Source organism: Triplophysa dalaica, chromosome 20, assembly GCF_015846415.1.
Source record: "Triplophysa dalaica isolate WHDGS20190420 chromosome 20, ASM1584641v1, whole genome shotgun sequence".
In the NCBI taxonomy this organism is placed as follows: Eukaryota; Metazoa; Chordata; class Actinopteri; order Cypriniformes; family Nemacheilidae; genus Triplophysa; species Triplophysa dalaica.
In genome coordinates, this window is record NC_079561.1 from 13,139,421 (window position 1) to 13,211,509 (window position 72,089).

Genomic DNA, 72,089 nt, shown 5'->3' on the forward strand with positions numbered 1-72,089 from the left:
TAAAAACAATATTTAATAAACTGTATTTATTGTATTTTTCAACAACATCAAAAGCTCTTGCACTGGTTTTCAGTTGAACTAATTTAGAATTTTTTTCATTCTAAAATAATATTTACTTCTGCCATAGTTGTAAGTCTTACAAAAACACATTTGCATGGACTTTGTACTACTGCATTCAAGATAAATGGACTTACACAACAAATTAATCAAAAGTTTTAATAATAAATCATGCAACAGCATTGTTTTGCCTTCACTGGTTTTGACAGGTGGATGACTTTAAAGTCAAGACAGGAATACTTGATTGATTTATACCTTTGTTGTGTTTTTGACTTCCAATTAAATTCCAATAATTGTGGCCGGAAAAAGTTATTTGGTGTGAAGAAAAAACAAATTCTGTGGTAGTTCTGTTAGAACAAGGTTGTAAATCATGATTTGAAGCTTTGAATTCACCGACACGCAAAGAAATTACGTTTAAGCAAGTCATGGGTGGGACCGTAGAAACATCATTGAGTTTTTGTATCCTGTAGTTTACCTACAGTATACAAATATATTATCTGATATCTTTCACAATAACAGTAAGTCTCCTGTTCTCAGTTTCTGGGCCAATGCAGAAATGACGTCCAGCAGATGATGAAAAGTGCTGATATACGGTCTCAATCTCCAACATTGGGCAGTCGTGGCCTAATGGTTAGAGAGTCGGACTCGTGACCAGAAGGTTGCTGGTTCAATTTCCCAGGGCCGGCGGGTAACGAATGAGGTGCCCTTGAGCAAGCCACCTTTCCCCTACTTGCTCCCTTCGCGTGTGTGTGTTTGTGTGTTCACTACTCTCTGGATGGGTTAAAAGCAGAGGTCACATTTCGGGGTATGGGTCACCATATCTGAATAATTAGTCACTTCACTTCATTGAGCCTATTGACTTCCATTGTATCGACACAAAACCACAGAGACACTTAAAAAATATATATTTTTCTGTTCTGCAGAATTTAGAGTCATATACGGGGTGATTAAATGATGACTATCCCTTTAAGGAGGGGATAAAAACCCTTTATTAAACACGCGTTTAATATTTGACCTGTGGTTCTATCTCCTATGTGTGCTTTCCCTATGCGTGTGTGCAAGTGTGTTTGCGTGTGTGCGTCTATGTCAATGTGTGTAAGTATGTATGCATATTGTGTGAGTGGAGTATTTGTATGTTTGTCTTTTGTTGTTTTCAACTTTTTCTTGTTTTTACAGGTATATGCCTTTAGTTGTTTTTCTTGTATTCAATGTGTCTCATGTACAGCTGCTTTGTAACAATGAAAATTGTAAAAAAAAGCGCTATATAAATAAAGTTGAGTTGAGTTGTTATGATATGCGACGTAGTTTTGTTGAAGGTACAGGCAGCTGCAGGGAGTTGAGATTTGAACTCTGTGATATTTCAAACTGAGAAATTGCAGGAGGTGAACATTCAGGAAAAAGAACAAAACTGGTTGAACAGGTTATGGGAGTCCAAATGAAAACGTCTAGCAACAGTTGCAGTTTTGCAGCAATGAACCCGTCCACAGTAATACACTCTGCTTAAAACGAATACTGGATTTTATTATTGAGTCTTCTTTTTCAATAGCCCATTCACATATACAAATAACTCTGAAACATTCACAGTTCAACAAAGAAAGAAAGATTCAAAAATGGATACATATTTCATTGCTCCCCGAAGCGACAATACACACGCACTTTAATGTTTTTTCAAGCATTATACTAGATGCTTCTTAAGTCAACACTATATTGACTTCAATCCAAAAGCCCAAACCTAGATTCCAGGCATAATGTAAACAAAATGAGCCCTGTGGGCAAATGAAGCTTGTGTCTGTGGTACAAAATGTATCACTCTTTTAAATGAACATGTCCAAAACAAAACTCAAACTTAATTTTACCAATCATCAGTGGACCTTAAAACAACACTGTGGAACATTTGCTAACGGATGCCTCATATGGTTGATGAGTGCAATTGTCTGTTACCAGTGTTGTAAATAATGTTTCTGTATAAGCTTTCCCGTGTGCAGTGCAATGGACATGAATTTGTTGACTAAGCTAATGGAACATCTGAAATAATTTTAGAGACATTATTGAGTTGAAAAAGTCAGAAATGTTGGAGGTCATAGGTTCGCTTACTAGGAAAACACAAACTGATAACGTGTCTTCTTTGAAATCAATAAACTGTGAGTCACTTGGAATAAAAGCACCCTCCCAATTCATGTTTACAGTTGTGAAAGCTCGTGTTCTTCTATTTACAGCAAATAATACATGTGTACAACTAGTTATTATTAACACAGATTCATAAACTCTGAACTGTAACACTATCAGTAGAAAGACCCTTATCCCATATTTCATATCCCGACATCCCAGATCATTCACTGTTATATATCACTCTTTAACTTCACGTGCTCATAACATATCAGTTTTGCATTGAATAAACCTGCTATACTTTCTGATAAAGTTGTCACGTTTTCATCGGGGGAGGACTGCAAATTGTTGCTAGTTTACTGAATTTGTAGTCTAGATAATTAAGTGATTCTGGAAGAAAGTCCGTCTCAGCGATGGAGATTGTATCCAGATCAGCATTGGCAATAAATTCTCCTTCATGTGCATAACAGTGCGGTTTATAAGCATCACGGTCCTCATCACAGGTTTGAAGAACAAGAAGTCGCTGCAGAAGAAGAATATAAAAGACACAGAAAACAGCATGAAACCAGCTTCTCAATATCCTTATAACTTAAAACTTACAGTATCTAAGGCTAGTGGCACACATTGACAAGGTTAAAAAAAGAGAAAAAAATCACCTGGTTGATGAGACTGAAGAGTTTTTGCCTCATGATGGTGATCCTACTGTAAGATGTGGATGACCTAATGCTTGATCTCTATATGAAACAAATTGGACATGATAATGTGGAAAAAAACGGATGAGCTGTTGAGTCAGTGTGATGTGAAAAACAACTTATTACATTCAATTTTATTTACCTGATAATTTATGATATCCCTGCTTAAATGTCTTGTATAACTCTGAAACAGCACATGACACAACACAAAAAAATTAGAAGTTAGCCATGTTTCAGATATATGTTTACTTTAGTCCCCCATGTGGTCAATAACCCTATACCTTAAAATTACATATTTAAACTTTTTCCCCTGTGAAAACCTTTCCTGCTTTAAATTAGCTTGAATGTGACTCTAAACCTCTGCTTTCCTGTGGCTCAGTGGTAAGAGCATGGCACTAGCAATGCCTATGTCATAGGTCCGATCCCAGGGGATTACACATACTCATTTAAAAAACATTATAAAACAATTCAATGCAAGTCGCTTTGGATGAAAGCGTCTGCCAAATGCATAAATGAAATGAAATGAAGCTGCATTAAGCAAACATGAATATGCAAATTCATATTAATGCATATTAAAACAACACATAAACATACTGTATAAACAACATTAAAAACATTTAAAACATTTTTAATGTTTCGCCATAGGTGGTCTATAATAATATACTTAGTATTCATACTTTGTAATTTAAGCGTATTTAAAATCGATCCACCAGAACCTTATAGTAAGGTGTAAATGTTGTTAATGAATATTATTCTTATGAACAATTTCTCTAAAATATGTAACAAGTGTAACCAAAAACTGTAGCTATGGAATTGAAAAACCTAAATACTTACTCCATATAGTGACGTTTGAATCAAATGGTCAGAGGAGATTGAGTTCGGGACTTGTGCAACATCCTGCACCCCATTAATTATGATCTGTATATTTCAAGGGAAAAAGTATCATTATTATATTTTGAAATTCATAGTTTTTTTTGCAGGACTAAAAATATAACAAACAAGAAAGATGTTTGTTTTCCTTTTATTTTAAGGGGATCATGAAGAACGTTGTGTGCTTTAATAAAGGCAATATATTTGTTCATATAGTCACAAATTTGCTAACTTTTGATTCCTTATCAGTAACTTAATGACATACAAATAAAGTAGGATCTTTGAAATGGCTACATATTTTTCTTTTCAAATATTTTTTTTTCTTTCAAATCTGTCAGTTATCATGGGAGCTCATTGGCTCAATGGTAGTACTGTCCCCTCATTGCAAGAGGAATACATTCCTGCAAAATATATTCAGAACCAGGAAAAAAACATTTTCATAACATGCAGTTTAATTGTATCTAAAGTTTTGAGATGTTCTGTACTGATCTAAGCATACCGTAGGAACCTTGGTTTCTCTATGAGAGTGTGTTTCATCGTTTCCATTGAAAGGAACCTGCATGAAGAGATTAACATTATAGAAGATCATTAAGTGATATCTGCCATGTCACATATAAATACAAAATCCCAATGTTGCAGAAAGTTTTGTGATGAAATTACCATGCAATCTGTTCCTGGTATTTCAGTGTTGGTTGTGATCAGACGACCAAAGCCATTATCTAATGGAATCATATTTTTTGGTGCCTTGCATGTCATCAAAAATGCCATTAAGAGAATTACTGAAATACAAAGTAAGACATTTTTAAAACCATGGATAAATCACCAGTAGAAAATAACTTTCTGATCAATTCTAATTATGGACAAATTCTTTCACTGCGCCGGAACTGGCATGAGCATCACAAGTTCGTTGAAAATCCGATGATTCGTGCTATTTCAGCATGAATGAAAATGTTCAATAGAAGCAAGAAAATGAGAACAATTAAAAAAAAATACAAAATGTTACCAAGATGTCAACAATTACCTAGATGTCAACATGTGAATATTAACATGTGAACATTTGTGTAAATATTTCAACAAAATAATATTATTTTGTTCCTTCCATTTTCTTAAATCTTGAACCCATAGTTCCATTTAGTTTTTTCCTCAAAAATAAGGTACAAATGCTTAAAGTAAAATACTTTATATGCATTTATCACAACCAAACACAGCACCTATGAGTCATGAATGTGAAATGGTGCCCTAAGTAGCATTTTACTGACGTGTAGTAATGCAAGCACTTACAGGTTTATACAGGCTTGACAGTTTTTTTTAGATGCAACCACAAGTTTTGACATTTTGAAAGAAGTATTTCTGAAAGACCACACCCTGCACAGCTGGAATGAGGACTGAAAATGATGAAACTAATTTGACTGTAAAACCGAAGTATTTTCAAATAAAACATTCTTCCGTTTCTCTTCTCACAAGCGATGTATCGACCAAATCTTGCCGAATATTCAAGTTTATAAGCAAAAATTACTTTACCACTCAGATCTGATATATTGATCTAAAACTATAGAATGACGGTTAATTGTCGATAGCATATTTAATACACAGACACAGCAAAGAATGCTAATTCGCTCATTTGGTCCAATCACAACATATGGAGCTGTTGAAAGAAAAGATTCAAGGAGTATACAAAAGAAGGGTTTCAAACATTCTTTTGTGAGCCGAACCCCTTTGACCTAAATATTACTTGAAATACCCACTGAGAATTTAAGTCGATATTTACATGTTACTTCTAAAATGAACTGTTCAGTTTTAGTTCAGTTTAAGGTATTTTACATAATATTGTTCTTATTAAACCTGTTGCATTTCTTTGCAATTTCAAATTTATAAAGCACTTGGAACAACTTGTATATGGACTGGCAGTCAAAGGTAAACAACTCAAGAACCCCCGCTATTCCCTCACAAACCACCAAGAGTTTGTGAACCCCAGTTTGGGAAACTCAGGAAACTAGCTAATTTTTTATCGTCCTACCATTGTGTTTAAGATAGATTGCTATTGGAAATCCACAGTATAATAAAACCAACTCAGGTGCTGTCACAGTAACTGGAACATGAAGTTGAGCCAGGTTTTTACGTAGTTGCACTCCACCTTACCTGCGAGAAGTAGAACTGCAAGAATCAAGGCCCAGGTTCCCCCACTGCCCATTCGAGCCTTAGACACCATCCTTTCATGACAACTGGAATCTCTAGCGCAGTTACACACGGTGACTGACAGATTCTGCATGGTGGAAAATCCCTGCTGGTCTGCGATTCTTATCTGGAGGAAATGATGACCGGAATATACATTGCTTTCTTTTACAAGATCCACAGTCGTGCCTTAAATCGAGAAAAAGGGAGAAAACAGAAAATAGTCTTTGCATGTCAAAGATCATGGAGCAGTCTTTTTCAAGATGTAATAATTTTACAGATGGTCCATGTTTTGTTCAAATGCAAAAAATACAACAGAATTTACGACCTATTTAATGTAACATTGCATAATGGTGCTGGTGACACACACAACGTAAATTCTTATTTCGTATCGACTCCAATTATTCCCCTAAAAGTGATTCTCTTATTACCCATTTATTATGTAGTTATTATCTTCATTTTGACGATCATCCAAAATGAATGGGATGTATTGTAATATCTTTGCACACTTTTGCTGTTGCCTACTTTGAGACTTGAGTCAGTAAACGTTCACTCTTGTGATGTCATTCCATATGAATATCTGTTCGGCAGGCTACATGATTCTTGCGAATATGAAAATGGCACGTCGACATACTATAAAAATAATTATGAGCTGTCAATGATATAACTGTCAGTAGAAAGCAGCTTTTGTAAATAAGGTGCTGTAGGCACAATCCCCTGACAAAACGAAAACTAAGTCAATACACTGCTTCACGGATTCATTTCTGTCAACAGTTAAAAAGATTATGTAAAGTTCCTCGTAAAGGTACAGTGTGATCAAAAGAGTTGGGCTTTTTAGAAGGATTCTAAAAGTACAGATCTCCAAAACTGAGTTTGTCTTCACAAGAAATTGATTTCATGTTTGAAGAAGTTTGGAGCATACAATTAAACAATAGCTAAACCCATGTCTGTCTTTTCATGTTCCCCTGTATCAGTAAATAAAAAAAGAGACAAGGGGTAATTGTAATACACGCAATTCCTCTGATCAGACACTAGAGTGATGACACTTCATCTGCACATGCTCAGAAGGATTCTCTCTCTGCCTGTGGAGAAGGAGCATTGTACCCCTGCCTAAGATTTTAACAAAAACTGGTTTAGATGTATCACAGTTACTTTTTGGATGTATTTTTCAAGTTTAGACTGACTGCAAATTAACACACATTTGAACTCTAGGATAAAATAACATAGGCGTGGCTAGCTAGCATTCCAGCTAGACTTTATCTTGGTTACAACATCGGGGCCAGTTAAAAGATTGTGTCACAATTGCCCCAGAGCAAAATAATTTCGATAATTTACATATTTTAGTTTTTTACATAATTTAAACTTAAAACTACATTTGAAAAAGGTGTATTTTTAAATACACCTGTTTGTTGTGGTAAAAACATAGTAAATCATCAATCAGTGGATCAATGACGTTATCAATGACCTCATTGAGTTATTCTGTTTATACGTCTTTTTACAAATTCATTCAAATTCTGGTTAATCAGACCATGTCATATCATCTGAGTGAAATATATTATTATTCGACAATTAGTGCACCATATTTGTTTCTCGAATCAAAAGACGACTTGTGTATTTTAAATTGTCTGTAAGTTATGATGGAAAACGTAAAAAAATTACAATTGCCCCCATAGTCACAACCTTTAAATAAAACTTAATTTTGTTTTTACAGATTTCTCACATATACTATAAAAAACGGAAAAGTACTATGAAAAAAACGTAAATTCCACAAGTCGTTTGTACTCCGCTCTTGACCTACCTTTTATTGTTGTGGTGCATTAATCAACATGATGTAAAAAAAACGTGAAAATACATGAAAAGACCACAAATTTACAAGAAAAATGTGTTCTTTTACATGGGAAAATTGTTATTTTGGAGGGGGAAATGGTTATTTTACGGATTATTTCTAGCACCTCAGCAGGCATAAAATATTTTTTTGGAAAAAAATGGATTTTTTGAATAGGGTCAAAAACTGAAATTACAGAAAAAGACTGCATATTCACAAGAATAACAATGAAAACAATTGATTATACGTTTTACAATTTAACCGGAAATAAATGTTATTTCATGGTATATTTCTGTCGTAATCTTTTTTACAGTGTTCTCGTAGCAGTGGAATAAAATTGTCTGTATTATGAAAAAGCACATTTTGGGGTGGAATGACATAAATCAAATTAGCTGACATATTAACCATGTCAATTTTAGTTTCATGTTAACTTTAAACATGCATGTTGAAAAATCTTTTGGGGTCAAAGGGTCATCATAAATCTAATAAATGAATGCAGTCGATGGAAAGTGGGATTACCTTGAGCTGGATCAATCCTCCATTTCCCCTTAACATCTCCTAACAGCTCGTAGTAGAAAGGTGAACTGTATGGAGGAAGGTCCAGGTCTACAGCTGTGATGTTGACTCTTGTGGGCTCTTTGTCCAAGCACAAATTGACGTGATTCACAGTCAACAGTGGCACATTATCATTTAGGTCTTGCAAGTGAATACGCACAGTGCTTGTGCCAGTCAGTGGTGGTTCACCTGTCAATCACATGCATGAACATAATACAGTCCAAAACATCCAAAATATGCATTTATAATATAGTTGATATTAATATAATATACCATACCATTATCCACTGCAAACACGATTGCTGTGTAAGTACTGTTTTCCAGAGATTCTCTATCCATAAGTTTTGCTACGGATATTTTTCCAGTCCTTTCATCAACAGTTATCCAATTAGAGTCATCTTGCCCCTTGACATATCTGACAGAAGGAGAGGGACCTGTGTTTATATGATTCTGTATCTTGCAAAGTACAGTGCTATTAGTGTTACATAAACTCAGCTTCACTTACCTTATTGTGTTTCCATGAGCTCCATCCGAATCAACAGCAGTTACTGTTGTCACAAAAGTTCCCACATCTGTGTTTTCCCGTATGTTAACATCTGTTACAGGTGGTGTAAATACTGGAGGGTCGTTGACATCTTCAACATAAATCGTCACAGGGATGAACTTGTAGAGTTTTGGATTACTCTTGGGGGTTTCAAAAAATCTGTTGACTTCCCACATAGAGTTATCTGGACGGTTTTTAATTGTACATGAAAAGTAAGGAGCCTCATTCTGCACACTGATGGACACATTTTGGTATGCCTGCTCCTCATAGTCCATTGCCTGAGTAAAAAGAGTAACCAGAAGAGACATATATATCTCTTAAATGTAACTGTTTGTTTTATTTAAAGTCATAAATCAGAAATACTGTTATTTTCATTCAGAAACACTTTATACATAAAAAATACTTGTGGCATACTTAATAAAAACCATCAGCGTACCTTCACAACAGTTAAAATCCCTTCATTTGTAGTTGGATCTGTTTCAATTTTAAATATATGTTTGGTATCTCCGTGGATTATGTATTTAGCTTTCCAGGCATTTGTGCCACGTGTGTCTTTATCTGTTACTTGAAATCTCAAAACTTCAGTCCCAATGTCTCTCTCCTTTACTTTCCCACTGCCCTAAAACAGAAGTCAAATGTGACATTAGGATATTATGGAGTTTTATATCTGCGCAACATGATCTTGCAGGAAGCCATCAACTGTAGGTCATCAACTGCATTTCTGAAAAGGACAAAAAAATCTACATTCTCCTGCAATGCATTGTGTGGCACTCATTTTATGATCTACAAACATCTTTCATCTTCTGTCAAACTGGGGTGCTCTTCCCGAACAACAGCGTAACCTGCTGCTTTACCTCCAAAGTACCTCAGGGAAACCAACAGGAAGGGCTCCTAAATTGCATTCCAGAGAACTAGGGTTTTGTTATTTCCCACCTTAAACCCAGAAATGAACGACTGGAAAGGCACTCGATGTGGGATATCTGACCTCTGAAATCAGGGCAGATTAATCAACCCTGACCTTAGGGAGATGATGCTTCCAGTAACATGTTATGTTTTAGGTTTTATGAAAAAATTCAAATATTAAATATTGTATTGGTATTCTTTAATATGAAGTAACTCTTGATCGACTTAAAGGGATAATTCACCCAAATTCTTTCCAAACCTGTATAAAATATTTTGTTCCGAGAAAAATATTCGGAAGAATGTTAGCAATTTTCAGATCTGGGACATCATTGTCTGCCATAATAGGGAAAAATGAAAATGGCAGTTACAGGTGCCCCAGAACAGTTTGCTTTCCTAAATTCTTTAAAATGTCTTATTTTGTGTTTCTACTATGATAGTGGATGATGTCCCAGAACTGAAAATTGCAACAATTCTTCCTAATATCATTCACTGTGTTCAACAGAACAAATACATGTATACAGGTCTGGAACAAGGCTGATTAAATGATGACAGGATTTTCATTTTTGGGTGAACTATCCCTTTAAATGCATTGAGGCTGGAGGTGGGACATGCCAGTTTAAATGTTTCGTCCCGGATCCAGCACAAGAGCATGTTCAGTCGGTCTTTGGATATGCGCACTTTTCAAAAACAGTGCTTTATTTCTCTTGACAAACTAAAATACATAAAATGAAAATGTTATCCTATAGAATGCACAACATTCTTTGTTATTTTGCTCAAAAACACGATCTGTGTTGTGTGCATGTCAAACTAGTAAGAAACTGTCGCTGCTGTCCCCTGATGTAAAAATTAGGAGTATTTCAGGAAACGGAGAAAAAACACTGCGTGTCAAAGGACTTTTTAATACTTAAATACTTTTTATGCATTATATATTTGCAAAACCCAGTGACAAACATAAAGGGTGACTAATAAAAATGATTTATGGCAAAAAAATCATGGGTAACACTTTATTATAACTGCACGCTATGAATCATTAGTTAAGCATCAGTACATAGTTAATTAATCATTTATGAAGCATTGGCCCCACATTAATAGACATTAGTAAGCAGTTTATAAATACAGCTATAAATGCTTTGTTCTTGATTTATAAGCATGTATATAATATGCTTAATAATCAAATTTTCATACTTTATTATTTCTAAATTAAGGATTACATTACTTACAAACCAGTTAGTTAGGAGTTGTCAGTGGTTCATGAGATCATTTAGAAAGTGTAAGTAAATGATTAATAAACTCTTTGAATGCACATTTATACATCTTATTATTCTGACATATAGTAACAGTTACTTAATTTGTTAATAAATGTTTTTTTAACACACATTCCTACTGTAATTCATGATTAATTAATGTAGTTATAAAACATTTACTAGTTGTTAGATAACTATTTTTTGTGAGCTCATCTAAAGTGAGGACTATGTATGCCTTGTAAAGCGTTTACAAATGAGAGTTGCATATCACTTCACGGTTATATTTTTTCTGGAGGTGTGCAGGAATTAAAAAAAATTCAGAAGTTTATTTTTCATCTTATATAAATTCATTTAATGTTAATTTATATGTTCGGTTGTACAATTTTAATTTTGCAGAGGTTTATTTTTTATTTTATATTAAATAGTTTTATATTCATTAATATTTACAGTTGTACAGATTAATTTCTTTCGCATCTTGAAATAAATATTTCTATGTTCTGAATCCCTCTGTGTTGTGTTTTTCCTATTTCTGTTTAGAAGATAACTGAGCCTTTAACTGTCATTTGTAAATGCTCTACAAGGCATACATAGTGCCTGACAACTCCTAACTAACTGGTTTGTAAGTAATGTAATCCTTAGTTTAGAAATGATGAATTCATCCTTAATAAAGTATGAAAATTTGATTATTAAGCATATTATATACATGCTTATAAATCAAGAACAAAGCATTTATAGCTGTATTTATAAACTGCTTACTTATGTCTATTAATGTGGGGTCAATGCTTCATAAATTTTTAATTAACTATATACTGATGCTTAACTAATGATTCATAGCGTGCAGTTATTATAAAGTGTTACCAAATCATGATATATGGAGAGACAAGGTTTCAGAAGGACAGCAGCCATAATGTAATCCAAGCGTAGCTGTTTGCGAACATGTTGGAACTATTGTTTTGGGAATCATTTAACCCATAGTTGACTCTTATTTTGGGAAAATGTTTATCAGAGCATCCAAACAATATCCGAGAACCTCACAGACATAAAATCTTTAAATCAATAGAGGAACTCACTGTTTGGCCGGTGAACTCTGGAATGTGGTTGTTATTGTCAGAAATCTTGACTGTCACTGTACTTGTGCTTGAGAGCTGTTTCTTTTCTCCGTGGTCCTTTGCTTCAAGCAGAATTGTATATTTTGGAGATTTCTGAAAGATTTTTAATTGAGAATCTTTACGAAAACATGGGCTATACACAAAGTCTGGTTCATGTACAGTATGTTTAGTGGAAAGTGCCGATTTGGATTAAACACATAGCAGGTAATTATAATTTATATGCAATTCAGTATGTAATATAAAAACAAATGAAGCTCATACCTCATAATCCAAACACCCTTTAAAATAAATTGTCGCTACTCTGTCACTCTGTTTTATATAAAACTCAACATTGTCTGTTTTTGGTATGACAGACTTGATTGCAAAAGAAAAGGTTCCGTTAAGAGTTGTTATATCGTCTTTATCAGATGCCAACACAGTCAAAATCTTGTCACCTGAATGGAAATGAAAATGAAAAAATAGTGTCTACACAAGCATTAAGTGATTATTTGTGTTGTGCTTTTTTGGAAAGACAACCTTCAAAACATTTAAAGGGACGCAAAAACACTTCGAAAGGCTTTTTGGGGAACTATTGCTTAAATTTTATGTTACCTTGGGCATGTGACTCTTCCAGCGTGACGTCATAGTTTGATTGTTGAAATATGGGGGGATTGTCATTTATGTCCAATACCTTGATCTCAACTCCAAGCCTTGTGTCCACTTCATTGTTAGATCTATTTACGGCTTCAAAATGGAGCTGTTAAGGTAAGATGACACTTAATATACAGACCTGACTGGCAGTGTATTTAAATGAAAGACATTTTAGATTTATTATGCAATAAAAATTTTTTTTTTGAGGAACACCTACTTTGAGAGCTTTAGAACTGTCTGCTATGGATTCGTAATCCACTTTTTTATGTACACAAATTTCACCGGTTTGGTCATTAATGCTAAGAACACCTTTCGGTTCTTCAGTCACACCCTCCCCGTAAAGGGCGAAATTCACTAAATATTTCCTATCGAGTTCAATCTGAAACACACATCGAAAATAGACATTCATTATTTATTAATATATTTAATTAAAATAAATCTATGTCCAGCATTTAATTTGTAATGATAAATGATTTTTACAAATGAAAAGGAAACAAAAAGATGATGAATATCCCAGTTGAAATCAGTGAGTGTTAGAATGTGACTCACATTTCCGAGTTTATATGGAAACGGTCCAGGATTTTCTTCTTCAATAGAAAAAGAATCGATGATCCATGCACGTTTCTGTCTTATCCTTCCTGTATCAGCCCATGTATATGTGGTCAAGGCAAACTGAGTGAAAAAATATAAACACAAAACTTACTGTATGTAAAGTATCATATACACGTACATTCATATTATAAAATGATATGTGACCCAGTCAATGAAAACCAGGCAAAAGTCTCATTATCTAATTCTGAAATAATGAGCATAAAGTTTAATTACAATCATTAATTTCACTATAATTTCAATCTTTGACATGGTCTTACTAAGTCAATGTTACATATATCTAGGTCATGTTTTCACTGATTTATATATTATTGAAACGCTGTATTACAATCTAGACTCATTTGTCTAAAATAATCATCTTCATTTGTCAAAATATTTCAATATTTGCGATGCTCTCGTTGACATTAAGAAAAACGACATTAAGAAACTCTTAAATGAATGTCAAAAATAAAAAATGCTCCCCTCTAAACTGACAAGCAGACATCAGTCTAAACTTATAATTAAAAGTTTATCGTTTTTCCAGGTTTTCCATTTAATTTGTTAGTTTGTTGAAAAAAAGACAGTAAGACGCGTGTATATATACAGGATGGGCAAAAAAACTCCAAAATCATGTTTTAAATTGATATCATGTTTTTATTATGTGTTATTATATACGTGTTGGCTGTATTCTTTGAGGCATTTTTAAATTTTTTGTATTTTTTCACTACAGTTTGATTGATAATAATAGGATTATGGTTATTGCAGAATAAGATTTTAGATTTAGTTTTTTTAAAAATCTGATTTAGCAAATTAACTCTTTAAATATCTTCTATATCACTTTGATAAACTTGTCTTTTATTACTAATTTTACACTACTAAAGATAGATGGATAATATCTAGATAGATAGATCATTTTTTATATTGTGCGTATAATCTCCTGAAATTCTGCACCTGTGTTACGATAATGATCTACTATGAATCATCTTCTGTATTGCACAATTGTATGAATGAAACTGTCATGAATTATATAATACATCAAATAATTATATTTTTGTATAATGTTTTTGTGAAATGTGACATTTTTTATATTAATACCAAACTTGCCTACCACCTTTTCCCCCATACAGCAAAACGTCTTGGTTACGTCTGTAACCTCAGTTGTTGAGAACGACAGATGGGGTTCAACCTTGAGAACCAATCAACTCTGACTAATATAGAAAAGGCCAATGAAATTTGGCGAATTAAATTTGCATGCCGCTCATATGGTATCCCGGCCTAAGGGGGAAGGCTGCTCTGCCCAGCCAACCCCCAGGGGGTGCTTGCTTAGTGATGGATGGAATGCCTGTTCTGGTGGAAAGGTGCTTTCGCAGGCATATGCCCCCCTGGATGCCAGTCCTACATGTCGCCATGCAGGATGTGGGCTGACACCAGGTTTACGCGAAGGTTGTTAACCCTTGCGAAGGTGTTTTTAGGCGTAGCCCAACCCACAGCTTTACAGATGTCTGATAGAGAGGCGCTTCTGGCCAGTGCCCAGGAGGTGGCTATACCCCGTGTGGACATGGGAGATTCTGAGATCGGTATACCATCGTAACGGCATCCACGACCCAGTGCTCCTGCCTCTGCTGGAGACAGCCTTCACCTTCTGCTGTCCTCCAACACAGACAATGAGCTGGTCAGAGCTTCTGAGCTCTTCGTACGGTCCAGGTGGAGGCGCAGTGCGCGGACTGGACACAACACGGATGGGGTTGGGTCTTCCTCCCCGATGGGGAGCGCCTGCAAGTTCACCACGTGGCCCCGGTTGGAAGTAGTAGGAACTTTTGGGCACGCATCCGGGCATGGGTCTCAAGATAACGTGAGAGTTTCCAGGGCCGAATTCAAGGCAATCCGGGGACACGGAGAATGCTTTGAGGTCCCCTACCCTCTTGAAGGAAGCGAGTGCCATCAGGAGGGCCGTCTTACTCGTCAGGTGAGGAAGATCGGAACAACTTTAGGGTCCCAAGAGGGTATGGAACGGGGACGAGGCGGATTCCGCCCTCTCGCGCCCCTTAGGAACCTGGTGACCAGGTCGTGTTGCCCTAGAAACTTTCCATCAACTGAGTCGTGATGAGTGGCGATAGCGACTACATACAGTGTGGAGGGGAGATGTTATTCTCCAGTCTCTTAAGAAGGACAACACGATCCTGATCGATCACCTCAGTGGGTCTTTCTAGTTGAGAGAGACAACAGGACGAGAACAGGCGCCGTCTAGAGGCGTATAACCGCCTCGTAGATGGGGCCCTAGCCTGGGTGACGGTCTCCGCCAAAGAGGGAGAGTAGCCAACTCTGGATCTTCTCGTCCCGTCTGGAGACCAGACATGGGTGTTCCAGAGGTCTGATCTGGGATGCCAGAACGTGCCTTTCCCCTGAGAGAGCAGGTGAATGGGCCAGGGGAATGGGCCAGGGGGAGTCGTTGTCCAGAGCCTCAGCTCTGAAAACCAAGTGCGGTTTGGCCAGTGTGGCTCCACCTGTTACTCCTCTTCCCTGGTACTACACCTGGTATTCCTCTTCCCTGACCTTGCGCAGTGTTTGCGCAAGGAGGCTCATTGGGGGGGAAGGCGTACTTCCGCCCATCCCGCGGTCAGCTGTGCGCAATTGTATCCGTGCCTCGGACAGGGAGTACCAAAGCGGGCAATGGTGGTGTTGTGGGAGGCGAACAGGATGACCTGGGCCTACCCAAACAGCATCCAAATGAGCTGGACTGCGCGGGGGTGGAGTCGTCACTCTCCACGAGGCGTATACTGATGAGAAAGCATGTCGGCTGTCTGGTTCAGTTTGCCTGGGATGTGTGTGGCCCACAGGGAAAGGGTCAGCTGTTGACTCCACCGGAGGAAGCGTTGAGCAAGTTGTGTTAGTTGCCGTGAGCGTACGCCACCGTGGCGATTTGATTTGCTTGTCCTTTACGAGAGGCCGCAGCTTGCTCAGTGCAAGTAGCACAGCCCACAACTTTTGCCAATTGATATGCCAGCGCAGGCGGGGGTTCGTGCAACTCCCCGCTACTGCGTGCTCGTTACACAGTGCACTGCACCCTTGTAGGGAGGCGGCCGTCGCCACCACGACTTGCCTCGTAACCTGCCCAGAGGGACCTTAGTCAGTCGAAACAGCGGACAGTCGCGCCAACATGGTGACAGAGTTGAGTTCCATACCGAGAAAGAGGATGCTCTGCACTGGGGAGAGCTTGCCCTTCTCTCGATTGACCTGAAGTCCCAATCGATCTAGGAGCCGTATCACAAGGTCCCTTTGTGTACATAACAGATCTCGCGAGTGTGCCAAGATAAGCCAGTCGTTGAGATATTTTAGTACCGCACACCTTCCTCCCCTCAGGGAGATAGGGAGCTTCCAGGATCTTCGTGAAGACCGTGGGGACTGGGACAGACCGAAAGGGAGAACAGGTCGATTGCCACGAAACCAATCCTGACACCTGATAGATGTCTGGATGAGCCTCTGCGTGAGCATCCTGACCGGCAGTTTGTGAAGGTGCTTCGTTCAGGTTACGCAGACCTATGGGGCGCAACCCGCCATCTTTCTTGGGAACGATGAAGTGCGGGCTGTAACCCACTGAACATCTTGGTTTTGATGGACAAACTCGATGCCTGTTTCGCCAGAAGGGTGGTGACCTCTACCCGAAGTACGTAGGCGTCCCTGCCTTTGACAGAGGGAGAGAGGATCCCCCGAAACTTGGGAGAGTCTCTGGCAAACTGGATCGAGTAACCAAGACGAACCGCCCTCATTAGCCACCGAGACAGTGTGGGCAGCTCTCGAACTCCCAGGGACTGTGACAGGGGGACCAAGGGGACGGTCTGTGGTTCGTCGGCTGGCGGAGCTAACCATATGTCGCTGGGGGTCCCCGGAGGGAAGGTTGGCACGCACTGCACGCACTGTCGGTTTGAGAGTGGTGGCAGCTGTTGTGTGTGTACGACCCTGCGCTTTGCCAGGGCGTGAGGTAGGGTTGTCGGGCACAGTCCAGTTGAGTGTGCGATCAGCTGCAAGTACACCCGGGGAGAACGGAAAAGCTTTGTGAGTAAGTGGGCACCAGGCCCTGAAAAAGGTCCGGCTTTGGTGACGAGGCAGGAGCAGTCCCGTACCGACCGATCAGAGCCGTGGCTGTGAAGGTCGGGCGATGTTGTTCTCCCTGGGGTCTTCCCGTCAGTGTCACTTCTTGCGAGAAGGTTGCTGACGGGGTGGAGGTTTCCCCTTTCAACCGCAGCTTCCGGGGTGCTGCCTGTGGGGGCACAGGAACTGGAGCCGATGTTGAAGGGGTCCATCCCCCTCCTCGATGAGTGTACCGCACCCTAGAGAACAGCGGGACATGCTGAGCTGGAGAATTCTGAGTCCTGGACCTATTTAGAAAAAACACCTCCGGAACCGCCGAGACGCCCAGGGAAAGTCGCTGCAAGTGGGGACGATCCGCTGCTCTACGTCGTAGATCCGGCAATGTAGAAGAAGAATTCGTTGAATTGGTTTTGTTCGTGGTCATGAGCGAAGGCTCTGAAGAACAAAGGGTAAATGAATGCTGCAAGCCGGCTTCCTTTTACAACGGACATCCGGGGGCAGAGACCAACATGCAAATTTGATTCGCCAAATTTATTGGCCTTTTCAATAGTAGTCAGAGTTGATTGGTTCTCAAGGGCTAACCCCATCTGTCGTTCTCGACACAACGTCGAGAGACCGACAGAAAGGGAACTATGTTGACCTGAGATTGCTTCAGGGGGATTGTTTCTGTAACATTACACTATGTGACAGTAAGAACATGAAAAAGGAGACCAGTTGTAATGCTTGTGCTTATTAGTTGTTGCATTTAGTGTTCCTCTTTTTACATTTTTGCTAAAATTGCAATTAAATCATTGTTCTCAATACAAGTTTTATGCATCTCCCCTTGATCTTGAAAATTTGAAACTTTGAATGGTGTCATTCCACTCTGACTGAACTACTGGCAACTGAATATATAAGTAAAGTGCTTTATGTTGTATGTAATGGTTCACCAATCTTTCATTGACATTAACATTCTTCAGAACGCTTGAGGACATACACACGAAAACCTCACACTGTATATTCTTGTTGTGACACGTCACGCGACACGGCAACTTAATTCAATATTTTACCAATATAATTCAATTGAAAAGATTACATATTTATTGAAAATTGAACATGAGCATAAATGTATTATTATTTGTCATGACCCCATATTGCTTAAATGACAGCATGCACTCAAACGTCCATGTACTCCACAATTCTTTTTTCAAAACCTGACGATCGGCTCATTACAATTTGACAACGTTCCAAAGAAATCATTATACCTCATGTAAAAGACTCATGTTTAAGTGATGTGGCATACCTGAAGGCATTCAACCTGACAATTCAAGAGATTATTTCAGTGCATACTATCGTTCATGTGTCATGCTCTAAAACATTTAAAGGAATTAAAGTTACTTTGATCCACACCCTGTGATGGTAATGTTTATACTCAACAGAATAAATTCAAGCATGCCCTTGCTTCACTTCTTGTTATTGTAATAATCCACAGACAGCTGATAATTACAAAAGCAAATCATTCAGTCATCGGTCACGTATTGTACATAAAGCTGGATTTCACCCTGTACAAAAGTTCCCTAAACACAGTTCTCTAAACACAAATAGCCATTGTTTAGAAAGATGATCAAGCCAAAAGGGAGAAACATGAGCTGGTATAATCGGTCACAGACACTATACTGCACCTGTATCACATAAATTTAACTCACCAGCAGCAAGAGAAAAGTGACAGGAAGGGTCCTCATGTTGAAGCGGTGTTGTGAGCCTCGAGCAGAACTGTTTGACTGATACTGACTTTTCCTCTTTCTCCAGTTTTAAAAGCTGCTCAGGTGACAACTGGGGGAGGAGAGGGGATATTCAAATGAGGGTGGGCAGGGCAACTGGGCCACAGTGTCACTACCCATGATCTTCCAAGAAGTTGAACTAAAAACAGGTTAAACTAAAAACTGAGACATAAGTATGTGATCTTTATTTTTATTACACTTTGTTAGGGTGCTTTTAATTATACTGCAGTAATGAGTACTCTCTAAGACATGACATGTAATTTTCTACTATTAAATTGTTTATACATTATCTAACAACAAAACTGTTGTTAGAAAAGTCTGCTTCTGGTGTAAAATAGAAGCTAATACAATTTAGTTTAAGGCAAAAATTATGATGATATTATTGGTCTAATAAGCCCAGCAGGCTAATTTACGAACCGACTTAAATTTTAAAGGACACAAGAAATAATTGAAGATTTTAAAAATAGAATAGAAGATCTTTTCTCCACCAAAACTCAATGAACAAAAAATATTATTTGATGCAAATGGGTCTGGTGACACTCTCCGGTTCCTCCCATGGTGCCTGAAATAGTAAATAATAAAAGGATGTGCCACTGCCATTACAATGAATTGGGATTGGATTCAATTCTTTTATTATGGCCGTTTTTTAAATGTTGTTCCTAAATTGTTAATATTAATTTACATAAAGGTAACATTTTACATTTGTTATTGTCATAATTGTTTGTAATGATTTGTTTTTGGATCATAAAAGCAAAAGTTAGTTTTAGTTAGTATGCTCTAAAAATGCAATATTAGGATATTCTGGATATTTAAAGATTTTGTATAATTACATTGGAATAATTTAAGTGATACATGCTGCATACCAAAAGTTTGAAAACAGTCTTAAATTTGCATACATCTAAAAAGCGAGAGTGTCATTCATGCACATGCAGGTCAGTTCTGAAATTGGTCAAACCATAGATGTTACCTGAGGAGTTTAGCAAACCCACAGTCATTCAAGACTGCATTGATGGAGGAATAATGTGAGAATCTAAATTCCCCCTTTAACCTAATGCTGTTAAATTGAAGCAATTTTTTTGCCGAAATATTCAAAACATTATCAAACAAGGTCAGTTGTTACCTGTCAGATGTCATTTAGACCCCTCATTTAATTAATCCCTTCATTTTAATTGTAACAGTATTGTCACTACCGGGTTTCTTATCTTGAGGTGTCAAGGATTATCAACCGGGTCCAGATCTTCAGCAGACTTTTTTCAGATGTACTATACGCTGCCATGTTTACATCATGATCGACTAATCGCTGAATTCTGTGAGGTTCATAACATAAACACTGTCATTAACATTGTTGTTAACTTTTGTTGTTGTGAAGTTTGTGAATGCACATCGGTCTGTTACTCTGGGGACATTTCCAAGACCCTAAATACGACACAGCACAAAATGAAATATGATTATTTTATGGCTTCTTTGGTGGTCGTTGGACATTCAAAGCAGCAATGGATTCCAGACTATTCAGCTAGTGTTCAGCTACAGGAGGCTGCCTACAATCTAATGGCAGGGTTGCCAACTCTGCATCACAACGGCAGTGAGATTTTTTGGGTTGATGGTTGGGGTGAAAAATAATTATTGCCTAAGCAAGTTTTCTCACCTTACAATTTAAGGATGTCATATAAAATAGATCATATTTTTTTCCCTAGCACCTCTTGTATTTTCCTTCATTTTTCTTTTTTTCTTTTCCTTATTTTTCTCACCTTGCTCTTTTGCCAGCTCTCCATGACCATTTAACTTTTAAAGTCACAGAAACATGTTCTTATAAGTGTGCAGAACCATGCAATACTTAAAATGACTTTTGGAGAGTAACTCCACGAGACATGGCGTGATGCGACGCCACAAATACCTTCTATTGTCTTTTTGAGTCAGATTTGTCGTGATAACTGTCAACATATGGGTGAGACAGCGAGAGGAAGAACCCAAGCGCAGGCAGCAGTACGGAGTAACAAATATACTTTTAATAATAAAGAAAACATCCACAATGGGGAAAAACTGAACTAAGGCAGTATACAAGAAAAAACACACTTCACACGAGGAAAAACAAGAGAACAGGACACTAACTGAAACTATGGAAAACAGGAACCAAAAATTAACAAACTATGAACACAACATCTTACACAACGTCTTACAAAACATGGAAGGGCAAGGCAAGGCTTGGCAAGGCGAAGCGAAGTGAAGCGAAGCGAAGCAAGGCAAGGCAAGGCAAGGCAAAGCAAGGTAAAGTAAGGTAACAAGGCACACAAGCAAACATAGCCAACATGCAAAATGAACGAGCACAGGACTATAGACATGAGGATATTAAATAAGGAGACTAACAAAGGATAATTAACAAGGGGAGAGGTGTAGAGGATAAACACTTATGGAGAGACAGCGATGAACGGCAGGAACAGAGACAAGACCGGAGAGAGCATATGGAAAGTTATGTGGGCCAAAATGTCTCTCGCCACATAAAACCTAAGGCTTTGCCATGACTCTGCCACGGGACCGTCATGACACAGATTAATCTGTAAACTCTTTATAAACTTTACGATGCAATGGAGAAATAATGCGTGCACAGAATTCCAAAATGGTTGCAGTATTAAAATGTAAGACAGAAATGAAACTTAAGTTTACATTTTTAGTTTTATTTGAATGTGCGTTTTTACTTTCTAGAGTGTTGTGCAACAAGGCTTTGCATGGACACACTTGCATTTGTATGGTTGTTTTTAATAACTAATTAAATCAAATGATTTTGTTATGTTCCAACAGATAATTGATTTGTTGTACAAAAACAGTTATGATATATATATTGCAAATTCCAACTCATGACACACCAAATTCACAAAATAGTGAAAGGAGCTTTATCAGATATCTCAGTTTTGCCGTTCGCTTACTGTAAATAACTTTTGCCCAAACGTGCTTGAACACTGAACAGGTTTGTCAGGTTTGTAGATGGTGAGGGTGTTGAAGTGAAATCCAATGATCTGTTGGTCTGTCTAGGATGGTGCCTCTATGAATCTGTTTTTTTTTTTCGGTCCAGCACATCCCATGAATGTCCAATCAGACTAAATCAAGCTTACCCTTTGAACATTGCCTTCAGATTAATCAAAATTATTGATGCTCCATGGGAATTTGCCTCCCTGATGTCTGCCGGTAGAGGGTTCCAGAGCTTAGGAACAAATGAGGAGAATGCTCTATCAGCCATAGTGCGAAGTCGTGTCTTGGAAACCACAAAAAAAACACAGAAGAACGCACATGTCGACATGGTGTGTACACCAATAACAGGTCAGACAGGTACTGCGGAGCCAGGTCATGCAAAGCCTTAAATGTTAACATAAGGTTTCTAAAATCAATACGGTATCTTACAGGGAGCCAGTGTAGAGACTCCAACACAGGAGAAATATGATCACAAAACCTGGCCCCAAAAAGAATTCTAGCAGCAGCTGAGTTTTGCACATATTGTAGTTTGTTGATGGAGTTTTTTGATACTTCAACAAGAAGACCGTGACAATAGTCAATACGTGAAAAAACAAAGGAATTTATCAACCTCTCAGCAACTGAAAAGGATAACATAGGATGTAAACGGGGTAAATGTTATGAGATGTGATCGAGAGTCCATTGATTCTGTCTGCCAGTTCCAGGTTACGGAGTTGGCTATTAAATAAAGCTGCTGAAATGTACGCGCTTGTCTGCCTTTTATTATAACATTAAACAATGTTGTCAGAAGATGCCTAGCTTGTTTATTTTTAAGGTATCGCTGTAGTAGCCGATTTGGACTATTCACTTGACTATGGACGCTGATAATGCTGCGGCCACGTCTCGCCAGTCTAGCCCTGTGCCGGCCCACGTTGCTGCTCACATACCTCTGTAAAAACCCATGAACATGAACGGAGCCTTGAGTGCTAACTGGGACCTATTCAGAGCAGAGTTTAAGGATTATGCGCTCATCACAGGCCTGGCTGATAAAACGGCAGAGATCCAGGCCAGCACATTGAGAAGTTTAATGGGGTCGGAATGCAGACATGTTTATCACCACAATTTGAACCTCACAGCGGTGCTACAAGACATTAAAGCAATTCTTGACTTATTGGGAGCATACTTCTAATCCCGAAAGGAACATCATTTAAGAGAGGTATGTGTTTGGGCACTTTAAGCAGGAAGAAGGGGAATCCATAGACAATTTTGTGACTAGATTGAGAGAAAATGCGACAACTTGTGACTATGGGGGATTGAAGGATGAAATGATTTGTGACACCACATACACTTCTTCGCCCCAGTAATGTAAAATTACGTCTGTATTCAGGTGAATCGCTGGACTCTATGGGTGTTTTTGATACTGCATGTGTCATCAAAGGCGTAAAATACCAACTGTGTTTTGAGATAGTACAGACACGTCAGAGTCCACTCCTCTCAGGGTTAACTTGTGAACATCTCAACCTGATGCAATTTACAATCCCAGATGATGTGATCTAAATGGAACAAGTCAGGTCTGAGTCTCTGACTAAGGAACAGCTAATCGAGATGTACAGTGATGTGTTCAACCTGCTTGTGGAATCCTTGCCTGGCGAGGTCCATTTTGAACTGGATCCTAGCGTTGAACCGATACAATGTGCCCCCCGGAATGTTCCAATCGCTATGAAAGTAAATGTCAAAGCCCAAGTGTATATGAATCAGGCAGAAGTTCATATTACAGATGTTACAAAGCCTTCTGTTTGGATCAGCAACATGGTAATCGTAAAAAAGCAGGACAAGCTGAGGATTTTCTTGGACCCAAAGTTCCTCTATAAAGCTCTGGAAAGCTCTCATAACATAATTCCAACTCTAGAGGACGTGTTGTACAAGCTTCCTAAACAACATTCTGGACCGCCTTGGGCAGAAAACGATGCCTGTTTGGTGTCTGTTTGGTGTCTCTGTGGCACCTGAGGTGTATCAAGGGAAACAGCATGAACTTTTAGCAGGCCTAACAGGGATTGAGCCCATCGCAGATGACATTTTTGTTGTTTGTGGTGACACACACCAGCAAGCAGAAAATGATCATGATCGCAAACTTCAGGCCCTGATGGAGTATTGCAGGGAAGTCAAGTTGCGACTTAGCCAAAAGAAATTGCAATTTAGAGTCTGTGAAGAGAAGTTCCATGGTCATATTCTTTCACCCGCTAGTTGAGGCCTGACCCTGAGAAAGTGAGGGCTATCATGGACATGCCCAACCCTGTGGCCGCTAAAGGTGTACAGCACCTCATCGGCTTTGCTAACTATCTAGCCAAATTTATGCCCCGTTTGTCATCTGTTTGTGAGCCACTGCGACGCTTGCTTGACAAAGACACTCTTTGGCACTGGCTGCACAAACATGATGCTGCGGTTCGTGAGCTTAAGTCCGTGGCCACGTCAATGCCTGTGCTGCGCTACTATGATGTCTCCAAGCCCATCACAATAGTGACTCTAGCCAAAGTGGTCTTGGGTGCTTTCTAATGCAAGAAGGACTGACTCCGACTGAACAAATTTATGCACAAATAGAGAAGGAGTGTCTGAGCATTGTCTTTGCGTGTCAAAGATTTCACCATTATTTGTACGGACGAGAGTTGGTTACAGCTGAGATTGACCACAAACCCCTGATCTCTATATTCAACAAAACACTTCTCGTTGCACCAAAGCGGCTTCAAAGTATGCTCATGACACTTCAATTCTACAGTCTCAAGGTTGTCTACAAGCCAGGTGCAAAAATTTATATCAGTGACATGCTAAACAGAGCAGCTGTTGACAGCACAGGAAAGAAAGCAGTCTACCAATTACATGCCATATGTCATCTCCAGAAAGCGTTGGACGATGTAAAACTCATTAACCAAGCAGAGTATCTCAACATGACAGACCAGTGGCCAATGAGAATCAGAGAGCACATTGAAAGGGATGAAGCACTTCAAGCCCTAAAAAACACTGTTTTTGCTGGCTGACCTGAGGATAAAGAAAACACACCACTCATTATCCCAGAATTCTGGCCTTATCGAGATGAAATAAGTGCACAAGATGGTATTCTATACAGAGGACAGAAATTCATTATCCCCAAGTCATTGCGTTAAGAGCTGCTCAAGCGGATTCATTCAAGCCACATAGGAGTCGATGCATGCTATCGTCAAGCCCGAGAGACATTATACTGGCCATGCATGCAAGCAGAAATCAAGGACTTTGTGAGTAACTGCTCGACTTGTAATGAATTTGCACACAACCAGGAGAAGGAAACAATGCTTTCTTATGCCATTCCCATCACCTGCAAAAAGATTATCTTCTTCAGATTTTTGGGAGATCGAACTGCTCCTTGATCTATCGGCAGAGACAGTTATCAAGCGTTGCAAGGCTCAGTTTGCTCAACACGGTCAGCCGGACAGAGTAATCACAGAAAATGGCCCTCAGTTTGGTGCTCTGTTTAGGCGCTTTGCCTGCAGCTGGGAATTGGAGCATGTCACTTCTTCACCACGATATCCCAAGTCGAATGGAAAGGCAGAGTCAGATGTAAAAATCTCCAAGAACCTTCTGCGTAAAGTCATGCATGATAGAACAGGCCCTTGGAAAGCAATCCTTCATTGGAGAAACACCTCAACTGAATACATGGAGAGCAGCCTCTCCCAGAGGTTAATGTCAAGACGACTGAAAACGTTTCTTCCAGTAACAAACAAGCTTCTGGAGCCATGTGTGGTGACCGGAGTTGTGGAGCGTCTTCACCACCGAAAGCAAATTCTCAAAATCCTGTTATGACAGGTCGGCTCATGATCTGCGGGAGCTGGAAATAGGTGAGAACATTCGTATGCAGCCACTTACAGGGGAAAATCCAGCTTGCTGGAGGGTCGGCACCTCCGACCTATCCGAAGGATGTTTTAACCGTATTCTCAATAAAAGGCCCAAATGACAGCAACGATTTTTTAGCTTGCTTTGAAACTCCAGGGCAGTACTGTCTGGAAAGAGTTATAGAGCCTGCATTTTACAGCTGATGGGGAGAGCCAATGAGCATAACTTCGGTTTTGGAGCCATTTAGAGTTCTTGATCATGTCAACACTGTTAGATAAATCCACAACGTCCACATCTTGACCTGGTCTTGAATGAATATAAATCAGTGTGTCATCAGCATAAAAGTCATAGTTAAGGTTAAAAGATCTAAGTATTTTAGCTTGTGGATATATATATATATATGCTGAAGAGTAATGGACCCAGTACTGACCCCTGTGGGCAACCCATACACACAAATTGCCTGGGGTCAGTGAGATAAGACCTGAAATGGTCAAGAACTGTCTCTGACAAGCCAAATACAGATTCAAGACGGTTAAGTAGCAGAGCATGGTTAAAGCTATTGCAGGCTGAGCTAAGATCCAATAGAATGAGAAGGGACAGAGAGCCAGATTCAGAAGCTGTTAGCAAGTCATTGGTGACTTTGACCAACATAGTCTCTGTACTGTGCAGTTTCTGAAGATTGGTTGGGTTCAAATAAGTTATTTTCAATTAGATGGTCATTTAATTGTGCTGCAACTACGCCCTCTAAGAATTTCGGCAAGTAAGGTAGATTCTAGTTTGGGCAATAGGTAGAATTTTTTCACGTCAGTGCTTTGCACTTCTTAAGTGCTGCAGGCACAACACCAGTAGAGAAAGAGTCATTTATTATAGCAAGCACTGAGGGACGCAAATAGTCAAAGCATTATTTAAAAAGACTACAGGGCAAAGGGTCAAGCATACAGGTGAACTTAAAAGGAAAGGGACAAATTGCCCTTTAAATCATTTACATGAATGTTAACATGTTAGCAATGTTTAGAGAGACCTAAGATATAACAATGATATGTACCTGGTTACTGTTTTATCATCAATTCAATTACTTTCAGCATACATCCTATTCCTTGAATCAATATAAACACTGTTATTTACTTTACATCTCAATGGTCTAAATACTTTGGCTAAGTGCTGAGTGGGTTTTTATCCTGAATAGAAACCATTTCCCTCATTCCACTTATTCACAAACGTTATTTCTCAGAAGATGGAGGAAGATTTCCAAAGCCGTACCAGGTTGTGGGAAAAAGCTGGTAACTCAACAGACAAGTGTAAAATCAAAACAGACTGATGAATGGGATTTGAATGTGTAATAGTATTGTAGGCAGTCGGTAAGTCATGAAATGAAGCAATGCCCATATTACTAGGAACCAGGGAGTGGTGACAGGAGCAGAGGGAAGGGCTTCTTCGGAGGAAACCATTACCAGTTTTACATAACACATATTGATTAAAATGACACAGTTACTTTTGTCATTGTATCTGGTAAAAACACGAGCAATTAACAGGTGGAAACTGGTTTTTGTTACACAGTGTAACAGATTTATTAAGCCATTCAAAAACTACAGAAATTAGACATCAATTTAATAGTCAGTAACTCATTTTTACATGTAAATTAGTAAGTTTAATGTGTTTAGGTTTCACTTTTAAATACTAAATGGAAAATGTTTTTGAGGCAAACAGCTTGTTAGATGTATTTTTTATCTGTTAAGAGGCCAAAACACTCCATGTTATAATACAATGTTTCTCAATCCTTGGACGGGATTGATTTAAGACAAAAATTAAAAACAATCTTAAGATAAATATAAGATTTTTATTAGTTGATAATATGTATCTATCCATTAACCTTTTTTAAGAGAAATGTTCATAAAACAACGACATCATTTATTAATCTATTTCACCACATGATATATTGGGATAATTTGTTTTCTGGTAATCTGATAAAAAGTTTAATATGGAGGTAAAGAAAAATAAACATTTATACTGTTAATTGCCTATACTTCCATCGAGAACACAAACATCAAGTATGCTATTAACTTACTCTTAAAGATGTTGATCATGACATCTTGTTTTGCAATTACACAAATTCTTTTCATGTTCCCTGTTCCAGGAATGACACAGTTATAGTATACATGTATACTAATTTATTTGTTTAAACCAAACCTTGAAGCCATAACACAATCGCTTTTTTTTTAATTAAACAACAACCACATATTAAAATATCTATAATTAATTTTCACTTAATTGAAAGGCACCAACATAAACCTACATGACAGCAATAACACTAACTACAATTCAGCTCATTACAGTTTTTTTACAATTTGTGAAACCTAGAAGCTGAAAAAAGAACACTTGGTTCGCCAATAATTTAAGCTGTTTCCTCATAATGTATTGCTATGGTAGAAAAATTCTTAACGCAAGAATTATCAATTTATCCGTTTAATGAGGACTCATTAAACATTAAGAGCACCAAACAATTGGACTTCCTGACACAGAAGAAGCTTCTACCCCCAGGCAATCTCCCTCTTAAACAGATAACGGATCCTTAAGAGCAATATTCAACTTTCATCACTCCGATAGTGTGCACCATAGTGCGTTATTATATGTACATTTTATTTATACATGTATAACACTACCTCTACTTACAACATTATCCATTTGCAAAAGTGTAGTACATACAATCTGTTAATATGTTTATTTGACTATATACTACCCTGTACAATGTCTCTTATATATTATTATCCGCCATTTTCTATACAATATGCTCACTGTTCATGCGTCTGCAGCCGGGACAACATCAAGCCCAGCTGGCCTGTCTCGATTCGGGCAAGTCTGCCTAATATGTGCAAATTCGGCACAAACGAAACACCTCGTGGACTCAGAGCTGATGAATATTGTATAATCTTTAGCCTCAACATTTAATTTCACAGACAGATTTAAGGGATTGCCCTGAGAGTTCAAAATCATAAAAGCCTGACGCCGAAAAGACATTTTGTGCTTAATTTCAGGTTTTTTGCATTCTAGCGCAATCATTTTAAGGGACTCACTATTCTACCGTGCCTCTGAAGTATCTGCTCTAGACATTCATTTTTAACAAACGGAGGTACGATTGGTACAACCACCTGTGATGGGCTTGACAAGGTAAAGCAGGTACAAAGGTCTCATTGATTACTAGTCCCGCCTCAATTTATTCATCCACCATTTGGCTTAGACTCAAGATCTAATATTCTCACCTTTGACCACAGCACTCATGGCGATCAAACAAACCTCCACCGACACCGCGGAAATCCCTTAGATCTGACCCCATTTCCCCACACGCTGACCGAAGCCAGCAAAGGCTAAGTTTATAAACCTACACTAACACAAAAAGGGATTTAAACTTAAAGAAGAAGAAAGGCAGCTCTATCTCCAAGAGAGAGGTACTCACTCACTCCAACGTTCACTCGCTTCCAGCATGCACTCGCCCAGAGAGAGAGAGAGAGAGAGAGAGAGAGAGAGAGAGAGAGAGAGAGAGAGAGAGAGAGAGAGAGAAACACAAAGCAAAATAATCTAGGCACCCAAAACACAGTATCGTAACACCCCCCCCCCCCCCAAATACATTATTTTGTGTAAAACAAGAATTAAAAGGCATTATATGATGAGCGATTTCTTTAACAAAACGGTGAATACAGTGAAACTGGAGGTTTTTCTGAGGAATCTACCTTAAAGCTTTTGTAACGCTCTTATCTGATCTGGGTGTGTCAGAACAGTAGGACATGGAAATGTATCAATGTACTGTAGGGGAATTTCAACATCAGTATGGAAAACACTGATATTATGAAATGTTGACTAATCAATGTGTGGTAAAGCAACAGAAGTTTTTCAGAACCTTTGTTTTTCTTTTTGTTTCTAAAATCTGTATTTAGTGCTCAAACATATCTAGCATAAAGATATCAGCATAATTACTTTTGTTAAGAGAAATATCATTTTTTTTACAATTTGTGCACTCGCAGTGTACTAACCCATCAAAATCCTGGATACATTGTGTGCTTAATATGCGTTTTTAACAGGCGTTTTTGAATTTACGGCTAATGTTTACATTCAGAACAGGACTGTAACGTCTTGGTTACGACTGTGACCTCCGTTCCCTGATGGAGGGAACGAAATGTTGTGTTGAGAGACAGACTGGGGTACGATCTTGAGAACCTATCATCTCCGAGAGGAATTTAAAATGCCAATGGACATGGCAAATGGCACACTCCGCCAGTTTATACATACGGGTATAAAAGGAAGATGGCAACGGTTGTTCATTCACCTTTTGGGCTGAGGAACCTGAGAGGTATCTCCCGGTCGCTGCATCGGATCGGTGAAGCGTTGTGGCATGAAGACATGACGTCTCGTTCTCCTTCATCAGGGAACCGAGACGTTCCCCTTCAGTCGGTCTCTCGACATTGTGTTAAGAGACAGACTGGGGACCTATTTTTACACGCCAAGGCGCTGAGCCGTATCACTACCTCAAGCGGTGCGACACTGACTAGACTAGCGAGTCATAAGTTAGCGCTACAGCGAGACTTAATCTTCCAGTGGAACAGTAGTGGTCATACTAAGAAGCCTGTACTGACAGTCATCATGGACGGAGGCGTTCGCCTGTAGTAGTGAGGAACCGTCCGGAGCCCTAATACTGGGGAAACCCTGCTCTCCTCTTACAGAAACCACATCCTACCAATAGGGGAGGTACATGTGGAAACACTAACATGGTCTCACCAGTTGGTAGAACACATGCAAAAAAAGTTTCAGCCCGAATAGGGGAGGCAGAGCCCAGGTGGGAGCGCCACCGGAGGGGAGGTCACAGATTCACCAACAGGGGAATCAGGAGTGAGGGATTCAACATACGGGACTTCCCTACATAGGAGTCACTACGTATGGGGCAATAGTCCTAGTAGAGGGGATCACCTGAGCAGGGGCGACTCTACCAATACTGGACTTGGTTTCAAAAGACCGCTCCATCCGGCCTGTTTACCAAAAAATGCTAATGCTTGGTGATGGACGGAATGCCTGTGCTTCACTCTAAGATATAGGGCAGAAGGTGCTTTTGTAGGCGTACACCCAGGCCAGATGCCATTCCTATACGCGGTAGCGTGTAAGACATGGACTGACTCTGGTTCCACTCGGAGGTTATAAACCCGTGGAGATGAGGCCAGACCAAAGGCCAGATGATCTTCCCTCGAACGCGACCCGCAGAAACGGTCGATGTCGAGGGAGGATAGATACGTAAGAGTATGCGTCCTACGGGGCGGATGCCATGAACCAATCTTGATGACGAACTAAGCCCAAGATGTGCTTCTGCATCAGCATCCTGAACAGTAGCTTGTGTAGGTGCTTGTTCAGGAGGCGCAGATCCAGAGTGGGGCACAGCCCTCCCCTTTTTTAAGGCACTATGATGTCCGTGCTGTAAAACCTGGAAGACATTTCTGTTAGAGGGACAGGTTTGATCGCACATTTCGCCAGAGGGGCTGCAACCTCAGCCTGAAGCAGGGAAGCATTCTCCCTAGAATGTCCTGAAACTTAGGCGGGCGCCTGGCGAAACTGGATCGCATTACCGAGACGGATCGTCCTCTCTAGCTAGCGTAACGGGCTGGTGCACTCGCAAGTGCCCAAGAACCGTGATAACGGAACCAGAGGGACGATCTGCTTCACCATGCCGTTGGAGGCTGGTTTGGTGCCTGACAGAGCAGTCACCTCGCACAGGGCCGGACCCCCGGGAGGTTGACTGCTCTGCCTACTTACCTGCTTGGTGTTACCGCCGGCCTACGCAACGTCACGTGGAGATTGCGGAAGGCAGCGAGAAGTTGTGTCACCCAGCACACCGTCTTATCAAGATTGCTGCGGGGAAGCCCGGAGAGAGAGAAGCTCTTTTGAGAGAAACGCTCGCTGGACTCTCCATCCCATGCCTCATCCTGTCAGGGCCGCCTTCTTAAGGCGGATTCTAATCAGGTTAGAACCCCTCTCCGACCTCTGCCACAGATGTTTCCTTGGACTACTATCATGGACATCGTCCAACCCAGGGCACTCACCACAACCTCCGTCACACGAGGCACTAGGCCTGTGGCGGTGCGCAGCCGGGTCGGCCATCCCATCAACTAGATCCTAACGCTCTGACATATGACCCAATGGGTCACCATAGCATTTTGGCCTGATTGACCACCATAGCGTGGAGGGCGGAAGCAGTTTAACCGACAGCATCATAAGTCTTCGACACGAGTGTCAAAGAGCTTACATGCCCTGGAAGGGAGACCTGGTTGACCCCTCCAGCGCAAGGAACCACCTGGTCACTCGGGCATTGGTCTCCTTAGCCTTGGACATCCACTGTAACGGGGCGTGGTCAGTGACCAGGGAGAAGCTCTGACCTAAGAGGAAGTACCTGAGCTCCAGGACTGCCCATTTGATGGCCAGGGCCTCTTTCTCCACCGCGGCGTAGCGGGTCTCTGCTGGGGACAGTTTCCGACTGATAAACTCCACCGGGTGTTCCTCTCCGTCCTTGATTTGTGAGAGAGTCGAAATCCGGGGCGTGTAGTACCGGGGCGGACGCCAGGTGCTCCTGCAATGCCTGGAAAGCCTTTTCCACCTCGGGGCTCCACCTTACCTTCTCCGACAGCCCCTTCTTAGTCAGGTCGGTCTAGGGACTGGCTAGGGAAGAGAAGTTAGGAATGAAGCACCTGTAAGTATCCCGCTAAACCCAAGAAGGCACGTACCTGGGTCTTGTTAGTGGGCCTTGAGGCCTCCCGGACGCTTCTACCTTCTTCATTTGAGGCTGGATCAGGCCACGACCGATCCGGAAACCCAGGTACTGTGCCTCCGCGAGACCCAGATGGCTCTCCCTGGGATTCGCGGTCAGCCCCGCTCGCCTTAACTCGGACAGCACTCTCCGCAACCGGTCGATATGGTCCTCCCAACTTTCGGAGTGAACTACCACATCGTCGATGTACGCAGCGGCGTATTCCTGGTGGGGTCGGAGAATGATGTCCATCATCCTTTGGAACGTCGCTGGTGCCCCATGAAGCCCGAACGGGAGGACACGGTACTGCCAATGGCCCGAAGGTGTACTGAAAGCGGTCTTTTCTCTGTCCTTCCGCGACAGTGGAACTTGCCAGTACCCCTTTGTAAGGTCCAACGTCGAGATGAAGCGAGCCTTTCCAAGGCGGTCTAAGAGTTCGTCCACCCGGGGCACGGGGTATCCTTCGAACATTGACACCTCGTTCAATCTCCAAAAGTCATTACAGAAACGGAGAGTGCCGTCCGGTTTTGGAACCATGACGATGGGTCTGGACCATGGGCTGTGGGATGGCTCGATAACCTGAAGCTTTTTCATTCGACTGATCTCTTCCTCTATGGCCAGTCGGCGAGCCTCTGGGACCCGATAGGGACGCTGCCGAACCACGACTCCGGGGGGGGTACGGATCTCATGTTGAATGACCTTCGTACGTCGTGTTTTTTCCTGGAACACATCCTGAAACTGACGGAACAGGGCTATAAGTTCAGACTTTTGGGTAGGGGATAGTTGTTCTCCCATTTGTACCACGGGATTCTCCTTTTCCGCCAAAGCGGCCATCTGAGCCGGGGGCGGGCCACCCACTTCTTCAAAAGGTTTACGTGGTACAACTGGGCCTCCCAACCGCCGTCCCGGCTGACGGACGTAGTAATTCACTGGGCCCACTCTTTCGGTCACTGTGTACGGTCCCTTCCATGCTGCTAGGAATATGGAGGTTGCCGACGGAGTGAGCACTAACACCCGATCCCCCGGCACAAATACTCTCGGTTGTGTGGGGCGGTCGTACAAGCGGCTCTGGTCGCGTTGGACTTCGGCCAGATGTTCCCTTACCAGGGGCATAACTCGGTCAATCCGGCTCCTCATCTGCTCTACGTGCTCTATGACACTACGGTGAGGTGCTGGCTGTTGTTCCCAGGCCTCCCTGGCCACATCCAGCAGACCACGGGGCTGTCTCCCGAAAAGGAGCTCAAATGGGGTAAAACCCGTGGAGGCCTTGGGCACCTCACGAATGCCAAAGAGCACGTAGGACAGCATGAGATCCCAATCGCGCCCGTCCTCTGCCACCACCCGGCGAAGCATCCTCTTCATTGTTTGGTTATAGCGCTCAACCAGCCCATCTGTCTGGGGGTGATACACAGATGTCCGAAGCTGCTTCACCTTCAGGAGGCGGCAGAGGTCCGCCATCAGCCGGGACATAAACGGAGTTCCCTGGTCCGTCAGGATCTCTCGTGGAATACCTACCCGGCTAAAGAAGATGAAAAGTTCCTTGGCGATAGCTTTTGCTGTGGCCTTCCTCAGGGGTACGGCTTCGGGATACCGGGTAGCATAGTCCACTATAACCAGGATGTGTTCGTGCCCCCGAGCTGATTTCGGCAACGGGCCTACCAGATCCATCCCAATGGGGTCAAAGGGTACCTCTATGATAGGCAACGGTAAGAGCGGACTGGGGGAGGTTTGTTTGGTGCTGTGACCTGACAGGTTGGACAACTCTGACAGAACCGTTTTACATCTCCATCCAGGCCTGGCCAATGAAATCGATCCCGGATTCTCTGGGCGGTGTTGGCCGGTCCCAGATGTCCAGCTGGCGGATGTGTATGTGCCAACTCTAGGATGGGATCAACCTTGGACTTGGGTACAACAAGTAGGTGTTTTTCCTCCCCCCTCCGTTGTGCGACACAGTAGAGCAGACCATTCTGTTCAGCAAAATGGGGGCGCGGGTGGGGTGGGTTCTGGCGAACTTCTCCGTCGACCACTCGAACCTGGGACCAACAGTTTCTTAATCGGTCGTCTTCCCTTTGCTCCCGGCCGAATGAACCCCCTGTGACAACCTGTTGATACAGATCAGAAAATAAGTTGCTTACCCCGTTCCCCGACTCACCCTTGCGTTCACTTTCAGTGGCCAGCATCACGGTCCGTCTGGGTCGTACCCTGGTCGGTCCTTTCCGACGACGGTTGCGGCCCTCCTCCCTCGTTGGGTGTACCGCTTGGGTTAAGAGCTGCTCAAATCCCGGCCAATCTCTCCCAAGGAGTACTGGGGCGGGTAGGTCCGGCAAAATCCCCACTTCCAGGGGCCATGAGCCCGGACCAGCTGTGATAGTAACCCGGCGAGCTGGGACACTGCGGGTATCCCCGTGGACGCAGGTGATGGGGATGGTCATCTTCCCCTTTGGTTGGACTACCGAGGTCTGGACCAGGGTCACAGAGCTTCCGGAGTCCAGGATTGCTGTAACTTGCTTCCCATCAAGAGACACCGTTCTTTTCGGTGCCCCTAGAGGTGGGTTCAGGTGTCCTACGCATCCTGCCAACCAGGCTCGAGGTCCTGGGGTAGCTGGTTCTGTTGGCATGGGCTCATCTCGAGGGGAGGGTGCCGCTGGTCTGTCTACTGGCCGTGAGGTACCCTCCGGGCGCCGCCATGGTGTCGTCACCCTCCGGGGTGGGTCCGTTACTCTCTCTCCCACATCCCGTGCTGCCGCTGCCTCTGCCAGCTCCACCGCTTCCACCACCTCCCGGTATGTTCCAGGATTCCGCAAACTCACCGCACCTCTCATCCGCCTGTGAATGGCCCGTAGCAACCGTTCAATTACTATCTTTTCGGTGACCTGTGAGGCAGATGGATTCCCTTGAAGAAGCCAGAGGTGGGCCAAATGCGTGAGATTGGCTGTTTGGGAGCGAATGGGTACCGTTTCCTGGAACTTCCATTCCCAGAACTGTTGGGCCGCCGAGGTCGGACAAATTCCAACACGGGCAAGGATTTCTGCCTTCAGGGCATCATAAGCTTCATTTAATGGTGCCGGTAAGGAAAAATAGGCCCGCTGTGCTTCCCCGGTCAAAAACGGCGCCAGAATTTTGACCCAGTCACTTCTATCCCATGCTTCCCGAGTTGCCGTTACCTCGAACGTGTGGATAAAAGCTTCGATGTCATCTGCTTCTCCTAGCTTGGTAAGGCAGTGTTGAGCGGTGGTGCGAGAATCCGTGGGAGGTGATCTGCCGGTGGCGGTTTCCGCCATATGAGTAAAAGCTTGCTCCAGTCTCTCTTGTCTAATAGCTATCTGTTCATTGAAGGTCTGTTGGCAGATGTTCAGATCCGTCAAGCATCGCATAATCTCCTCCATGTTTCGCAAACCCGGAAGTCAGCACAATGGCTGGGAGAGAGAGCGAACGGGACCCTATGACAGAAAAGAAAAACACAAACAAAGAAAAAATTACTACCAGGTTCCGAGACTGGCACAGTTGTGGGTGAAAACAATTCCCGGAGGGTGGTTTATTTCAAAACAGGTTCAGGTGCAGGTGATAGTAAATTTTAGAAGTGGTGGTTTCTCCCGTAATGTCCCTTGTAAGTGTCCGTTCCCACGCAGGCAATTCCAATAGATAAGTGCTCGTGCTTGTAGGGGAAAGGTCCAACGGTGTGAGGATCCCACCAATCTTCAGGGGCTTGAATCTTGAAACAAGCAAGAGAGAGACAGGGCATCAATACTTGAGAAGTTATGGAGTTGTAGCTCACCCTTCCTCTTGGCTCTCTCCTTTTTATCTCCCCTGAAGATTGGTTGCAGGTGCGGGTGATCTGCTGATTTCCTCCGTAACCATGGCGACGCTGATTGGGTGCTGCCTGACTCGCCACAACCGTAAAAAAGCTTGCATTTGGTCTTTGACTCATAAATCAAGAATCAGAGTATGAATCTCAACAGTGGTGACTAACAAATGAAAAGCTTACAGCCGCAATGCATGCTGGGAGTCAGTGATGAGTTTTGTGCATTGATGATACCCAGAATGCATTGCGTTTATCGTAAGTGTTTTTTTCTGTTGTCACCATTGTTAAGACAAATTGTTATATTCTTGATGTCTGCTAGAACATTTATCATGTATCAGATTTGCCGTTGAAGATATTCTGTATACTATGTTATCTCATAAAATATCATAGATGTGGACAACAAATAACATTAAAGCAATACTTGAACTGTCAAACATGTACTTCCTCTCCAATCTAAATAAGTTGATGCGTTAGCTTTTTCTGAACTTTTTACCCTGCTGTTTCGGTGTCTGTTTCCCCACACAGATATCAAAACTGGGCAAAGACTTCTTCCCATGGAAAGCAAAGGGTCAAGACCACAACTAAAGCAAACACTCATCACCATAATGGTGACTCAACAAAACCATCGACATGTAAACTTGTGTTAATTTTCAATTAGAACTTTTGTAGACGTGCAACAGAAATAAAGTTACAGTGGTGTCTGTAAGTGAAGGTGATAAAAGTGTTTGTGGAGTTGAAAAAATACTCCTTGTTAAAACTCTGGAACTTCACTGTTCATTTCCCAGAGAATTTGACAATGTTTTCAGTATTTTCTCTGTGAAAACTACAGAATTTCTGCATTTACGGCATTTTTTACAGGGTTTTTCCGTAAAATCAATGGAATTTTTGCTGTTAATTTTACAGACAATTTTACAGTGTTAAAAAAAGTTGTGAAAACAAAAGTTGTGAAAACAACAGGATTTTACTGTTAATTTCACAGGCATTTTTTACAGTGTAATCCATGGACTAAAAAATAACAATGTATCCCACTTCTTTGCCTCAAGTTAAGTATGTGCAATAACTTTTTATTGCCTGAATTAAAATACTAAAATAAATGTAGGACAAACATTTGTTTCGACCAATGTATTTGTGTACAGATTCAATCTTAAAATAATTATAGAATTGTCTTAGTCGAGTTTGCATGAACATAATCTTTTCTGTCATGGAATGAGCAATGAAAAGTTCAAGCTTTTTTTATAAATGAGCTGATTAAATGACACTGTGAAGAAATTTCATGTTTGTGTTGATATTTGGCAACTTGATGATGAGATTTATCGGAGTGTGTGTGCATGTGTGCGTGTGTAATATGTGTGTTCTTGATTTCTGTAAATGCTGTTTGGATGTATCCTAACAGACTAAAGTTACTTTTCTTTGTGGTCTGCCAAAAATAAGGTCTATTCAATTCGGTAGACCCTCTGTTGCTTATCAGTGGGCTATCTGTCTGTACTGCGCTGACTGTTGCTCTCAACTATTGAAAATATTCTATGATTGGCTGAAGTCATTTATATGGTTTGTGTCTGTATTGTAAACAGCAGCAGCACCAAACTAAGTTTAAACAACTTATATTTGCCGAATTCCAATCTTAATTACACTAAACCCGCACGGGCAGTTTGAGAATTATAAATATTAGGGCTTAATGGGAGGTAAGTATTATGCAAGTGTGGCGAAATGATCAAGTTAACATTTATGCTGAATTGCAGCTTTGTTATGCTTGTGTACAGGAAACAAGAGATGATCTGACTGGCAGTCAGATAATATGCAACGGTTTAACAATTGTTTTACAGTAACACTGCACACTTACTCAACAGTCATTTAAACTTGAAGTTTTGTAACCACCACGTTAATTGGAAAGGATAATGTCCTCATAATTGCTTACATATGCCTACACATATCATAAGGTCTTTAAACCAAGGTCTTTAAACCATAAGGGCAAAAAAGCATGAAAGAAATGTTCTTGGAGTCAGTCAGCTCTTCTCACATCCCTTTGCACTATTTGCAAATTCTCTTTTGACAGGGTCTTATCACATATCAAACATAACATTAAACAGTTTTTTATATCATGCTCTATCACCTCAATATTTACTTTGCTTGGCATCATGTTCATGGTTGCAGTACATTGTTAAGCACAAAGCACATGTCAGACATCAAGATATTTTAATTCATCAATGAATGCACTGAACTCTTTATTCCAACAAAGCAAAGCATCTCAAAAACAAAGCACGCTTGTCAAAACTTGTTGCAGAGATCTATTCATGCCAATCTTGATTATCTGGTTTAGCTGTGTTTGATGGGTCTTGAGTTGCAAGTGTGTTTTATAGCCATATTAAAATAAAGTTCTCATAAAAAAAGAAAGAATGACAGAAACAACCAATTCTTCTTTTAATGTCATCGTGCAAATGTGTTTATAGAAGTCCCCGCATTGAATTTTACATTTAAGAAAATATGTGTTAGGACCAGTGGCGTCACGTTTGGGTATGCAGGTGCATATGGGCCCGGGGTATTGGGGGCCTGCATCCAAGTTTTATTCATGGCCATACAATAATGTAGAAAGTGACGAGATGAATGATCTCAGATCTTGTCTACTTATGGGCAAAGTGAGTGGGTCCATCCCCCGGAAAAAAATATATTTGAAAACAACACCATTGTTCCAGCAGCTTCAGTGGAATAGTGAGACGCTTGACAGGTAGGTTGGATGCTACTTTTTTTCCATTGCCGAACTACATTTTCACTTCACATATCAGATCAAACAGGCATTTATTTTCAACAAATTTAAGAAAAGATTTGTAAAATACCTTTCATGTGTTTAATAAGATTATGTGTATGGTAAGGTTAGGGGTAGTAGAGAGGTCTTAATTGTCCCAATTAATTGGCATCCATTTAATAATATTAATACACATAATCATTATAATTGTTGAATAATGTGCAACATTACTTTGTTTACCTTGCTGTGTCAAAATGGAATGAGCGGAGGCGGGATTTGCTTTTGACAGAAGCCGAGCTCAAGATCAGTTTTAAATGTAAACGAGTGCATTTTAACTAGCTAAATGTTTAATGTTTGACAACTGTTTTATCATAGAAATTTCAGTAAGGTTACCTCTGTAAGGTTAACTCTGTTTACTTCTGGAATGTAATTAGAAACCGGTAGACAACGTTTGTGATGTAGTTTTGTATAAACTAAACGGTATTTAGTTTTTTACAGTCATTCATTGCATATGAACATACATACAAATCTGAGAAATACAACATTGGTACATAAGTACACAGAATCAATAATGGAAATAAAGCATTCAAAAACAGGAAATAAAGAAAACGCAACAAAAAACATTAGAAGATAATATTAGAAACCCTTCAAGCATTTCTATTTCCATCATTAACAGCCTACAACATATCACAGTATTAACAGAGTTGACCAATGAAATCGCTAGGTACATGAGTCATGGCGGTTGGACAGGATTTGTGCTTGTTTTTAAAAAAAAAATCATACACATTACACACAGAGAGAAGCAAATCTGACCCGAAACTGAAATTAGAACGACAGACGACTCGTTTGTGTGATTAAGAGTCAACTCTTATTTTTCACAAGCCAATAACTTTGTTATTTGTTCACTTCCGGCTTTACGACTTGCCAGACTCCTTACAGTCACACACAGCAAACATTACACACAGCATGAAATGTAATTTTAAGGACATTTGCGTTTATATTCTATACCTGCATAAATTATCCAACACCTCTTGAAAAAAAAGAAATGGCCCAAATTTCAAACAGAAATGTTACAAAAAAATTTTTTTACAGTTGAATTCCCAAAGTGTTAAATCAGCATCCATCTTCAAAGTTTGATATTTTTGCGTCTAATGGACTGTTGACAAATCTCACCCACAGTGTAGAATTTTGGCCCGAGGTTCTGCAGGATGTCCAGGTTATCTCCAAGATTGCTATCAGTTAACTGACTGACTGCTAATGACCCACAATCACTTTCGTTCCCTTCACATTCATACTGACATGGCAAAGATTCTGGATAGTCTCTCAGATCATCTGAATGCACACTTTTTTTCTAAAGCATAACAATGAAAGGAGAAATATTATAATCCAAATCCTTAAGATTTAGCTCTCAATCATTATCCTATTTCAGAGACAGTGTTATTCATTTTGATTTGAAAAAAAATATTCTTTCCATGATGATTGGGGTCATACCATGTTGTAATACTTTTGTAGGGCTCTGCTGTTTAGGGTCACTCTGCTGTTTAGGGTCGCTCTGCTGTTTAGGGTCACTCTGTTGTTTTGGGTCACACTGTTGTATTTGGTCGAACTGTATAAAGGCTTGAACTGACTCCCACCAGTCTAAAAAACAAGTGTGACAAACAGCTGTTACATAGAGGCTTAAAATAAAAACATTAGATAGAGGCCGTATCTATAAGGTAAATAACAGAGTTTTAATCCAATTTACAATTTCAATTTCAGTCCTTGTACTATCAATTCTGTATTTAGCATTTTAGGCTTTTATGGCTGTAAATAAAAAATATAATTTTGATATAGAAAAAATACATAATAAAATATATAACTTTCATCATTAATTATAATTCTTTGGGATATGAATATGCTGTATGTTATATAAATGTACATTTAAAGTGAGCAAAATGTGTTTGGACACTCAAGCCAGAAAACCAGTTAACACCTAATTTTATAGTTTGTTTTAAATCTGACATATTTATTTTCATTTTGTGTAGTACAGCAACTCACCCTAACATTATAGTTAGGTGTACACCTCGTAATGAATATTACTCTATTACTCTTATCTACTCCGTTCACATATGTATTTGTGTATTTTTATATGACCTTAAAATAAGCGAAAGGATAATATTGGAATTGAAAGACCTAAATTCTTACCAATTTACATGTTGAATTTGGAATCATTGAGTATAAGTAGACTGGCTTCATTCCAACAGCCTGTTGGCTCCTGTGCTTTGTCTTCTGGATCTGATTTAATTAGAAATATAATTGAAGAAAAGTTTATGGTAGTTTTATATTTAAGTGGCATCATGCACTCAACTGACATAAAATCAACCTCAAATATTGCCTGAATTAGCAAAACCTGCCAAAATAATATATACAGACCCAGGAAATAAACACTTATAGGGTAAGAGAAGAAAATATTAAGTTTTTATGTAACTCACAGTTTGTGATCCGTTGTACTGATATGAATTCACGGATGAAGCAGTTCCCTTGTGGCCCACATTGAAAGGTGTCTGCATGAACAGATTTTCGAGTATTAAAGGTTATTATGTTTGCCATGGTAACAGTGAATGTTGAATAAATATAAATACAGTACCAGAGAAAAGATAAAAAACACTTGACTGAAATATTTCTAATGATATTAAAGAAAAGGTACAGTGCATGCTTAAAAGTAAGAATTTACTAATGTAATTTTGTTGACATACTATCAATTTCTTTTATCACAAAATATTTTTTTAAATGGACATTAGACCGGGTGATGAAGTAAAAGCAGCAAATAAGAGCCCTGAATAAATTTGTAACTCCTTCAATACTCTTTAAAAAGCTTCCAGTGTGAGACCGTTCCTAATATAAAAACTTAAAGATGCAAAATCGTTCTCTTGGCAAAGGGTGGCAACTTTCAAGATGCTAAAGGTTTTAGCCTATAGTCATAACATCATTTCCACATTTGCACATTTGTTCTACTTCATAATTTTAAAGAGATTGTATATATTGTAAAAGGTGAAAAAAATGAAAAAAAAAATTAGTATGTGACTATTGACTGGTACTGTACAGTACAAAAAATATATATATTGCAAAAACCTTAGTGATAAATTTACCATGGAGTCTGTTCCTGGACATTCATCATTGGTTTTGGACAAAGAACCACGGCCAGCATCGATGTGATAAAATATGAGCTCTGGCTCGCATGACATTAGAAGGGCCATCAAGAACATTGCTGAAAAAGAAAAGCGAACATTCTTATTCTGTTTCTCACTTGACATTGTGTCCATGATGAGACACTCGACGTTTGCTTCTGGGAGCCCGTCACCTCTGCTTTTTTAGAAAAGGCCATTAAAATTAAAGTGGAATTTAAATGCCAGTCTCCACTCTGGATATAAATGCAGCTGATGCTTACACCATTCATCCAGTTTTGTTCTTTGAAGATGAGCGCCAAAGAGCAAATTTATCACATATTGATGATGAGTTGACAGAGGAATGTCAGGCCTAATTATAAAACGCACTGAGAAGCAGTGGGTTACAGTGCATTTTATAACAGCTAAGGGGGTATTAATTACTCCACTTCGCGTCATGCCACAACGCCCTTATCTGTTGGAAACTGCACTGCAACCCACTGCTTCGTGGGGCTTATTGCTTTAGTAGAATACTCAAGGTAAATATTTATTTTCCTAATACTTGCTTGTTATTAGAAAAGCTTCATTATTAAAAAAAATGTTGTTACACTTCTGAAAAATGAACTGAGATAGAAACAATGTTTATTGTAGTTAGTTGCACTCAGCCGTACCTGTGAGTAACAGAACTGTAAGCATAATAATGCAGATAGCCACACTGCCCATCCGAACACTTGTCGCCATCCTCTCATTACATCTGAAATCACTGGCGCAGTTACACAGAGTGACTGACAGATTATGAACGGCAAAAACTCCCTGCTGGTCTGATATTCGCATCTGGAGGAAATGATGACCGTAATGAAGGTTGCTTTCTTTTACAAGATTCACCACTGTCCCTTTAATACAGAGAGAAAACATAAAATAATCTTTGCTAGTCAAAGGAGCCTGTCTTTTACACACAGATTACTTTGGCCAGGAGCATATTAAAGCCTATAATTATGTTTGAAAGTTAATTGACCTCACATGTGACATAATTAAAAAACACATTTGACCGCCACAGCCAATTAAAATGTTTGTTTGGTTATACTTGTAAATAGCTTGTGAATTTTATAAATAGTCCCTTACCCACTGTACTATACAATATTAAATACAATAAATCTGTTTTTATCGTTATGTTAGTTTATGCAGTCAGTGGATTACCATGAGCTGGGTCAATCCTCCATTTCCCCGCAACATCTCCCAACAGCTCGTAGTAGAAAGGTGAACTGTATGGGTGGAGGTCCAAATCCACAGCTGAGATGTTGACTCTTGTTGGCTCAATGTTAGCGCAAATATCGACATTTTTCACAGTCAAAATTGGTGCATTATCATTTTGATCTTGTAGGTGAATATGCAAAGTGCCTGTGCCGGTCAGCGGTGGTACACCTGCCATGAAATATGCAGTGCAGAAAAACTTTAGTAATATTATAATCACACAGGGAATAAAATAGAAATAAAAACTCAGGTCAAGATCCATTTCAAAGTTTATCAAAACATTAAATATGACAATTCACTCAGCTTCATGCAATCCGAGATGTAGGCCATAGGACTTTCTTTTATCCCTGAATCAGTATCTTAAAATACAATTTTTGAAAAAGCTCTCCAAAGTGGATGAATTTGAAAACACTGCTTTTGTGTTGTGTATTCAGTGAATGTTGATGGTTTTCTGCCCAAGTTGTCAAAATGACATAGTAGTGTGTTTTGTAGTGTAGTGTATTTAATATTTGCAAATCCTTACACATTTTAACACAACTTGAAGTTGATCAAAGTGCTTTATGTGGCATGAAAAACAACCGTTCCAAACATAGTAGATCAAAATACAATAAATATTATGATAACTAAAACATAAATAAAATCATACAAAATAGAAGCAAAATATAATATATTTTTATAATGAATAAACATTTTGAGCTTATTTAGCAATGTTTTGCTGTGATCAAACATCAATATCATCGAACCTCATTGTTTCTTGTATGGTCTGTTCTGTCAAGAATCGAAATGTTCAGGTAACAGCAGCTGTTCAGACTTAATGGTTTAGTTTACCCAAAAATGAAAATCAAGTTTAAAAAAATTGCTAACTGCAAAGATATCTGGAAGAAAGTTTGTAACCAAACTGTTCTGGGGCACAATTGACTACCACAGTAAGAAAATACTGTGTTTCAAACATTCTTCAAAATATCTTCTTTTGTGCTCACAGAACAAATACATTCATTCAAGTTGGAAACAACTTCAGGGCGAGCACATAATGACATTTTTAGGTGAATTTTGCCTTCATGTTCACTTTGCGCCACCTGGTGAAAATGTTGCAAATTTCACATTTACTGTAAACGATTGTCTTTACGGTGTAAACACAGCCGTTATACAGTAGGCATTCTGGACTATCTATGTTGACGGTTTGGAAGACGATTTTGTTGAATTTTGTTACTTCATTATTTAAGTATTATTAATTTAACAGTACATTTCTCTGCCCATGACGTTGTGATGTGCTGGTAATACACGCTCTATATGATGTTTACATTACGACGTCATAAAAGCACCTTATATTCAGCCATTGAAGTGTCACTTGGCTCTTAAATGATTGGTTCTGTATCTGCTTTTGATAATTGAAATATAGATTTTTACCAAAGCCAACTTTCACATAAATTTAACAAGTGATCATTTTGGACCCTTCGTAAATTAAAATAGCAATAAACTCATTTAAAAATACATTGCATGACTGCACTTAACATACAAATATCTACAATAATTATATGTATATCGTACCATCATCCACTGCATACACCGTTGCTTTATAGGTGCCGCTTATCATAAATTTTGATTCTCTGTCTAGAATTTTGGCAGTGGATATGTTTCCAGTCTTTTCATCAACAGTTATCCAATCATCAACATCTTCCCCTTTAATATATCTGCAGAGAGAAGGAGAAAAACCTTAATATAATCCTGAATCTTTTCTATCTTGTAAATTACAATTCTTATGAGTCACATAACTTCAGCTTTACTTACCTAAATGTGTTTGCATGAGCTCCATCCAAATCTTTAGCAGAAATGGTTGTTAGATAGGTTCCTACAACCATGTTCTCCATTACAACAACATCATTAACAGGTGGTATAAATGCTGGAGGGTCATTGACATCTTCAACATTAATGGTCACTGGGATGGATTTGTAGAGTTGTGGATCACTGGTGCCGGGGGTTTCAAAAAATCTATCGACTTCCCACAATCCATCCCGTGGACGCTTTTTAATCGTACAAGAGAAGAAAGGTGCCTCATTCTGCACACTGATGGACAGATTTTGGTATGCTTGCTCCTCATAGTCCATTGGCTGGGTGTTTGAATAACAAAATGATCTTAAAATACATTATTTAAATTTAAAGCGTGAAGAAGATGATTTTAGTCAGGTTTGTTTAATTAGTTATAACCATCATCCTACCTTAACAACAGTTAAAATTCCTTCATCTGTATTTGGGTCCGTTTCTATTTTAAACATATTTTTGGTATCTCCATGGATTGTGTATTTTACTCTCCAGGCTTTTGAACCATGGCTGTCTTTATCTGTTACTTGAAGTCTTAAAACTTCAGTCCCAGTTTCTCGCTCCTTTACTTTACCACTGCCCTAAAACAGAAGACTTTATGATATGTAGGAAACTTATATTCATTATAGTATTATAATGTCTTGCAAGGAATTAGCAACTGGTGGTCAGACTTTGTACCATCTAAAACAAGTCTCTGCTTTCTGAATTTCCGAACTGCACAATTCAGAGAGCAGAAACTGTAACATCAGTCCTCTTTTATCAACCTGGCCAACAACTTTTTTAGAGCATCCAATAAGTGAAAACATCAAAGCCATAAACAATCTCCCATCCAACTTAGAAACTCACAGTTTTGCCGGTGAACTCTGGAAGGTGGTTGTTTTTGTCAGAAATCTTGACTGTTAATGTAGTTGTGGTTGACAGCTTTTTCACTTCTCCGTGGTCCTTTGCTTCAACCAGAATTGTATATTTTTGAGCTTTCTGAAAGATTTTAATTTAGAAGAATTAACAAGTGCAGTATCTGAAATTTCAAGTGGTAAAACCATTTCAGGTGGAAACAACCCAGTATGAATAAAAGTTTATGAACATTTCTTTCATTAACCACAAATGAAGCTCATACCTCGTAATCCAAGCATCCTTTAAAATAAATAGTCCCTGATCCTTCCTTCTGCTGGATATAAAACTCAACATTGTCTGTTTTTGGTGTGACAGACTTGATTGCAAAGGAAAAAGTTCCATTAAGTGTTTTTGAATCGTCTCTATCAGTTGCCAACACAGTTATAATCTGTTCACCTGCATGAATATGAATAAAATATAAACAATAAATCACACAAACATTCCGTCATTATTTACTTGTGTTGTTTAAACATTATTTACTTTTCAATGGACCACAAATAATTTAGGCACTTTAAAACGTGAATTTCATTTCTGGGATAACAACTTTTCTCTCATTTCAAACATAAAACGTTGAGATGTATTGAAGCGGTTACCTTGGGGATGTGATTCATCCACAGTGACATCATAGTTTGATTGCTGGAATATGGGGGGGTTGTCGTTTATGTCCAAAATCTTTATCTCAATCCCTAGCCTTGTGTCCACCACATTGTTGGATTGGTTTATTGCTTCAAAATAGAGCTGTGGTTGGGTCATATGAAAGTTAATATACAGACCTCTCTTGCCGTGTATTGAAATGAGTGACATTTTTCCGATTTTTTATTGTTATTATAACTATTATTGTAATTTAAGGAGCACATACATTAAGAGCTTTACTACTGTCTGTGATAGCTTCGTAATCCACTTTTCCCTTTACATTAATTTCGCCTGTATCCTTGTTAATGACCAGAATATCTTTTGGCTCTTTATCCACTCCTTCTCCGTGGAGGGCAAAATTGACTAAATATGTCCTGTCAAGCATAATCTGAAAGAAAATTCATATTATTTTCATTAAAATTAATATTTACAAACGAAAAGGAATTAAATTGATGAATATCTCTAGCTGAAGGCAGTGACTGCTACTTACCTTTCCGAGTTTATATGGAAACGGTCCTGGATTTTCTTCTTCAATAGCAAACGAATCAATGATCCATGCACGTTTCTTTCTCAATCGCCCTGTATCAGCCCATGAATGCATGGTCCAGGCAAACTTAAATAAAAATGGTGACCGTAAAAAATAGTATTGTTGACGCATCCAAACCAAAACCACAAGTTATTGGGTTCATTTCAAATATAACATTCACATTCTTGGAAATGTTTGAGGATAAAAAGCATAAGCCTTGCAAACCTCCTGATTGGTCACAGACACCTCAAAAGCATTTAACTCACCAGCAAAACAAGAGAAGTGACAGGAAGAGTCGTCATGTTGAATCCTCAGGCTGTCCTGAATGACTGACACTAATGACTAAAGACAACGTCTTTCTCAGAATTTAAAGCTGCTGAGATAACAAACAGGGAGGACAGAGGAGATATATTTAAATGAGTGTGGGCGGGGCGACCAGGATTTTTTTTTGTGTAACGTTGCGTGTTGCCAACCGAAACCGGAGACAGGGAGAAATACAATAATCACAAGAATAACATCTCTAAGCATAAGCATTGACGTGACAAGACAGGACAACAATATGAAGAATATACAGAGAATATATATATTGTCCAGGTGATGGTTGGGACCACTGGCAGGTGTGGTTGATGGGAGGAGGAACAGGTGAGGGAGCGTGATGGATGATGGGTAATGTAGTCCGTGGGTCACGGAGGGAGAGAAACTTGAAAACTGACAGGGAACGGACAGGACTGTGATAGTTTGATGTTAATATAGATTAAACTATAATTAGAGAATTATGTGTTAATTCTTTGTAATAATTTACTAACAGAATAATATGTAAATTCACAATGTAAAACATTTCACCTTGCGTGACAGTAATTCTTACCGCAGATAGGTTAGGTTACCTCACAAAGCATTTTTGTACAGTCTATAAGTGTAAAACTGCCTTTACAAGAACTGTATTGTGTTGTGCATTTCAGTTCTACAGAAATCTCCACACATGCATTCTTCACATTTCTTTACGCTAATAATTGTGGAATGTGTGAGCTGAATTCCGTAGAACTAAATCAATGACATTTCCACCCCTGTGACTGCAAAGGCTGAATGATCTCTACAAAGACTGAAGGTGCACTTCTGGACAGGATTCCAAGGTAGCATAGAATTGTAATATATAAGTATAATATCAAAAAGTATTATATGCTGCCCTAAACACTTCTTGGCGGCTTCCGTCTATAAGACATGAAATCCACATCGCAATCAGCGATGACTAAACAACATTCAGTTATCTGCCAAATGTGGTTTGGCAGTGTGCTTACTTAAAGCCTTTCCAATACTGCTCTACCAGAAAGACTCAAAAATGACTTTGGAATGACATTTACACTATTAAACAAATGACGAGCAAATGAAAGCCAAAAGATTATATGATATAGTTCTTTGGCGGAGACCCTCTCCGTAGCACGAATCCAGAGGGCGGTAGATTCTTGTTCTTTATCCGTGAAGAGGAAGGCAGGGGCGCAACCTACCCCCCAGGATATATGGACTCGTACTGACCTTGTGGTAGTAGGTAGGATGGGGGTAAATATCTGCGTCATTAAATGCAAATGAAAACATTCAGTTAAGTACAGATCTTAAATAAGTGATGGATGATGATTGGCTAGATCTATAGGTAATGAGTGACAGCATTAGGGCCCCTTCAAATTTTGCGTGTTTTGCATGCGGAAGTTTGTTATTTTAAATGTAGATGTGTGACAAGCGAGAGCGACGCGGTCGCAACACGCATGCGGTGCGACGCGCTCGTTTATTAAGTCCCGTCAACGCCGCATGGAGATGAAAATATTTTCTCTTTTCAGAGTGTAAAGTAAGGTCATGTGAGAAGAACCAGCCAATCAGCTCCACCTTTTGTGGACCAATATAGAAAAGCTCTTAATAGAAAAGTTATTTCATGGTATTTTCAGTGTATGTACTCCATATATCCTTAGTTGATACCTCCTTTTCATAGCAGTAAGCGTGGCCCATGATTGCCTAGCAATGGCGACGGCAGGAGAGCATTAGCTCCCAAACGCTTTAGAAAAAGGAGGAAGCAGCGCACCTTGCATTTTCCGTGCAAACACTGAAATGACACTATTCAATGTGTGGAACTACATGTCACTCCACCACACGGGTCACTACTAAAGTGGAAGTTTAAGGGAGTGTCAAAAACTGTTGCTGAAAATAAATGATAGCCGGTGTGAAAACTGTCCCAACTACACCAGACTCTCCCTGATCCTTATAAGATCATCCAGGACAATTACAGATCATCTGGTATTATGTGTGTACTAACATGTATACAGTTTGTGAACACCGACACAGGGTTCCTCTTCCTCATGCCTACAGATGCAGTCTGTCTACTCTATCTCTTCAATCCCATTCCAGAAGTTATTTGTCATTATCAGTGTTTCATTGATTTAATCAGCTGTTTGTATCCTACAAAAAACTCTCAATGTTTGTGTGATAGTTGACAGACCAAAAGCAACCCTCAACTAAAATCATGGAACCAGGGAAGACCAGCCATTAACACCAGCCACAGAGAATCACAGAGCCCACCGACATCAAGTGCACACTCTCCCACTGAATGACTTTACAACTGTTTTGCCAGTCTTATAGTCAATTTCCAAAAATCTCCAAGCATATACAGACAATGTTCTGGCTTGAAAGAAGAACTAGTATTTCAGTGCTGTATGTTGTGTTGTTTTCTTAAATAGTTGAGGTAAACATGGTTCCATCGGCGATTAAATAAAAGCAACCACTCATGTATTGTGTATTTTATGTTCTTCGCATGCAGTTTATCTTCGAAATCCAATCCATCAGTGCCATCAATTTGTGTTGGTTTACAGTAAACTTAGTATTGTAAAGTTAACATACTGGTAAAACAAGGCTGTTCATTCAATTCATGGGTTTGTAATGAGAAATATGTTAGGAAATATACTGATTTGTGTATGAAATACAGTTCAGGGTAAAATATATAACTGACATGCTCTAATGCAGTTTTGCAAATTATAAACTCCCAAAAACCAGAACATACTGATATGGTCATTCGAATAATACTCATTAGCACTACCCATAAAACGGGTTAGACAAACAACACATGGAGTTGGAGAACGTTTTGCATAAATACATAGTTAAGTTACGTAAAACTGTGTTATGTGAAACTTAAAATAGTTTCGTCTGAAGAGGCTCACTCTACTCCTGTCACCACTCCCCATTTCCCTAGTAAACAACTTAGCCTCATTCATTCTTGTACCTATTGATGTTTTTAATTGGCGTTACATTTGATTGACTGGTCAGGCCACATTCTTACATTGCGTGACACTGCCATTACATTATTTTCTTTCTTTCTGTGGAAAGACAAAAAATGAATAAATGGAATGACTTGGCCTAAAATGTGTTTCTAAAATTGGCTCTTCTATTTGAAAATCCTTCCTTTGGATGATTTATATAGCTCTTGAAAACATTTAGAGAGCACTTCAAATTTGCCTTTTATAAGCTGTAGGGCCTGAGAAAGATCAGACTAGACTAGATAACTAGTTATATATCTTAAATATAATAACACAACACCCCTCACACAACCAGCAAGCCAGTTACCAGGACTAATCCCAATCTGAAACTAACACCTAGTGTGCAGGACCAGATCTCTGGTGACCATAGCAACACACAACCAAACCATCAAGATAAGACTCTTTTACGATCTAATGGATGTAGGGAGATGCATGCTCTTTATTCACTTTGGGGAAAGGAATAAAGTACATTTACATAGAAAAGTATTTATATATACATTTTACATGTATTGATGTTCTTGTTGTTATGTCTGCCTCAAACATTGATCCAAAGTATGTATACAGCTAATGAAATTATTAGATTTGTAGTAACTCATTTTACCAAGATGATATCTAGATCATGTTTGGTGTTTACGAGCTGCATTTGTGATTTCCTTAATGTTAATGTCTGTTGTGTTTTGGTGACTCTTTTAATATTCATCCAATCAGCCTCATGCGAAAATAACAATTTGTAAGACAAAGACAATACATTTTCCCTCCAAAGGTGACATCTCCTGATTGGTGCAGTCACACCTTTAGCAGACGCTCAGGTTCCCCTATAATTGTCAAAAAATATATGGTCAAATATATGTACTATTATGTTAACATTTTATTGACTAAAAATGCGTTAAACACGTTTATCTCGAACGAAAACAATTTCGTTCAGAATCAGCTACTTCGGTCGGCTGACTCGATTTCCTTCTCATTCATTCCCGTAGCGTACAGTGCATTACTCTGTTGAAGCCCAGCGTCCATTGACTTCAATGGGGCTGCATTAAACAGTTTTTTTTCAGTGATTAGAAACAAGACGGTCATTGGATAATGCTGCGGTTATGTCCCGCCCACGGACGCTCAGCGTCTCTGGGATGAATGGAGGAGTGGGCTGGCCCGGACTCCGAGCGTCTGCGTGATGATTGGAGGGTCTGTCATCTCTTTTTAATCCACTTTTATGTCCTAAAACGCTCGTTTTTTGGGGTCGACAGCTTATAAAAACATTTTTTTTATTTTTTTTATCTTGTTTGTTATACACATTGTCACATATCAGCTTTTAGACATTTTTTTTTTTATAAATCAAAAATGACAAGGAGGCGGCAGCTTCTCGCAATGCAAAGAGACGGTTGGTGTGGGTGTGGTCTTCAGATTATGACGCGTATCACTCTGTGTCTCCATTTCCAACTCAGTCCCATCGCGGATTTTGCATGTGTGGTCAAAAGACAAACTGCTGCAACCTTCATCGTATATTTCACACAATTTCACACCACATTCATTGTTTCAGTTTAACATAATTCCCACATTTCCTCCCGTTGAGTTAAATATATATATATATATATATTAGATCGTTTGTTCATTAATTCATATAGTCTGAAAAGGAACGTAGGGCAGAATTTACATATAAATAAATGGACAATTTTTATGATTTAGGCCGAAAATGAGCTTCCCCTCTTTAAAAGATCCTGATTTTTAGGATCTGACATCCTTACGGCTTAAAAGATATCACATTCTCTTCAGTTTGGCTGGTTCTTCTCTCTTTTCTCCCTTCTTGCGTTTTTGCTCTTCTTTTTGTTCGGGTTCTGTCCATGCTACGTTTACAAAGGTTCAGTCCTTTTGGGATCTCTGCAGGATGGAATAGCAGAAGACTTCACCCGGACCCCTAAGTTTGTGCCAGGCAGCTGCCTTGTCTTTCGAGATACAGATCAACTGCATAAAACTGGTTTACTCTTATCACTTCCAGCCAAGATCAACTGGAGCCTCAACTGCATCAGGACATTTTATTTCTTTTGATGGGCAAGACATGCAAGTATCATACTTAGTCTTATTAATGGATGCAAAGAGCATCATAAATACTTCTAACAAAAGTGCTTTACAGTACAGGTAAGAAACTGATGTTTTGTTCAGGCTATTGATCTTCTGGGCCCAGTTTTTCAAAAAATGTAATCTGGGTCAAATTGATCCAGATTTGGAAATCCCATGTGTGACACGATCAAGAAAAGGAAAGAAGAAGTCAGCTTGATTCCTACTGGCTTTATTAGAATAATAAGGTCTCACATGATGTTGTGCCACTCGCGCTCACAACAAAATAATCAAAAGTATATTTCACAGTCTCGGGTAAGAATCTTTCAGTCTCTCTCTCCATTGAACAGTCCAGGGTTCTTGTGTAGCCAGTAGTAGTCCTGTCTCTCTCTCATCTGGCTTCTTCTTCTTTTTATGATTTTTAATGGCGGTTGGCAAACTAAACTTAAAAGGTGCATTCCCGTCACCTACTGGACTGAAGTGTGGAGTACTACATGAAAGGTGACATAATGATACAAAATAAAACATGTTACTTCAATGAATTAGGAAAAAAACCTAAATTCTGTTAATCAAATAAGTCTCTTTCAAAAAATGTAATTATTCTTCATAGATTTTATACTGTTTTGGCCCATTGACTAACAGTGTCTTATAGATAAATCTTTATCTTCCAAAACATTAAAGGCTTGGGATAACTGAAACCTTTCTCTTAAATATGCCTCACACTTTAATAACAAATGTTCAATTGTTTCTGCCATATCACCCTTGTCACATTTGCCGGTTTCACATTTCCCAATTCTCAACAGACATTGATTCAGTAGACCAGGGGTTCTCAACCTTTTGCAAGCTGGGCCCCCCAAAGCTGCTTTATTGCAGTTGGGGCCCCAGCGCCCCCCCCCCCCCACACCACACACCCTTGGATGGATGGAAGGATGGATGGCCGGCCGGCTATTATCTTTAGGCCCACATTATTATTATTATTATCATCAGTAGCTGTAGGTAGGCCTATTATCATTACTAGGCTATTGTTATAATTGGCAGTAGAACCAGACTTCTAATGTGAGCTTGCAGACATTATTATTATTATTATGAGTAGTAGTACGCCTATCATCATTACTAGGCTATTGCTATATAATTATATGAGGTTAAATGCTTTATTGTTGTTGTTGTTGTTATTATTATTATTATCATCAGTATAGGCCTATTATCATTACTAGGCTATTGCTATAATTGGGAATTTGCACCAGACCTCTGATATTAATGTATGCTTTATTATGGTTATTATTACTAGGCCTAATAGTAGGTATCATCTGCATTTTGTAACAGAAGCTTGCAGGTACGTGATGTTAATGCGAGACCTGAGCCTGCTTTGCCTTGCAAAGATCCCCAATTCTTGGCTCAATGTTTGATAAACATAGTCTCAGATCATCCTCGATTTGTGCACGATTGCGGTATTTCGTTTTGAGTGCAGTCATTTTTGAGAATCCTGCCTCACACAGATATGTCGACGCGAAAGGAAGGAGAATCTTCATGGCGACGTCACAGAGTTCAGGATATTCCTGCATCAATGCTGCCCAGAATGACGAAAGAGGGCAGGAGTTAAAGAGTTCCTTCAGTCTACTGTCACTCTTCAGCTCAATAAGCTGTTCCTGCATATCAATTGATAGCTTGTTTGCTGTGCACACAAACGGATCTCGAACCCACGCAAAAGAGCGATAATCCTCTTTAAAGTACGTCGCAAATTGTTTTCTCATTGCTGACAGGTGCTCAGACGCTGATTGAAATAGGGATGAGAAATCGTGTGACGTGCCTGCATCAGTGATAAAGTCTGCAAGGCTGGGAAACATGTCGCAGTTCCCTTGACTGATGCGGCCATGCCAGAGGTCTAGTTTTTGTGTGAAGGCGTGCACTTTGTCTGCAAGGATCAAAATATGAGTTCCGCGGCCTTGCAAAGACAGGTTGAGGCCATTCAAGCGGTCAAATATATCGACCAAATAGGACAGAGACGCAAGCCACATAGTGTCATCCAGATGCTTCGCCAGATCTGATTTGATTTCTGTCAAAAACCACTTCACCTCCTCTCGAAGCTCATACAACCGCTGTAGCACCCGCCCCCTGGAGAGCCAGCGAACTTCAGTGTGCAGAAGCAGCTGTTCGTGCCCTGACCCCATCTCCTGGCAGAGGACCCCAAACAAGCGAGAGTTTAACGGCCGTGATTTGATAAGATTTATCATTTTCACGGATTGGTTCAGCACGGAGTCAAAAAGAACCGGCATTTTTTTAGCAGCTAGTGCTTCGCGATGGACCATGCAATGTGTCCATTTCACAAGTGGAGCTACTTGCTGAACTCGAGCAGCTAGGCCAAGCTCACGCCCCGTCATTGCTTGCGCACCATCCGTGCATAGGCCAACGCATCGGTCCCAAGCCAAACCATTTTCAAGGATAAAAATATTAAGGACATTGAAAATGGCTTCTCCTGTAGTGTGCAACTGAAGAGGCCGGCAAAACAGTACATCCTCCTCAATCGCCTTGTCCCGTAGATACCTGACATAGGTGAGGAGCTGTGCCTGCCCAGCAATATCAGTGGATTCGTCCAGCTGCAGCGCGTAGTAAGGACTCTTTTTTACAAACTCGATCAGTTGCTCTCTGATATCATTGGACATGTCTACAATTCTCCTAGCGACTGTGTCATTGGACAGTGGTACTGCACCGAGTTTGGCTGCTGCACTATCGCCTATCATTATTCTGCACATGTCTTGCGCTGCCGGCAAAATTAGAGTCTCTGCGATTGTATGCGGTTTACCCAGTTTACCGATTCTTTTGGCCACTACATACGATGCCTCCAAACACTGTTAAGACACAGTGCTGTGCACTGAAATGGTTGCCTGTTGCTGATGGAGGCCATCAAGCTTTCTTTTAAAATATTCAGCTGGCTTATTTTTAATGCCAGGATGCTTTGTTTCGAGGTGCCTTTTTAATTTGCAGGGCTTCATACTGTCGTTTGCCAGCACCTCGGCACACACGACACACTGAGGTCTCAGATCAGCCGTAACTGTAAACCCAAACTGCAGGTATGCTTCATCGTACCTTCTAAGCTTTTTTGCAGCTGGTGGTGCGTCGGTTGGCTTGTTGGTCCGCACAAGAAATTTCTCCATTTTTGTTATGTGTTTTAAATAAAGTTTAGGCAATATGTAACTGTGTGTGTGGCTGTGTTGAGAGACGTATCAGGGGCTAATCAATCGGGACTTAGGGACGATCTTTAATTAAACAAACAAAATAATTATTTTGCAGACAATTCAGATTTTATTTGAATACTTAAAGATTGTAGTGTGTGTGTGTGTGTCTTAGTCGTGTGGGTTGTTTTAGCTAAGTGTAGCTACTGCCTAGCAGTTAAAAAAAATACTGGCAAGGGCTGAGATTTGATCTAATCTTTAACAAAAATGTTTGTGGGTTTAGTCTTTAAAAAGACTGTTGGGGTTTTGTAGTAAAGGCCTATGTAAATCGAGATTGATAACAGACTAGCGAGAGCTGGCACAAGTGAACTTGGCAAGAGACTAGACTAGAGTGAATGGAGAGCTATGTCTTGAGTCAATTTAAATCGCAGTTATTTATTTTTGTATTTTGAGTGAGTGAACATTTACATTTACAACCCGCTCTGCAAGCTAGGGCGGGAACGGCGGCGGCCATGCGCATGCGCGATTCATTTGCAGCCTGGACGCGGAGGGGTGTGTGTCTCCTCTCTGCTCTGAGTGCTGCGTGAGGCTACTGAGAGTCTGACCGCCTTGAAGTGCTTTTGGACGGGAGAGGGGCTAACGGCAGCACCCGCTGCTCGTTGTGAACAGTAGGCCTAACTGCAGAGTGACTCGTGCTTTCGAGTCTCCAAACACCACAAAAATCTCCAAAAACAACAGTAAAATTCGCTGGATTTGTCACATTGACAAAAACAAGTCGCCAGGAGGATGATTTGTTTGTGTTATAAGCAGTGCTTGAAGTGGGGGAAAAGGTGGCGGTACTCTCTTTGCATTGGCAAATTATTACATTTTTACAGTGAAAAACAAAACTTGGAGATATTGCTGTTACAACAATTTAGTGTTTTTTATTTATTAACAACATAAATGTATTTAAAAATGTTTTTTTGTGTGCGTGGCTGCGTGTATTTCACAAAAACTAAAGGAAAGCTTTAGCTGTAGCCTATATTCTGACTAGTTTATTCGTTTTATATATATATATAGGCTATATATATATATATAACTAAATAGGACCTCAGGTTTTATATGTTTGCAATCTCTGAAACTTCCGCCCGTCATAAAAATTAATTCTGATGGTTCAATTTTCTGCATTTTTCGCATCCGTAGCAATTATTTTGAGGGTTGTTTTTGACAATTGAGAGCCACCAAATGACGAATATGAAAAAACGAATAAGACAGTTTCGGACTTTTGAGGCTTGCGCAGCTTCTCGAGGAGAAATCAAACAAATGAGCGCCGTTTTCTAAAGTCTATGAGCGCAGCACACACAAATAAACTAAATTGACATAGTGCAGTTAAATGTGGTGATTTTATATTTATAACTTTTGAATGCAGTTCAGCAACATGCATCACACGACCTGACGACCAAGAGAGCTGACAATTGACCGTCACTTAATTTACCATCACCTCACGATTGAAAATGTGACATTGATTTCATATGACAGTTCAACAAACAAGTTATTAATAGTAAGTCACTTACATTTTTGACGAAATAATGACTGTTTTGGTCTATTTTAGCAGCGAAAATAGATCCGATGAATCCAAACAAAGATCACAGCATAGCGCATCTCACAGCAACAATCAATCTTGTTTTGAATGATTCAGTGTTTTGAACGAATCGATTGAGTCATGGATTCAATGACCCGTGCACAAACATCTGTCTCATTCATGATGAATCGGCCGTTTGAACGAATCGTTTGAATGAACGACTCAATGACTCGCTTAATAAAACCGCTTTTCACCTGCATTTGCGCTCACTATCCACAAACCAATCAAATTTGTTCAAAACTCTTTTTTTTTAAATCAGTCCAAACACATTTTAATTTTTATTCAGGAGTTATGTATATACACAACTATAACTTTTTATGAAAGTAGTTTAGTGATAAAAAGAAAGTTAAAAAAAATATTTTTTCAGTTTTTTTTTTCTCTCCCATCCTGTAGTCTACTCGCGCCCCCCCGGGAGAGTGTCCGGGGGGGCGCGCCCCACCGGTTGAGAACCAGTGCAGTAGACAATGCCCAACACGCATCCATATTAAGACATCATTTCTCCTGTTTCCAAATTTCATTCTTTCTAAACCAACTATTCCCTGGACACCTTATACAGTTGTGTTCAAAATTATTCAACCCCCACTGAAATTGATTGTTTTGGTCGGTTTGACATTGATTATGATCATTCAGTCATCCTGCTTACAATTAAATCAAAGAGGCACGTGTAGGACAGGCAAATATAACATAACATTTATAATGAAATAACCACAAATGTCTTTTTTGAGCTCACATCATTATCAGTTTTATTCAACCCCCAAGTGACATTCAATCTTAGTACTTAGTACAACATCCTTTTACAGTTATAACAGCTTTTAAACGTGAAGCATAGCTTGACACAAGTGTCTTGCAGCGATCTACGGGTATCTTCGCCCATTCATCATGGGCAAAAGCCTCCAGTTCAGTCACATTCTTAGGCTTGCGAACTGCAACTGCTTTCTTTAAGTCCCACCAGAGGTTCTCAATCGGATTTAAGTCTGGTGACTGCGATGGCCACTTCAAAATGTTCCAGCCTTTAATCTGCCTCAGGTTTGTGACGGACTGCATCTCATTCTCATCCAATATCTCCTGCTACTGAAGAGAATTCATGGTACCTTGCACACGCTGAAGCTTCCCAGTACCTGCAGAAGCAAAACAGCCCCAAAGCATGATTGACCCCCTGCCATGCTTCACAGTAGGCAAGGTGTTCTTTTCTTCATAGGCCTCCTCCAAACATAGCGTTGATCCATGGGCCCAAACAGTTCTAATTTTGTTTCATCAGTCCACAGAACACTATCCCAAAACTTCTGTGGTTTGTCCAGATGACTTTTGGCATACTGCAGTCGACTATTCTTATTCTTTGGGGACAGCAAGGGGGTGCGCCTGGGAGTTCTGGCATGGAGGCCTTCATAACGCAGGGTGCGCCGTATTGTCTGAGCAGAAACTTCAGTACCCACATCTGTCAAATCTTTTCTCAGTTCCTCAGCAGTCACACGGGGACTTTTCTCCACTGTATGCTTCAGGTAGCGCACAGCAGTCAAAGTCAGCATCTTCTTTCTGCCACGACCAGGTAGCGTTTCAACAGTGCCCTTTGCCTTGAATTTGTGAATGATGCTTCCTATGGTGTCTCTTGGTATGTTTAACATCTTTGCAATCTTCTTTTAGCCATTGCCCTTCCTGTGAAGAGTAATCACCTGTTCTCTTGTCTTCCTGGACCATTCTCTTGACCTCACCATGTTTGTAACCACACCAGTAAATGTCTAGAAGGAGCTGAGTATCACAGTCATTTTAAAGCTGCCTAATTGGTGCTTATTAGGCTTTATTGCTGCTCCCTGATATCCACAGGTGTTTTCAATACCTGATTGAAAACACTTCATTGAACCTCTGTTCTTCAGAGTGGTAGTCTTTAAGGGGTTGAATAATTATGTCAATGAAGAATTCACAAAATAAACATTTACTACTGTATTACAAAACTAATTGATGTCATTTTAGTTGAATATGGTTCTTTAAGAAGTCCTTGTAGGATTTCCTTCTGAATACAATTACAAATGTACACTAAATTCCCTAAAACCATTTAGAGCATTGGGGGTTGAATAATTTTGAACACAACTGTACATGTCTACCTTTCTTTCCATTATCCCAGTCCTTTTGTAATTTCTTTCTAATTTCAAATGCAATTAAATCTTTAGTTTCTGTATCATTAAATGCATTTTTTAGGGCCTGTTTGGACAAACTATCCACCTCTTCATTTCTTTATACCCCGAAATGTGCTGGTATCCAAATAAAGTTCCAGTTTTTCTTGTTCTAAAAAGACTCCATAATATTTTAGATGTCAAATCTTGCCTTGCTTTAGATATTTCGCTTGTTAAACTATTAAGAGCAGATAAAGAATCTGTGCAAATCACTATTAATTCAGACGTAAAAACTGATATACAATTTGATGTTCTCTTCTAGATTTTGACTTTAAACTGAGGGATAAACAAAGCTGCAGACGTACTCCCAGAATCTTGGTATTTTGATACATCAGTGTATATCTGAACTGCACTGTAATAGATGTAATCTATATATTGTTGTACCTTTATACTATTTAAATCATTGTTTTCCTTGTTTTGTCGATTCTCATGCAACTGGGTGTCTATTAAAGGCATAGGAAAAAGCCAAGGGGGAATTGCAGGAGCAACACTAAAATCTCTTATCCCAATATTTCTTGCTTCATCATTAACAATCCACCCAAAACTTGATACTTTCTTACCGCAATATTCACAGGAATCTTTTAAGATGTTTTTAATCAGATGACTTTCTGACCGTCCTTTTATGTTTATCCACTATCTCATGCGTAACTTGCTCCTTCTCATTCCTAGAGGCATTACTCCCATCTCCACCTGAAGTCCTGACACCGGGGACGATCTCACTGCTCCACAACAAACATAGTATTGAGTCCTTTGTGTTTCTTCCTTTTCGGAAACCACTCCGATAAGGAGAAAAGATGTCTCTCTTCTCAATAACATAGACCTACCTGCTCATTACCATGCATTCCATAATCTTGCACAAATTTGACATAAGGGCTATAGGCCTGTAGTTTATAGGCTGCGTATGGTCCTTTCCTGGTTTTGCAGTTGGAATTATTGCCATGTGTTTCCATTCACCTGGTAGCTTTCCTAAATCCCACACGATATTATACAAACTCAGATTAATATTTAATGAGTTATCTGGTAACTGCATTACTAATCTCTGCCAGGAGAAGTTTGTTTGATGCCTGTAAGCATTCTTTTCAGTTCGTACAAAGTGAATTTCGAGTCAAACGTACGTATCTCAAGAAGGCTCCATAACATCCAGGATATGCAGATTTTTACTCAAACTCTGTTCTTTTATTTTCATCAAATGTTAGCATTACTGTGCACTTTCACAAATGTCTCTGCTAATACTTCTGCTTTCCTGCCATCAGACATAGCCAGTTTCTCCTTATGCACTAAAATCAGTATGCTCTTTTTTTTTTTTGATCATATTCCATTCCTCATTAATTTCTATATCTGCGCCAATATTAGCACAAAAATCCCTCCAATTTTTCCTTTTCACCATCTGAATAGTCCTTACGATTGGCTGTATTTTTTTATAAAAGATAAATGAATCATACATAAAAGACTCTTTTATGTGCTTTATTTCTTTCTGAAATAAAAAGAATCCAGATGTAATCATTCCTGCATTCCTCATTCCACCAAGAAATATTTTTTCTCCTACTACTTGTTCTCTTTACCCAAATACATCTTCGGCTGTGCTCCCTTTCACTGATCTTAAAACTTGTTTAAAACATCAATATCTGAGATAGATCATCTCTTGTATAACTTCCATCATTGATACATACTAAATCTCCCCAGTCCAACAGGAGACTGCATTCATTCATGTATTTATTTATTTAGAAATTAGATGTTATTTATTAGAATGAACTTACTCGTTGTATAAATACCATGCACTGTGCTGTGTTTTAACTTTTCTGTTTTTCCTGTTTGCCCCTGTAAAGCTGCTTTGAAACAATACACATTGTGAAAAGCGCTATATAAATAAACTTGAATTGAATTGAATTGAACATAACTTCTATTACCAGTCCATTTTGACGTGTATTAGAAGTCCCCCATAATCTACTGTGTGCTTTAAAATCACCACACTTTACAATTCCCATTTCAACCAATATTTTCGAGCATATCTTGAGTTAACCTGCGACATGGATTACAGATGTTAATTATTCTAATACTCTGGGATCTTTCCCCAACCTCCACTACCACAGCCTCGTATGCTTTATTAACCTCAACCATTCTAAACCCCACACCCAGCTTAACAAGAGTTGCTACACCACCACCATTTTCTATTTGTCTTTCTTTCCTAACAAACCTATATACATTTTTACAAAGATTTAACTGTGGTTTGAGCCATGTTTGGTGGATGCAAATAATATCTGTCGAAATTCATCAATTGCTTTTAATGTTTAAAATCTTGATCACTAGCAAGGCTTTTTGCGTTCCACTGCAAGATTGTAATGACCATTAAGAGCAAACATGACGCCTGAGTTATTACTACCTGACTGTTGCTGATTGTTTCATAAGTCTTTCATTTGTCATTTCAATTGAAATGTTTCATATCTCCAAATACTTTTCCACAGCTTTAATAATAATCTTAATCCTTTCCGTTCTACTTTCGGTTTGAGCAGAACAATTTACAACTGCCATAAATGTTATAAATGACACTGCTTTCACCTCATTATCTCTGCTTTATGCTGACACCTTATGTTGTGATTTTGTAACTACAGGGGTTTCCTTGATTCTATCTACTTTGGGAGTTTGTTTCACTTTTTTAAGTGCCTCAGCATACAACACTCCTTCCTCCATTCTTACATTTTGAACTTTAACTGCTACCTTCCTCACTGTACAAGCACTGTAATTTGCACTGTGCTCGCCTCCACAGTTACAGCACTTAGCGTTTGTGCCTTTCCACATTCACCATACTTATGTTTGCCACCACATCTTGCACATCTTTGTTTACCATGGCATACAGCTGACACATGACTATGTTTTTGGCATTTGTAACATCTTAACGGAGGGGGAGGTTCTCACCACATAACTTAGAAATCCTAGATAAACCCTTCATTTAAGAGATGGGAGGTCATTTAATCTCATCAAAGAGTAACATTGCTGAGAGACTTTCTTATTTCTCACCATTTCTGAAACATTTAAGACGCATGACTTCCTTAACAACCGCTCCAGTTATGTTTCTTTTAATTTCTTCAATTGAAACATTGATAGGAATTCCTGTAATCACACCTCTAATCCATCTTTTCTCTTCTGGAATCGAACATCCTACTTTAATTAATCATAGATTTGATTAGATAGATATAGACATAGATCCTCCTCCATTATTTCACCTTCTATTTCCAGATCACTTCCGGAATCTACGTCACTCACTACCATCCGTATACCAGTCACAGTGCAGTTGTTTGCCAACCATCCAACCTCAAACTCTGTGTGAAGTCTCACTCACAAGTGTTTGTCATTTGCACTTGCCCCATTTACTCACCGTTCGTCTCCCAGCTCTCTCTCCTGCTGTTCTTTAAAGAAACATTGGATTAGATGACTGTGATCCAAATACCAAATGTCAGGATTACCAAATTCTGTTTACTTTACCAACAGTGTGGCCTACTGGTTTCGCAAAGAACAACAGGTAGGCGAAATACTGGTGGCCACAAATAGCCATTGTTTGTTTTAATTGTAAGAAACAGAAGCATTTTACATTCCTTATTTTGTTATAATGTTAAATAATAAAACAAAAACAAATATTTCCAATAGTAAAAATCATTCACATGACAGATGCCAGGGGGCCTCATTTATCAACAACACAACTCAACTTTATTTATACACCGCTTTTTACAATTTTAATTGTTACAGAGCAGCTGTACATGAGACATATTGACTACAAGCAAATCAATTAATGTTATGTACCTGTAAAAACAAGAAAAAGGTGAAAATTCAGAAGACAGACAAACAAACCCACATACAAACGCTCCACACACTCAATATGCACATGTACGAACACTCATAGACATGTATGAACACTCATAGACACACACACACACACACACACACGGATGGACACACGGACAAGCACGTGCACAGACACACACAGACACGCACCCACAGTGAAAGCACACATTTAAGATAAAGGAGAGAGAAACACAGGTCAAATATTAAACAGACTATTAATTCCTATATGCAATATTAATAATAACTTTAAAATTCTAATTCTAAAGCAACTCCCGGCCAGGCAAATAGTGCAAACAGTATGCAAACGGTGGCGAGGAACCCAATACTCCAATCGAAAAATTCTGGAGAACCCAGGCCCAACCAGGGGATTCCAGTTCCCCTCTGGCAAAAGCTGCTGCCTCTCCACAAGCTCGTCTTTGCTTGCACAACTAGGCTGAATAAAAATAAATAAACTTAGTAATAAGGTAAATTATAGGTTAAAGATTATCATTAATAAACTAATAGCATTTGAAATTTTGTAGTGAAGTCGTGTCAAGTCACTGCCACCTTCTTTATCCAGCTCTATCATCTCAGCTTTTGTCAGGTCGCCACTTCCAATTCTCCACTCTGTCATCAGGTCTGGACATGAATTACATCTTGCTCGCTGTGGTAACCTTGAAACAATCTGCATCTGAAAGCATGAGGTAGTTTAGACATATTTTTAAGATGGAAAAACCCCATTTTACAGGTGTTGGAGACATGGCTCTCAAATGACAGATTAGTATCGAATAGAACGGAAAGATTCTTTGCGCTGTAGTTAGTTAGTTCTGCGGGTTTCACTTCTGGTTGCATTGTAATAATTTGTTCTGTAATATTTTGGAATTTATTTGTGAAGTGGTTTTAATTACTGGTTTACTGATATCCAGAATCTGAAGTCGCTGACAATTTTTTATTTATTTAGCCACTGTGTTAAATAAAAACCTAGTATTGTACTTATTTTTTTCTATTATTGATTAAAAGTAGGCAGATCTAGATGTTTTTAGGGCGTTCCTAATTCTGATATTATCCTTCCATGATTCGAAATACCTCTAATTTTGTTTTCTTAAAGTTACTCTCCAGTTTCCGGGTTGCTCTCTTAAGAGCGTGTGTGTGCTAATTATGCTACAGTGTTGGACTACTATCTTTACTTTTCTTGAGGCACAGAGGAGCAACAGTGTAAAGTGTTTCGGAGAAGACAGTGTTAATATTTTCCAAGTTAGATTCAATATCTTCTGTGTTATCAGAAATGCTAGAGAATTGAGACAAATCATAGTTAATGTTCTACCGTATTTGTAAAATTGAGGTTGATGTGCAGCTATCATGTGGCATGTGAGAATTCATGTCAAGAATCAGGACCAACTGTTTGTAAAGTTTCAATTAATGCCTTTTTTTATTGCAGACACTTTAAGAGAAAGGACGGTGACATTTTGCAGTCACATAAACATGCATTGGGTCCCATGCACTCTCCCAGGACTGCCAGGCCAACTAACTCTATCTCCAAAATCACCCCCTTTTCACCAGTCGGGCAAAACCATTTAATTCATGTGGGGGTGCCCGAATAATTACCAAACCACAATATGTTTAAACAGATATAAAAAAAACATTTTCCACCTTCATCTGAAAGAAATACAAAAAGTAATAATAATATAACAATATATAAACAAAAACATATTTAAAGCCAAAACCTTATAAACCAAATGAATCCCAAACCTACTGTCACGAATAGCAGAGGGAAAACAAGGAGCGGATCCATGTGCAGTAAATAGTAATTGATAATTAATACAGAAGGCATACAGAGGGGTAAACCCAGGCAGGGAACACGAGGGAAACATACAATAATACAAGGCAACTTACAAGAACGATACACACCAGACAACTGAACACAAGGGCTATATATACATCATCATCATCGGCAGTCAGCATAGAGGCCGATTCTAGACCTGATTATTCTTGTGCAGTGTGGGCAGGTTAAGGTGGTGGTGGGTTTGGACTGGACCTTTTTGATGGATGCCCTCTCCTGTCTGAGTCTGTGTTTGTGCTCTGCAGCGCAAAAATAGTGCAGCCTCATGGACAAGGATTCTCCATGTCGCCCTATTTTTTTTAATGTCCTCCCAAGTCTTAAGGTCTATGTGGGACTTTTTGATGTTTGTTTTAATGTTGTCCTCATACCTCTTCTTTTGGCCTCCTGGGGCACGTTTTCCTTCAGCAAGCTGGGAGTAGAGGACTTGTTTTGGAAGGCGAAAGTCAGGCATACGGACAACGTGTCCGGTCCATCAGAGCCTTCTTCTGGAAGCTGGTGATGGTGCGCCTATCCTCCCAACTGATCCTGAAGATTTTCCGGAGGCATCTCTGGGGATATGCCTCTAGCGCCTTTAAGTGCCTACTGTATGTGGTCCGGGCCTCTGATCCATACAGTAGAGTGGGCAGCATTACGGATTTGTAGACCAGGATTTTGGTCGTGGTTCTCAAAAACCCTTTTCCTGAGCCTTGAAAAAGCCCCACTGGCACAGTTGAGGCGGTGGTGTATTTCATCGTCAATGTTGGCTTTAGATGATAGGAGGCTGCCCAGATATTGGAAACAATCCACATTTTCCAATTTGATGTTATCAATTGAGAAATTTGGGGGTAGGACAGGAGTACTGTTTGGTGGTGACTTATAGAGGATTTGAGTCTTTTTTATATTGATGGCTAGACCGAGCTGTTTGTATGCTTTTTTGAAGGCAACCAAAATGCAATGTAGGGCTATGAGAGGGCTACAAGGGTGTTGTCTTCCGCATACTGCAGCTCCATGATTGATAAAGTAGTGTTTCGACCTTTTGCCCTGAATCGATTGATGTTAAAGAGTTGCCCGTCTGTTCTGCACATAATCTTGACTCCCTGGGACAGATGTTTACCTGTAAGATGGAGGATAGCAGCAATGAAGATGGAGAACAGTGTTGGAGCAATGACACATCCTTGTTTGACTACTGTATTAACCCTAAAGGGTTCTGTTTCATCTCCACTGCCACTGAGGACTGTAGCTGACATATTGTCATGTAGCAGTCTCAGTACCCGTATATATTTTTCTGGGCAGCCAATCTTTGCCAGAACCAGCCAGAGGCTCTGAAGGTACACTGAATCAAAGGCTTTGCTGAGGCCTATGAAGGCCATGTATAATGGTAAATTTGTTCCCGGCATTTTTCTTGAATTTGGCGAGCAATGAATATCATATCTGTAGTGCATCTGTTTGGGGCGAAACCACTCTGAGACTCTGGAAGGATGCTTTCTGACAGAGGGGTGAGTCTGTTGGCCAAAACCCGAGCCAGGACTTTCCCTGTGCTGGACAGGAGAGAAATGCCATGGTAGTTCTCGCCGTCTGCCTTGTCTCCTTTCTTAAAGATGGAGAAAACCAGGGCATCCTTAAGTTGTGCTGGGAATTTCTCTTGTTCCGATATTTTGTAAAGCAGGGCATGGATGTGTTTAAGGAGATTAGGGCCGCCTTCCTTTAAGAGTTCTGCTGGAATGCTATATATACACAGATGAAGGGACAAACAGGTAATGAGACACAGGTGAAACCAATACATTATAACAAGAAAAAGCATGATTGGAACTGGAGTCCTTACAAATCACAGACAGAACAAAGAATAACATGGCGCCCTCAGGTGGTGAACAAAGGAACTAGCACCAGGGCGTGACACCTACATTCCCCATAATTCCCAGACAGAAAATAATGGTCAATGGGAAATAGTACACCTGTTTAATTGCCAGGCTCCTACTCATTCTGCAGCCAAGAACCATGGCGGGACCAATAAAGATATGAAACGAACATATTTAGCTTGTTGTTTGTTTGCTGTGTTTTTCTCTTTTTTAAATCAATTACCAGTGCGCACTCTAGTAATAAAACTAACAAAGACTCTATCGTTCTTTCACTTATATTACATTTTTTTTCCAACTGCTTACACACAAAAATCTTTTCATGTCACATGATTTTTGAAACCTCTCACCCAAAGTGCAAAACTACACACAAAATCTCCAAAACCACAAGCTATTTCTCAGACTTTGACTCAGCGTTCATTGCATAAAACACTTTTTTCAAAACATTACACACAATTATCTACCTAAAACACAAAAATCTAACAGGAAGTGACTTTAGAGAGCTTTACTGTAGTATTGGCCTATAAATAGATCAAAGGTCAGATCACCTGTTTTGAACAATGCATGCCAACAATGGACAGAGAGCAAGAGGAGTAGGAGGAAGAGGAGGAAGAGGACGAGGGCAAAGAAGAGAAGGAAGGAGAGCCATCTCTGATAAGATAAGGGCAACACTTGTTGATCTTGTGATCAACCACGGTTTGAGCATGAGATAGTCTGGAATGAGAGTCCAGCCCAATTTGTGTCGATTTACAGTGGCGTCAATAATTCAAACCTTCAGAAATGAGAACAGGTATGAAACTATCTAATGACTATTTTAGCTATACAGTAATGTACAGTAAATACCTATGACTACATAGTATTGCAAAAACATTTGTAACTCTAAACCATCCATTTATTGCACTGCCTTGAATGAATGAGGTTGGTTATCATGCTGTACTACAGTTTGTACACAATGCTTGTCCCTGATCCAGATCAGGAGCATGCTAGATTTGTGGTTACATGGGACAATGTTAGTTTTCACCGTGCTGTTCTGGTCCAAAATTGGTTTACCACCCATCAGCAATTTGTAGTTTTGTACCTACCCCCATATTCACCTTTTCTACAGTTTTTTTGGATTGCCTACACACTAAAATTAAAAGTTGTACACTATTAGCAAAACCTTACACTCAAGAAGCAAAACATCAGGCCATATTTGCACAACTATAAGCACATTGTCAACCTCACACTTGTTGCAAAACTCTACACACAGTGATTTGCAAAAACCTAAACACACTTAACATAGATTACACACAAAAATCTATCATGAAGTTACTTCCTTGCAATACCAAAGCACTGACTGTCACATTACCACACCGTCCTACCAATTGGTTCAACACAGTCATCAGGTGTGCAAACACTTTTTTGCTTAATTGTAGACACACCAATCAGGTGTGTAAGCACTATAAAAAGCAGCAGGTGAGTTCATCAGTCTTCAGGCACAATGGAAAGAGTCAGAGAAAGAGTAAGACGAGGAGGAGAACGAGGAGGAGAACGAGGAGGAGAACGAGGAGGAGAACGAGGAGGAGAACGAGGAGGAGAACGAGGAGGAGAACGAGGAGGAGAACGAGGAGGAGAACGAGGAGGAGAACGAGGAGGAAGGAGAGGAAGAGGAGGAGAACGAGGAGGAAGGGGAGGAAGAGGAGGAGAACGAGGAGGAAGGCGAATCAACAGAGGAGGAATCAACATAGGTAGAGGAAGACAAGAAGGTGCTCAAAGAGGACCGAATCTGACAAACGAGATCCGTGCAACACTGGTTGACCACGTTGTCAACCACGGCCTAATGCTGAGGGAGGCTGGACTGCGAGTACAGCCAAATCTAAGCCGATACACAGTGGCAAGTGTGATAAGAACATTTCGACTGGAAAATGGGTATTGTAAAAATATCATCATATCAAAAACATCTGCACAGTTTCAGTAACTGCTTACAGTACTGTATTATATGCACTTTCAGCACTTCTTTTACCTTTTCCTGTGAAATTACTGTACTATAATAGTATACTGTTTTTTTTTTCTACATAGGATTGAGGGTCAGGAACGACAAGGGGGAAGGCCTCCTATGGTCACAGAACAGCAAGAGAGTGAGATAGTAAACATGGTTTTGGCCAACAATGCTATAACACTCAATCAGCTCCAAGCTAACATTGTCAATAACCACGCCAGTTTCAACGATATCCATCAGGTTTCAACATCAACACTGGCACGCATCCTAAAGAAAAAACATATTCAAATGAAGCAAATTTATCGAGTGCCTTTCGAGCGCAATTCCGAAAGGGTGAAACGACTGCGGCATGATTATGCAGAGGTATGTATTCACTTTAGTAGTGTGATCTTGGATACTGTCTCATAATCTTTTACTGTACTGTGATATGTATACTAGATCTACACTGAACTACACAATTTTGCTTGACATTGTTCTTGAGGGAGTTTTACAAATGGATGGAGAGGAGATCCAGCATGAGTTCATTTATGTAGATGAGGCTGGGTTCAACCTGACGAGAACACGAAGGAGGGGAAGAAACATCATTGGTCACAGGGCTATAGTCAATGTCCCAGGGCAACGTGGGGGTAATATAACACTCTGTGCAGCCACTACACAGAATGGGGTCCTCCACCGCCATGCCCATATGGGCCCTTACAACACAGCACTCATACTTACATTCTTGGACCAATTGCACAACATAACAGCAGAAAATCAGATCGATCATATGCAATACATTGTTGTCTGGGACAATGTGTCTTTCCACCGCTCTGCTCTGGTTCAGAACTGGTTTCAGCAACATCCACATTTCACAGTCCTATATCTTCCACCATACTCTCCATTCCTCAACCCTATAGAAGAGTTTTTCTCTGCATGGCGGTGGAGGTATATGATCTCCGTCTCCAGGGTGAGGTACCCCTCATCCAAGCCATGGAGGAGGCCTGTGACCAGATGGAGGTAGCAGCAATGCAAGGATGGATTCGTCATTCAAGACGTTTCTTTCCAAGGTGTCTTGCTAATGACAACATTGCCTGCGATGTTGATGAAATTCTCTGGCCAGATCCAGCTAGGCGAAGAGACAATGTCGAGTTTTTTTTCATTTGTTTTTTACAGTTATCTTACAGTACAATACGTAAAGTGACATTTTGTTACAGTATTATGAATTTCCATGTCAACATTTTTGGCATGTTGAGAAATAAATGAGTTTCTTCCGTCTAGAACATTGGTCTTGTGTAGTGTTTGGTGGATTTACATTATATTTGTACTTTGTTGATGGTAGCCTACTCTAATCATAGGGAAGTAGAAGTGCTGAAAGTGTTTTAGGTTTATCACAGCAGTGTGTAACTCGTGCAAACAGAGTATAGTAATGTGAAACGTGTGTTTCATATGGTAACAAAGTGTGGTTTTTAAACAGAAGTCTATAGTTTTTACAAGAGTGTGTAATTATGCAAAGGATCTGTAGTGTTTTGCTAATTGGGTGTGTGGTTGTGCTAATTGTGTGCAGTGTTTTGAAAACACGGGCCCAGTTTTGAAAATCGTGCTTAAGCAATCCAAAAAAACTGTAAATCCCATAGAGGAATTCTTCTCAGCCAGGCGCTGGAAAGTCTATGATCGCCAACCCTATGCCCGCATGACGCATGTGGGGACATAGAGTTTGCCTCTGTCCAAGGTTGGATACACCATGCTAGGAGATACTTCCCTCGATGTTTGGCAAGAGAAAATGTTTCTAGTGATGTGGACGAAGTATTGTGGCCAGCCCCAGCCCGAAGAAGCGATGAAGCGTAGCTCAGCAATGATGGCTGCTCCTCCACCAATTTCTGGACTGCCCCCCCGGGACCCCACACACACAATTCTGAAGAATATACTTTTGGTTTATATATGTCTTTGATTTTGTTGAATGCTACTGTATAAAACAGTAATGTTTGGCCTAATATATATTTTCTGTATCTACATTGCATTTGTGTTTACAGTGTACTTGTTTCCCCTCAGCAGACACTGTAGAACATTGTATCGAAATGTAGATATGAGCACATGAAAGACCAAAGAGCTTTAAATTTAGAACAACAGTGTTTACTTGGTATATCGAAACATTCACTTTTATGAAAGAAGTGTTTGCCATTTGATGCAAATGCTTCATCCTGACATGTGTTTATGGTATTTTGAATGCAGTGTTAAATTTTGAAGGAGATATGAGGCATTTTGCATTTTGTGTGTGCAGTTTTGGGAATTGTGTGTATAGTTTTGAGAAAAGGTGACATAGTTTGGAAACGTGTGTAAGCAGTTGGAAAAAACTGTAAAGGACATCATAACACTTAAACTAAGAAGAGTATATTTCGGATCCAAAACACAAATGCATTATCATTAACAAACAACAAACAGAAACCAATTTCTCCAAATCAAAAATAATTTTTTTTAAAATCATTTATACAGTTTATTATTAGTCTGTCATTGGCCATCATACATGTGTAACATTTAGTGTGTGTATGGCCTTGAAATTTTAGCATGTAATTTTGAGTTAATACTTCATGAGACATAAAGTGTTGCTTGTGTGCATGCATCTAACAAATGTTTCTGGCTATATATGCATTCATTCGTAAGCTCAAAAGGGGTAGAAACATGACAGTTAGGTTAAACCGATCCTGCCACAAATTTACTCCCAGCCCCCTTAAAATATTATCCTGTCATGTGTAACATGTAGTGTGTGGCCCTGAAATTAAGCATTTCTATGTAATTATTAATTAATGCTTCAT

General features: G+C 39.7%; 3 protein-coding genes across 3 annotated transcripts; all 3 read right to left on the reverse strand.

Moving 5' to 3' along the window:
• Nucleotides 1-1,557: 1,557 nt before the first annotated feature.
• Nucleotides 1,558-19,196, reverse strand: LOC130409775 (cadherin-like protein 26). The gene is made up of 17 exons (XM_056733966.1): nt 19,070-19,196; nt 13,257-13,379; nt 12,925-13,086; nt 12,669-12,813; nt 12,339-12,511; nt 12,039-12,170; nt 9,258-9,440; nt 8,783-9,099; nt 8,556-8,692; nt 8,242-8,466; nt 5,865-6,086; nt 4,386-4,504; nt 4,225-4,281; nt 3,690-3,773; nt 2,998-3,039; nt 2,820-2,897; nt 1,558-2,686 (listed from the first exon to the last, which is right to left on the reverse strand). Exons 1-17 carry the CDS (start codon nt 19,103-19,105, stop codon nt 2,480-2,482), a joined length of 2,442 nt encoding a protein of 813 aa, XP_056589944.1. The 5' UTR covers nt 19,106-19,196; the 3' UTR covers nt 1,558-2,479.
• Nucleotides 19,197-39,356: 20,160 nt separating this feature from the next.
• Nucleotides 39,357-47,903, reverse strand: LOC130409479 (cadherin-13-like). Its single transcript, XM_056733479.1, has 16 exons — nt 47,800-47,903; nt 47,498-47,620; nt 47,234-47,395; nt 46,968-47,112; nt 46,598-46,770; nt 46,327-46,458; nt 45,879-46,061; nt 45,451-45,770; nt 45,211-45,353; nt 43,609-43,833; nt 43,083-43,304; nt 42,397-42,515; nt 41,740-41,811; nt 41,453-41,542; nt 40,760-40,906; nt 39,357-40,619 (listed from the first exon to the last, which is right to left on the reverse strand). Exons 1-16 carry the CDS (start codon nt 47,833-47,835, stop codon nt 40,395-40,397), a joined length of 2,517 nt encoding a protein of 838 aa, XP_056589457.1. The 5' UTR covers nt 47,836-47,903; the 3' UTR covers nt 39,357-40,394.
• Nucleotides 47,904-53,795: 5,892 nt separating this feature from the next.
• On the reverse strand, nt 53,796-55,634 carry LOC130409499 (zinc finger BED domain-containing protein 5-like). Its single transcript, XM_056733506.1, has one exon. It carries the CDS (start codon nt 55,623-55,625, stop codon nt 54,219-54,221), a length of 1,407 nt encoding a protein of 468 aa, XP_056589484.1. The 5' UTR covers nt 55,626-55,634; the 3' UTR covers nt 53,796-54,218.
• Between the last annotated feature and the right edge of the window lie 16,455 nt (nt 55,635-72,089).

What these genes read in the sequence shown, in the direction of transcription:
- LOC130409775 (XM_056733966.1), bottom strand. Translation starts at nt 19,105, where the DNA reads ATGAGGACCCTTCCTGTCACTTTTCTCTTGCTGCTG. An exon ending in GGATTTTAACTGTTGTGAAG is followed by an intron (nt 9,100 to 9,257) that starts GTACGCTGATGG and finishes CTTTTTACTCAG; the next exon opens with GCAATGGACTATGAGGAGCA. An exon ending in TCTTCAGTCTCATCAACCAG is followed by an intron (nt 2,687 to 2,819) that starts GTGATTTTTTTC and finishes CTTCTTCTGCAG; the next exon opens with CGACTTCTTGTTCTTCAAAC.
- LOC130409479 (XM_056733479.1), bottom strand. Translation starts at nt 47,835, where the DNA reads ATGACGACTCTTCCTGTCACTTCTCTTGTTTTGCTG. An exon ending in GTCCAGGAACAGACTCCATG is followed by an intron (nt 41,812 to 42,396) that starts GTAAATTTATCA and finishes CTGTTCATGCAG; the next exon opens with ACACCTTTCAATGTGGGCCA. An exon ending in AGTACAACGGATCACAAACT is followed by an intron (nt 41,543 to 41,739) that starts GTGAGTTACATA and finishes TAATTAAATCAG; the next exon opens with ATCCAGAAGACAAAGCACAG.
- LOC130409499 (XM_056733506.1), bottom strand. Translation starts at nt 55,625, where the DNA reads ATGTGCAGAATAATGATAGGCGATAGTGCAGCAGCCAAACTCGGTGCA.